General features: G+C 37.7%; 1 protein-coding gene across 1 annotated transcript; it reads left to right on the forward strand.

The window, feature by feature from the left end:
- Window positions 1-27,895: 27,895 nt before the first annotated feature.
- Window positions 27,896-57,710, forward strand: SLC18A2 (solute carrier family 18 member A2). The gene is made up of 15 exons (XM_070945355.1): window positions 27,896-28,016; window positions 32,577-32,934; window positions 36,642-36,700; window positions 37,521-37,604; window positions 38,187-38,279; window positions 40,193-40,282; window positions 40,767-40,810; window positions 40,893-40,953; window positions 44,973-45,068; window positions 50,157-50,235; window positions 50,450-50,501; window positions 52,063-52,126; window positions 55,402-55,521; window positions 56,621-56,754; window positions 57,600-57,710. The coding sequence occupies exons 1-15, from the start codon at window positions 27,896-27,898 to the stop codon at window positions 57,708-57,710; spliced, it is 1,566 nt and encodes a 521-aa protein (XP_070801456.1).
- The last annotated feature ends 3,261 nt before the right edge of the window (window positions 57,711-60,971 follow it).

Here is a 60,971-nt window from a genome sequence, read left to right on the forward strand (position 1 = left end):
TTTATTTATTTATTTATTTATTTATTTATTTATTTTTAAATTTATATACCGCCCGTCTCCCTGAGGACTCAGGGCGGTGTACAGCCAGAATTAAAAAACATGGAATACAAATATTAAAAAACAATTAAAATATATATAAATTTGGCCCAAGATTAAAAATACAAACCAATTAAAACATTTAAAATTTCTTCTTAAGCCAGCCCGGCTTGCTGGAAAAAGTAAGTTTTAAGGGCACGGCGGAAGGCACTAAGGTCTTGGATTCTCCTTATCTCTGGGGGCAACTGATTCCAGAGGGTAGGTGCCCCCACAGAGAAGGCCCTCCCCCTGGGGGTCACCAGCCTACATTGATTGGCTGATGGCACCCTGAGGAGGCCCTCTCTGTGGGAGCGCACGGGATGATGGGAGGTATAAAGGGAACTGTGTTACTGTAACCTTTGCTGAAGTTCACACTACATTAAAGAGCTGTTGTCACGCACTACCTTGCTTCTGCCTCCTCAATCGCCCAACTTAACACAATTCAACTGAAGTCACTGCACCAGCTACTTCTTTTTAAACCATCATTCGCCCAATTGCAAGTTGTATGAATGTTGTCTAGAAAAGCAAAAGTTAGGGTATATCTACACTTGCAGGCGGTCCTATGTGAACGGACTAATAATCATTTCTGAAAGCAAAAATGAATGACCATTCTTCTGCAGTACTTGCCTACAGCCCATCATAATTTCACCTGCATTCTCTCACTGCAGTTTTGAAATCGAATTTTCCAATGTGTGCTTTTACACTGTAGGAAGTCAGCACCCCTACCCCCCAGAAAGAAGGCTTTCCTAGAATCAAATCATTCACTTCTCTCCACTACCAGAAAATCATTCCAGGCAGTCCTTCCAACAGTTAAGTTTTATGAATGAGATGCTTTTGTATCTATTGAGAAAACTGGAGCATTCCATTCAGTATCCATTTACAGAAATCCAGGCTAGCCTATTCACAAACAAAACGCTGGAGCTGATGGGATTTTTAAAAAAGTAGAAAAACAGACTCCTAAAATCTACATTCTAAATCTAAATCTACATTCCACAGTCAGCTCCAAGGACAGGACGTGACCTTTTAGACCAGGGATGTCAAACTCAAGGCCCTTGGGCCGAATCCAGCCCGTGGGGTGCTGAAATCTGGCCCATGGGGCCAGCCTGGAAATATCAAAGGAGCAGCCTGCAGTGCCTCTGCCAGCAAAAATGGGGGCAGTGGTGAAATGCACTTACCAGTTCGGAAATGTGAGCATGTGCACCTCTTCTGCGTATGGGCAGAGGGTAAAAAATGGGACGTACTGACATCCAGGCAGATGGGTGGAGCCTCCTCCTGCCGGCCCTACCAGTTCACGTGAGCTGGATAGATGTGGCTGGATTTCACTGCTGGGCGGGGGGGGACACACACGGCCCCCCAACATCCTGTTTTTGGCCTGGACAGCCTCCTGCAGCACTCTGCTATCCAAAATGGGGCACAGGGGGACCGCACAGCCCCCCCGTGCCCCGTTTTTGGCCTGGATGGCCTCCTGCAGCACTTTGCTGCCCAAAACAGGGCACCGAGGGGCTTAACTCCCTACCATTAGAAAAGCAAAAGACACAAGGCTCACTACATTGCACAACCCCCTGGAGCATCTTAATCACCAAACCCTAGAATCCTATAAAAATCCACCCACTCACCCCGCCAATTGGTCAGCCACCCCAGAAACATGCTGCTGTCACTGAAGTTTCTGGCATCCAAATAAACAGAGACCTTCTTTCCTTGTAGCCAGCCTCCATTTTATTTCCAGGGTTTTCCCCCTGACTTGGAACCCAACTTGGAACTGGACTGGATTTTTCTTCCAACAATACTTTACTTTCTTCTAGGCAGCTCCTTATACTTTTTTTTGGCTTCTGCACAGAGGAAAGAACATGCCTTCACTTGAATCAACAGCAGCAATTTAATTATTAGAAACATTTAACTTTCTAATTTCTGCTGCAGAAACTGTTGTGACATAGGAATCTCAATAGTACTGTAGTTATAACTCTTGAGTGACATGTAGAATACTGCTTGAAATATGGGAAAATCACGGCAGATTTGCTATGTTTTTAATTGCTGTTTTCTTTTCCTTGAGTTACCTACTTTTTTAATGTAAGTACTGTAGTGTTGTATTTATTGTTTTCTCACTTTTGCAATTGGTTGCAAAAGCTTTCATAAACATACATACATATAAAATTAAGTATCTCAAATATGAACTGTCTGTAGAAATGAGAGCAATTAGCAATTGCTTTTCTGGAATGGTAGGTTAGGAGGGGCAGAGCAATAGGGGAGTGGTCTACTGGAGGCCATGGTAGCCTGTAGTCCAGAATGAACCCTAGGCAAGCCACTGAGAAAGATTCTAAGTCTGGAAAGGAGTTTTTAAAGCAGTCTTAGAGATTAAGCTGGCATCGGCAAAAGAGAAGAAAAGCTTAAGGATATAATGTGCATGTGCTCTCAGTCTCCAAAAATAGGCTAGCCTTCACTTGCCCCTTTACTTTTGGAAAAAATGAAACTGAGAAGGAAGAGGGCAATATACCAGTGCAGGGGCCAAAAAATCTTTCTCCAATACCTGTCTGAACTGCAAAATCTTTCTCAACGAGGTAATAAGCAGCACATTTAACTCAAATAAGATTTTATTTGGAACTACACAATTGGGTCATCATTTCGGATATATTTCCTTACCTAAAATTCTCATTTTAGGTAAGGAAATATATCTGAAATGATATATTATTTATATATATTATTTTGGAATGATATATATGATTTATATATATATCATTAACAGAATGGTCAAGGCTGGGCAAAGAAGCAGTGGAAGTGGAAGAGACTTCTGACTTCCTGCTGACTTGTCCACTGAGTGTCCTAGAAGAAAGCTGGCATAGACTAATTAATTTTACACACACACACACACACACACACACACACACACCTACCTCTTTAAAACCTTTTCCATGTACTAGACATAGCTATCTCTTGTGTTTCAGGATTGGCACAAGTTTGCTTGCATGTTTGTGTGTGTTCACATAGCTGGGGTTTGGACAGGATATTCCAATGTCCTTCCTTTTCTGTTTTATTAGATCTGTAGCAGTGGTGGGTTGCCCCTGGTTCACACCGGTTCTATAAAACTGGTAGTAAAACCGGCGGGAGGCCCCGCCCACCGATCCTGACATCACCAAAATGCTTCTGCACATGCGCAGAAGAGTGTTTGTTCATGTGAGTGAAGTGACCGTGCGCGTGCCGCCCCGTTGCGAACCGGTAGTAAAGGTAAGTAGAACCCACCCCTGATCTGTAGGGATAAATTCTGGGTAAATGACCTGAGAATTCCACAGTTGAATAGGAATATTGTGAATGCCTGTTTAATTGGAGAGGTTGTGAGAATGCAGCTGCTGTTTTCACAAACCATGACATTATAAATCTGATTCTGTTTCCTTTTTGAAACAAAAAGCTGAAAAATCCTACTATACCTGTGGTCAACATGAGACTTCTTTGGATTGTTTGCGTGGAAGATGGGCTTGACCTATGGGGCTGATTGATTCAGTAGATGAACCCACAAAAAGTCTCCAAAGAAACCACTAGATGGCATAGCCAACCTTAGTTTTGCAGCAAAATCAACCAGCAGATGGCAACAATCAAACATATATTCTTTCCACATTTAAATCCCACTTCAATTAAAACAGGAAAAGCAGAACATCCAGGTGGTATTCTGTAGTAGAAAACTATCATTTTATATCCTTTGGTTTCAGAATTCTTATTTTATCATTTTTATGATAAAATAGTTGTTCTCTTTAGAATACAAAATTTACATTTTAATTTTCAAAGACACTTTCATTACTGAAGATACTGAAATACACACACACAAAATGATTGGTCATGGCAATCCAGGGAAACAAGAAAGCAAAGCTAGTTCCCTCATTTTCACATTGCCAAAGACTGTAATGATAGTTTTTGCTGTATTGCTCCTAACACTTGTAAACTTATCTACGTACGGGGTTGATGTTAATGCATTATGGAAAATATGCAATGGAAATTATGAATGTACTGGTTTAGTTTAGAATATGTTCAAATTATAACAATAAAAATAAGGAAAAGATTGGGAAATTTGGAAAAGACTATAAGATAGAGGCAAGATGACATTCTAAATAGATGTCAAGAGAGATTATATACTAAATCACTGGATTTATAGCACCATATCAGGTTTTTTTTTAAAAAAAAAGATGAGCAGCCATACATATTTAATCAACCAACCAACCAACCAACCAATCAATCAATCAATCAATCACAGCTTAGATATATTTATCCAACTCATCTGTCTAATGTAAATAGTTGGTATGATGTACATTAAAATTAATTTCTACTCAGAGGTAAAGCTCACTGAGTTAAAGACTACTTGTTTAAAATATAGTTATTGCTTTGATCTGAATCTTTGAGGTATTTCTATTTGCAATCATTAATATCCAATTCTACATGTATAACTGGGAAACAATCTCCACTAATTTCAGCTCAAGTAAATATGCATAACATTGCCTAGTTTAAAAATACCATAACCATGTATTTTTAGCTCTTTAATTAAATTTACTTCTCAGAGGACATACATACCCTTTAGCCAATAGCTGGGATCTTGTTAAGACAAATTCAACAAGCAGAGAGAATAACCTAGCAATGCCTTCTAGTTTCACGACAAAATGATCTTAGATGCAAACATTACTCCAAAGTATTTTTCTCCTTTTGTAGTCCTATCATAACCCAGGGTTCAAATCAAGTCTGTCACCCTACATTTTGTCAACAAGTGATAGGATTGACACAATTCTGATAAAGCTTTGTCAATCAATAGTGAATCTTCTGCTTTATTAGCTCCCGAGTTGAAGCCAGGTGAAGATTTTTATTAGTTTGTACTTTGCCTAAGCCAGTGACACATATTGCATTGTCCAGATCGAGTGGCTGATTTTAGCAGCACCAGACAATCTGAGATGTAAACATGCAAAATGTCAGCTGTTACACAAAGGCCTAATTACTGCATGACAATAGCCTTCCCTCCCCTTTAAATACTACTGTGCTCATTAAACTCTTCCTGCTGTAAATGCTCAAGAAAACCAAGAATGGGTGAAAACATCTGTGATTTTGAATGTGAGAGAAGCACATGCTGCTTGTTTTTCTTCTGAAATCCTGAGAACTCTCTCTGTGTGTGCGTGTATCTTTGTATGTGTATATCTCACAGCAGGTGGCAGCACCTGTATGATGTCCTTGAAATAATATATGATAATCAGTGGTGTCACCACCTGTTCGCTTCGTGCATGCACTTTGCGCGCGATTGGAACATGTCGTATTTTCAGGGAAATACGGTATGTACAGGCTATTGTTGACACCTTAACCAGAATGAAAGAAGTAGGGAAAGAAGAAAATTATCCAATGTAGCCTATAGTCAACTCTTCCAAGATTATATAAAGCCAGAACTACATAACCAGTGCCATGACAGATACACCGAATTACAACTTCCAGCTTCTCTAGAATCAAGGCTAAAAATATGATACATAGTTAAGCCTCTCTAGCCACAGGTTGCTCATCCCTGAAACAGAAATGCCAGCCATACTCAGCTTCTGGATGCTTTGCTGATGTAGGAATATTATCCCTCACAATCACTTCTTCACTAATCAGCAACTTTTCCAGATTACCTTGTTTCCATTGTATCCTAAGGGATCCATTTTTAGGAACTCTTTTGGCCCAGGAATGCAAACCCTCCAAGAAGATTTCCAATATGGGTATTTGAAGCTCTACTCTATTGTTCATGGAGAAACTTTAATTATAGTCCCTGAAGCAGTCCCTTTCCATCTTTCTTCTTGCAGCATCCTGCTTTCTTCAGTTTCTTCTTTCGGAACGTAGATACATTTAAGTCTGTGAATGTTTCACCATGTGATTTTTTTTCACCAAATCACCATGCAATGGAATTCGTGGTACAGCTAAACATTTGGCTGCTCAAGCCAGTCTCCAGCAACCATCAACCGACCAAATACTGACGCCGACAGATCTGTTCAACTTTTGCGACAGAAACATTCATGGAATTAAATATATCTACATTCCAAAGAGAGAAATCGAAGAAAGCAGGATGCTGCAAGAAGAAAGATGGAAAGTTATCAGCACAATAGCTGGCACAAGAAGTCATCACTAGTTTGTGCCAGTTGATTCAAATTTGATTTCTGTCAGCAAAGTTTCAAATAACATGATTAAATTTGTGGCCAAACTGTCCAATACCGTTGATCTGAATTTAAAATTGGCTGACCTATTTCCTGGTTGTTAGGTTGCCTGCATTTATGAGAAAAAACGGTAGGTAGGCAACATTGTGGAAATTTCGATTGAACAAAATGATGCGCTGGTAACATTTATGTATCTGCGAGGCTCTGCTCATTCGTTTTATTGGCATGAAAGACAAGACATTTGTTGGGTTCCAGAACCACATCTTATTTGCATGCTTCCAGTGCCTTCAGTTACATCAGGTCGACAGTATCAGTTTCCAGAAGCGATGCTAAAGAACGTGGTGCTTAAATTCAATAATAAATAAACGATCATTGGAATTTGACAGTTCATATGAACAGTATGGATTTTGGCTTGGAAACCATGTAAGATACCCACTTTAGGCCTGGTAACCTAGGATAAGCTGCCCAATCGGCAGCTTGGGAACTGGACAGATACCCACACAAGGCTTTGGAAGAAACTGAACTACAGGCTTGGGATCAGTGGTGGGTTGCTCCTGGTTCACACCGGTTTGCAAGAACCGGTAGTAAAAAATTTTAGTAGTTTGGAGAACCGGTAATAAGATTGGCTGGCCACGCCCTCGAACCGGTTCCCGGCCTGGTCGCTGCTCGCTTATGTCACCCACTGTCAATGCCCACATGCAGCCCCGGGACTCCACCCTTTGCCAGCCAGGAGTGCTGCTGCCAGTCCCTCCCATGCACCTTCTGCCTGCCCGCCTGCCTCATCACTGTCACCATGAGGAAAGGCCCCGAAGTTGCGCTGCCTGGGATCTATGCCGCAGGGAGAAGCCAGGTATGGCTGGAGGGACGATGCCCGGAGCTGAGCTCGAGGCTGGCAGGAGGAGGAATGTTGCCTCTTAGCCGGCTCAAACTGTCTGCTGCCGAAGCCTGCCACGATCCCCTCTCCCCTGCCTGCTGCTCCTGTGTGAGAACCGCTGCTGTCAAGGGCGAGGGGGCAGTGGTGGCAAGGATGGGCCCTCCGGGTCTTCCTTGTCTCCCCACCTGAGCAGACTTCTGGCATAGCCCCAGGCTTCTGGAGGGAGGGAGGGAAGCCCTGGCCTGCTGCTCCTGCCACCGCCACCCCCTTGCCCCCAGCAAGAGCGGTTCTCATGCTGCCGCTTCTCCGGCAGCACCAGGAGCAACTGCCAGACTAGAGAGGGTGGGGCAGGCTGTGGTGGCAGGCCGTTCTTGCCGGGTTACAGACAGGCTGCTCCTGGAGCAGCCAGGAGAAGGAGAAGCTGCCAGTGGGGAGGTGAGCTGCCCCAGGAGGACTGGAAGAGAGCGCAGCTTCTCACTCATGGAGATCTATTGGTGGGGAAGTGGGCACGGTAAGAAATGCGCGAGCCAGGAAGCGGTTATGCTCCCTGGCCAGAGAGGGTTATACAAACCTTTGCTGGAGTGAACGTACAACCCTCTCTGGCCAGGGAGCATAACCGCTTCCTGGCTCACACATTTCTTACTGCGCCCACTTCCCCACTGGTAGATCTCCATGAGTGAGAAGCTGCGCTCTCCTCTGGTCCTCCTGGGGAGGCTCGCCTCCCCGCTGGCAGCTTCTCCTTCTCCTGGCTGCTCCAGGAACAGCCTGTCTGTTACCCAGCAAGAACGGCCTGCCACCACAGCCTGCCCTGCCCTCTCTGCCCCGGGAGTTGCTCCTGGTGCTGCCGGAGAAGCGGCAGCATGAGAACCGCTCTTGCTGGGGGCAAGGGTGTGGCAGCGGCAGGAGCAGCAGGCCAGGGCTTCCCTCCCTCCCTCCCTCCAGAGGCCTGGGGCTATCTTTAGCTTTGCTCAGCCAGTGTGGGAGGCCCGGGGCCCGGCAGATCCCCGGATGAGGGATGGAAGGAAGGAGGCCTGATTGGCTGACAAAAGTGTCCATGGAGGAGCGGAAGATGCGCCTATCCCCAACCCTGCTTAGCGCCTTTTTTCTTCCTAAAACCAGGGACCGCTCCGCTCTCGCAAGGCACAGGGACTTCCCATCCCGCTCCCTCCATCGGGACTGAGGAAGATGCACTGAGCTTCTCTTCAAGGGGTTGTTAGGGGGGGGGGGAGAAGGGCGACTGACAGAAAGACTGCCTTGGGGGGGCATAGGATGTGGGGGTTTGCCTCGGCATCTCAACACCCCTTGGCTTCCATGGGCGCCGCCGCCGGCCCCAGACAAGCGCCTCTGTCTTTGTGGCTGCGGAGCTGGGAGGGGAGGCTGGCTGAGGTTTCCATTCAATGCCCACCAGGGGCTGAGTGAGCCTCCTTTCAGTGCATAAACTCAGGGCACCAGATAAAAGCCGAGCTGACGGCTCTGGCGCTGCTTTGATGGAGCTGGTAAACCGAGGGGACAGGGAGGAAGGAGAAGGAACTGATGGGCAGGCTAGAGTAGCTCACTTTCCCCTCATCGGGCTTCCCCATCAGAGCAGCAGCTGGAGGAGGAGGAGGAAGTGGCGAGAAAGGCTTTTTTGGCTGCCTGGCTGGGACCCAGAGGCAGCGGCTGTAATAGGGCACTGGGTACGCAGAGGGGAGTGAAAGAAGGGCGGGCGATTAAATTTCTTCTGAGTGTATCTATGGATATTTTTTGCATTTTTTTCTGCAACCTCTTAAGGTTGTAGAAAAAAATGCTTTTAAAAGTTAAAAAAAAAGTTGGCCACACCCACCCAGTCACATTACCCTCACAAGCCACGCCCACAAAATAAGCCATGCCCACAGAACTGGTAGTAAATATTTTTAGAACCCACCCCTGCTTGGGATCCTGGACCAAAAAACCCCCCTGTGGCTGGTATTGCATGGCTATCGGGCATGCCCCTTATGGAGATGGGGTTGCTGGTTCAAGTGCCTGAACTGGTAGTGACAATGTCATCAGGGACCAATGCAATATAATAGTAGTAATGATGTCTATATAAAACAAACAAGAGGAAACAATAATAGAATACATGTGATGCTGCCATACAACATCCTCCACTTTGTCCCTATTTTTAGGGCTTTATACATCAGTGATGAAACACCAAATCTACTTTTTAGGGAGTTTGAAACATGCTCTTTCTAATGAGAATGACTTAACAGAGTTTCCAGAAGGTCTTTTTTTGTAAAAGCGGGCAGAAAATACCCTAATTTTGGCATTTTTACAAAAACCATCAACTTTACACTCAATTTGTGAAATATTGGAAAGCAGTAGGTGAATGAAATTTTATGTTCAACAACCTTGTGTTGCTAAGTTATTAGACACAAAGTTTCACATTTCTTATACCTTTCTTTCCAGAGATATAAGAAACCAAACTTTACCCTTTTTTTGCACCGCAGTCATTTTCGGCCAACTTTGCTCCCAATTATCTAGATGGAGATCGCTCATGAGAATGTTTTTATTATTTTGTTTAATAGAGCACAACAAATTGTACAAGATGGCCAAATTTTGTTTCTCTCAACAAAATATTGCTGGAGATATTATGTCTCAAAGTTGCTGAAATCTCAGAGTCTTACTGTCAAAGGCTGTAGTATGGGGTCACACAAATGCCTATATCTCCACAAGTATTGCATCAGCAAACATAACACTTCACCAATGTTCATTGGGGATGTGTGTACATGTTCACACCAAATTTCATTAAAATCCGTGTTAGTTGACCTGGGAGCCCCAGACCATTGACATGGAATGACCCGGAAGGCTGTTTGCTTGACTGTATTACTTAGGTAGATTTTTTTTTTCTGTACCTGCACACCAACATCATCTAAGGAACACTTTTCTGAAGTCTTAGTTGAAACTATATGCTCATTTGAGTCTTTTCACGGGTCTAGTTGACAAACAAGGAAGAGATGTGTAACAGAAACAATTATGACATCAGTGTCAGTGACCAATATCCAATAATAAAATAAGCTCAAATCCACTGTGAACAGAAATACAAATCAGCCTGAACATTGATTCAAATATTGAAGCCTCTCCTTATGTTCAGAAAATCAGGGGATAGATTTTGGCCCAGTATTTAAAAAAATGTAAAAGCATAATAAAATGATAACAAAGCAGCCTAAACTAAAGCCAGAAGTAGAGAACACACAATATCAAAAAATTGTGATTTGATATTGTGAAAAAGCAGGAAAATACAACAGGCAGAGAATAAAAACAACCTAATTCTTCAATGCTTGCAAAGTACAAAATTGTATCTACTATTGTGTTGAAAACCCAGTAAAATAGATGTCGATAAGAAAAGCATTCTGCAGCCAGAATAAGAGAGACCCTTACTTTCATTTAGTCTCCCATTTTGCATTATTAGAGAGGGACATTAAGAAGACAATTACAGAAAATCAGCTCATAATTTGGGGTAAATGTACACTGTCTAGAACAGAGGAGGGGAACTATGGCCCCTTTAATGACTTAACTTCAACTCCCAGAATTCTTAAGTCATGGCTGGTTCAGGAATTCTGGGACTTGAAGTCCACAAGTCATAAAAGGACCATATAGTTTCCCACCCCTGGTCTAGAAGGAAACAATCTTTTCGGTGCCTTGATTCCCAGATGAAAATATTTTTTTTTCTTTAACAAAAAAAAAAAAGGGTAAGCAACTGGTGGGAGTGGAGATTGGGAGACAGAAATATTGGAAGTCTTTATGGAAAGGTAATTCTGTCGGCAAGTTCTGATATATCTGATTTTATTCTAAAATTTCTCATCCCATAATCTGGCATGAAAGTATAGTTATCATAATCCATGAATGAAAGTGAGCAGCAAGATTTAAATGGTGTTTTTCATCATGTATCTTCCTAAAGAATATGCCATTCTATCTTTATGTAGGATAGAAGAGAACACAAACTAACATCATTAAGAGATGCATCTGCCCCTCTTTGAAAACTTGTGCTTTGAAATAGCTCTAGGGATGTACAATTTAATGGCTGCTACAGATGTTGAAATGATTCTGTGCTCTGATTCAAACTTTAAAGCGAATTTTGTCAGAGGAACAAAGAGATGGCTTGATATAAGGTTTGCAAATTATTTCTTTTATCTCTAATTTAGCCTTTGTGAGTTGGCCTTTGTCCCTTACAAGCAGAAACTTTATGCTAATACGAATTTAAAATGTAGACAATGAAAGCAGCTTTTAAGCTTTCCCTATTCCTTTTCAAGCTTTTATCCCTAGTCCGAGGAAGCTAAATCTGGCATATTTAAAAAGGTCATTATTTGTTATCATACACAGAATCAAGGAATTTGAAAGATACATGGAAATTATGGTATTAGATACCCTACGTACATTACATGTGTATGAAAAAAATACACGTGTGTATGAAAAAAATATATTTTTATTTTTTCAAGAGAGATCTCAAAACTGACCTAAACACCTTCTGTATCTATGATTTGTCAGAAGGGTATTTTGATCAGAGAGGATATTGAACATATACTAAAAGTGTTTACCTCTTTTCATGTGTAATGGAAAAATAATAACAATGTCTAACTGTCAATCAGACTTTTAAAAGTGACTTGTGGAAACTAAACATCAGCAACATGATAGAGGTGAGAAGTACTGGCCAAGCTTTCCTTCAGAAGTGAATCTATGCCCATTCCTGGCATTGCACTTATCACTTTCCTCTTCTTGCCACACACTCATCCTTTTCCATTGGACTTTTATCTCCCACATCTGTCCTCTATGGATCAGAAAAAAATATTTCTGTTTCTTGTTCTACTGTCATGTTTTCCTTTTTTCAGGATTGTAATTGTGAATTCTATTAGGGATTGCCAAGCAAATAGATGGCAGAAATGAGATAAGGTGTTTTCTATATCTCTTTGCCACCATCTTGTCATTCAGATATGGTAAGGGCAGGATAGTAAAAATTAAGCAACTATCAGCCACTTGAAGCTACCTTTAGAATACTCAGAGATGATAGTTATACTGCAATGACCTCCCCCTCCCCTCAAAACCCATTTTTGGCACCAGGGACCAGTTTTGTGGAAGACTGTTTTCCCATGGACTGGGAGGGGAATGGTTTCAGTTTCGCTCACTCACCTACCTCTCACCTCCAGCTGATCTGTGGCCTGGGTTGGGGACCCCTGCTATATTAGTTGAATGAAATCTGAGGCAAAGTAGGTGTATTTTATGCAAGAAAGTGATTTTTCCCCCCTCAAATTGAAGATATTCTCTCCTATTAAGAGTGCCTTACGCATTATGAATTGTACCTCATTTTAAACATAGTTTGTTACACAAGTCATAGTGGTCTGTGGCTGAATTTAACTTGGAGATACAGTAAGTCTAGTTTACATTGAAGGAGAAATTTGGTTTTTCCTCAGTTTTTGGCTAAAAGTCTTCTTTGCGATGCTGTTTTTTCTAGAAATTCTAGAAGAAATTCTAGAAGAAAAATTACAAAGAGAACCATGGAGAAAGAGAATGTGGAGGAAGAACACCAGCTGTATGAGCTACTCAGATAACATCCCTCCAATATGGATTTACAAGGGGATAGGAGTTCAGTTTCTAGTCATATATGTGGAGGGTTGTCTAATAATAACTTTGTCTCTACAGCCTACCTACCCAAACTATCTATGCTGACATATTGTATTAGACAGTTTTTATGTTAGCTTGATTTAATGCTCTACCCTCAGCATTCATGAAGGGCAGATAGCAGAATGTTCTGTTTGAGAAAGCTCTCTGCCTTTTAGGGATGTGTGAGCAGATTAATGAGTCATACTCTTCTGTACTGTCTTCTTTTAAATGGAAGGACATTACCTGTTGGTTTGCATGATTTAAAGTATCCAATTTATAGTAAAATGTTATGTCCCTTTATACAGGTTATCCTCGACTTATGACCAGCATTGAGCCCAAAATTTAGATTGCTCAGTGAAACATTGCTAAGTGAGGTTTGCCAAGCTCCTGCACCCTCTTTCATCTTCATAGAGGATGGGGAAGTAGAGGTACTACATGTTTATTACATTAAAATGTCATATGAAACTTCCCAACAGCTAAATGGACTTGGTAATATACAGTTTCCTGGAACTGGAGAAGCTAAAGCTTCTGAGAAAACATCTGAGGAAACATCTCTTTTTTTTCCTCGCTCAATCCTGAGCCTTACCACTTGGCTGTGTTAAGTAGTATACTTTCTTAATAGTGAGAGAAATCATTGATGTACTTACTAAATCTCTCTTTTTATTTATATTCACATGATAAAAACTGGTTCTAGAGCTTATCTCTGATCCAAATTAAACCTCATTTTTTAATGTCTTGGATTCTTTCTTCGTTAGCAATGCATTGCAGCCAAAGCTAAAATGCTATTTGCTCTCAGAAATACTTAAGAATTTAAAATGGCAAACCACATTAGGCTTTATTCAGCTGCACTAGTGAGACCACTGCTGTGCATCCGTGATGTAAAAGATACTGTTTTATCAAAATTCACCAGATTCAGCTACACCCACACAAATGTTTCTTCCTGAAACATTTGTGTTTCAGGAAGAAGCAATGATGGCAGATATGAAGTTTTATCATATTCTTTCAGTCCAATGAAGAATTACTAAGTCTCACTAAATTCAGAGGACTATTATTAATCTACGAGTTGGATACCCATGCTTCGCTACCAAACTATGTGATGGGGCTTGATAAATTGACACTTAGAGTTTGAAAATTAATGAGTAGTTATGATCGGCCTCTCCTCTCCCATTCTCTCGCTCAGGCTGGCCCCATAGATCCTCTCCTATCCCCTTCTCTCCCTCAGGCTGGCCCCATAAATCCTCTCCTCTCCCCTTCTCTTCCTCAGGCTGGCCCCACAGACGCCTCTCCTCTCCCCTTCTCTCCCTCAAACTGGCCCCACAGAAGCCTCTCCTATGCCTTTCTAGCCCCTTCTCTCCATGAGGTTTGTCCCACAGAAGCCTGCCCTGTGCTATCCCATTCTCTCCAGAGTTATTATTATTTTTATTTTTTTTGCTTTAATTTATATGCTGCCCTTCTCTGGAGACTCAGGGCGTCTTACAATGCGTTAAGCAATAGCCTTCATACTTTTGTATATTTATACAAAGTCAGCTTATTGCCCCCACAATCTGGGTCCTCATTTTACCTACCTTTGAAAGGATGGAAGGCTAAGTCAACCTTGAGCCTGGTGAGATTTGAACTTGCAGTAATTGCAAGCAGTAGATGTTAATAACAGTGCTTTAGTCCACTGGCTCTTATTTTCAAGTTGGAAAGGGGAGTAGAACATCTAACTAATTAGTATCAGAGTGTGTTATAATAATATAGGAAATACTAATACTCTGATGGTCATTTCGAAAAATCCTTTCTTAGTGAGCACCTAGAAGCCAAGAGGAACAAAGGTGGCAAATTCAAGTTTGTAGGTTTTACGGTTCTGGAGATTTCGTGATTAATTCGTGAGTTGTTTTTAAATATATAGATTAATAATTTTCAACTTTAATTTTAAATAATGCTGCACTCTACTGGTTTAAACTATTATTAATGGTTCTACTGCCCCTCCCCATTTTCTAATTCTTATTTTTGGATAAATATCTACTAGCCTTTCAAAAACTGGATCATAAGGATTGATCACTATCCAGACACTTTGTAAAGGATATATAAATAAATAGAAAACTGTGGCCCACCTTCTCCTTGTCTACCTCTCTAAACAGCTGCTGCTTGTCCTAAACAGCTTCCCTTTTACTTTTGGGAAACATGTTTAGGATTTCCTAAAACCAATTTAAACGTAATCTAAAACTGTCTGGACAGGGAAAATTACTAGTACATGCTGAGGACAATGTTCCATTAGCACTAATTTATTGTCCTTCACTGCATTGCAGAAGCATTGATGAATACAACAGAACACAGACATTTATGCTTTATTAGAATATCACCTCGCACGTGTCTGTTCATGAATCAGTATCTTTCAGTTTCTTTTATTCTCAGAACAAAGTTTTTATTTCTGTTCAAAATGTATAGGAGGTATTTGAAGTGAAAGGGTCAAAGTACCATGTCAAAACAGATTGCCATGATGAATACGCATGCACACGCAACCCAAAAGGAGACAACCATGGAATATTTCTTGATGTCAGTGCTTACCGTACAACAAGGATAGGGAATATGCGGTTTTCCCAGATGTTCCTGAATTCTAATTCACACCAGCCCTAGCCAACAGAACCAATAAGGGATGATGGGAGTTGCCACCCACAACTGGAGATAGAGGCACCTGCAGAATTTAATAGCTTTGTGAAAATGCTGATTATCAGGTGGAAACATTGTGATGCACATTCTGTCCCTTATAGGTGATATCATATTCAAAAAGGCAGGACTTGTGTTTAGTTGTTCTGATGCTCCTTTCGTCATTGGCCCTCCCTATGGATTCCCACAGTGGAAGGCCACGAATTACTGTCCTGCAGTGCAGAACAAATGCATGCATTTTCCTAGATTATAGAATTATATTAGCTTTTGAATAACGAAAGAAATAATGATTTAATATAATAAGTATATGGCTGTGCAATGCTTCCTATTCTGGGGGCATGAATATAGCATCTTTACGAAGCTTTTCAGAGCAGCCGCATTTTAAAATCATGAGAGAATTATACAGAGTAGCCACAGGACCCCATGGCAAAACACAGGCAATTTAAAGTGTTACAGACAAGTGCTACATTTGTGCCTCTATACATTATAAAACACTTGTTTTAATTCAGTCCAATATGCTGCACAGCCCTAATAAACATTCCAAACAATCTTCCCAAAGGTGACTGGGAAACAATGAATACTTGATTCTGGGCGAGTTGAGTTGGAGGCTTTGCTATAGGCTGATTTGTTCTCATTGGGGATGAAAAGGAAACCAATATTATGTACAAGAAAGAAACCATTGATAGATTACTTTCTCCAGTATGAGCTTACTTGAGTATTTAAGGTCATGAACAGAGGCCATACTTTGTCTTCCAAAATCATGGTTGACTGGCTCAGACAGTAGGTGCCTTTTTATTGTTCGGACCCAGACAATGCAAATTCCAGCTCAGAGATCCAAGCCACTTCTTTCTTGAGCATTCTGCTGCTTCCAGTGATCTTTGGCTTTAAACTTTGGGGTCTTTGTTTATCCATCTCTATTCCTTAAATCTACACGGACCTGTATGCATTAATTTCTCAACCATTCTGGGCCTATGACTAAGTTGTTCCTTCTGTGTGAAAGTTCATGTCATAATAAATCAATTCAACTTTAAGCTTCCATTGCACTTTCTGTGCATTTTTTAGAAAGCCTTTGCTTTCTACCTTCCATGCTCCTGTTAAGTATTGTGCCAAAGGGAAGATGTGATATTTTCTCTTCAGAGTGCAGGGCCCAGAGGGGAACAAGTGCTTGTTTCCTTGCCTTACCTTGGCCTATACCTTGTTAAGCTACGTGTCTGACAAGTGAACCCACGGATGTAACCAATACAGTTCACTGCTATTTATTTATACTTAAACGTGGGTCAACATGCAAAGCAGAGTGTAATCACATTTGAAACTGAGATCTCGGCTGAACATCATTCTGAACTTCCGCAGTGCCTGGAAGATGGTATTTACAGCTGGGTGTTTAGTTGCTTAAATGCCAAAAGGTTTCAAAGAGCAGCATAAACAGTCAATATAAACACAATTTGCATGTAATGACTGGATTCCTTTAACCTCAAGGGACGGGGAAGATTATTTGTCAGATGCCTTTTAGTTAGAGACAAATGTCCAGGAAAAAAAATAATTAGGTTTGTAACACGGCATTCAGTGTCTCTTCTTATTGATTAGGAAGCTAAGGCAAAGTTTGCCTGTAAGGCTGTGTCAAGTGTTAAGAAAACACTTAGCTGGGAAAGACAGATAAAACAACCTGTGATTTAACCTGGTTATTAATCAGCTTTTATTTTTCTTGACAGCAGTTCTGTCCTTGTTAAAATACAAAGTTAAGGCAATATGATCTTTTCTCTTTTCTGTCTGGTACAAAATGATTATTTCAAGTGATAGCTGTCACTGAAAACATCAATAATTAACACTTACCATCTAATGTTCTACCTGAAAAAAACATTTTAAACATGACGTGTTTAATTCCGGTGTAGTTGTGTGTGCTCTTGATATTATTCTAGAGAAGGATAATTTCAAATATTTCAAATAATAGCAATTAGAAGTAGACCTGGGTACAGCTGAGCCTAAGTGGAAATCAATCAATCATTTTTATAACCAGTATAGTACAGTACAGTACAGAAAAAAAGCATGATGGAATGTATATGAAATAAAGCAGAAATAATATCATATGTTTTCCGTTGCCAAGTAAAACAAGTAGCTCAATTTGCTTATCTCTGGATCAGATTCTGAATGATGATTTGGTGATCTGTTCTAGAAACAACACAAAATCGGTGGGATATGACGTTGGGACTTCGGCAGCTGAGAGAGTGGACGTGGGGAGGTACTGGAAAAATTGGTGAGGAAAAATTTCCATATAGGTTCCCCACATATCTAGGCAACAAATAGTGGCAAAGGGAGGGAGGGAGGGAGGGAAGGGAGAGAAGATTCTGGGAAAACAGGAAATAGGCAGGCCATGGGGAAGAGGAAGAGGGAACAACATATATCAGCCTTGCCTACATGATCTGTAAAATACAGTGGGAACCTTTTGAATTTCATTTTGACCAAACCAAAAGCAATGAAAACACTCCAGGTCTTGTTTCTGTAACTGTGGTGGATCCAAAGTGGTTTGGCAGAAACCTGTGGGATTCAGGGATGTTTTAATTGTTGTTTCATGTACATCTCTGGTAAGAATTGACCTGAAAGCAATATAACAGACTAGATGATGACCATTGTGATAGAATTTCCTAAGGAATACTATATTGTACATTGTTTGAATTCACTATATTTTTATGAATCTGGATCATGATGGCTAAACACCAATCCATGAGAAAGTGGGACATTTGATTGATACAATGCTTAGCCAATCCAGGACAGAAGAGGGAAGCACACTGGTTTAGATATAACATATAATGCATGCCACACTTTCCTTGTAGACAAATCAAAACCTGGCTCTATCTTGAAATCATTGACAGGCTATTGTGTTGAGTTTATTTAGACTTTTCAGCCAAATAATTAATTGAGACTGTTACCAGTAAACCAAATCACATATGTGTCACTTCTAAAAGAGGGAGTTTTATGCTGATTAATATTCAAAGTGGGATCTTCTTTCTACAAATCTTCTTTCTACAGACAATTGTTTCCCATTCTGTAAATAATGTTCAAAGGACTACAATGTTAGTTGAAGGCACATGAAATAGCTGGGGGCCATGACATTTAATGTTAGTGCCAGGATGTGCTGGAGATATGAGGGGACAGGAAAATACAGGAGCAACTTCATCACATATATTATATATTTCATCATAGAATCGAAGGAACATGCTCATAGGCTAAACTTTTTTTTTAAACAGGAGAAATAAAATGACCATTCCTTATCTTGAGTACAAAAAGGTAATAGCTTATAATGAGGATAATGGGAGCAACCCTGAATGTTGTGTCTTTGTAATCTGCTGCAGAATATCTTCAGGTAAAATGCTAGAATTTTAATTATCTGCTGAGGTACTTAGCATTCTCTCTCTCTCTCTCTCTCTCTCTCTCTCTCTCTCTCTCTCTCTCTCCCTCCCTCCCTCCCTCTCTCTCTCTCTCCCTCTCTCTCTCTCTCCCTCTCTCTCTCTCTCTCTGTCTCTCTCTCTCTCCTCCCCCTCTCTCTCCCCTCCCTCCCTCCCTCCCTCTCTCTCTTAAAGTCTGTTTTCAAAGCTACATGGTACAAAATAAAAATAAGGAACTGATAAAGAATTAAATAATCAGTAAAAACAATAGCACTGTGAATTTGCACAATCTCATATATGCATAATGTTTGCAAATCTCATATATGAGAGCTAATCCTGGTGTGATTGTTAAGTGATAACTTTGTGGGCTCCTAAGTGTGGACCTCACATGACCATGATCTAGGAACAGATGCTGAAACCACATTCCAGGCAAGCATACCAGTGGGTTAGAGCTGTGAGTAGGCACTACGGAGTATGAAATCTATAGTATCTTAATGGGTGGCCATAACCTGAGTACTTATTATTTATATCCCACCTTTATTGTTTTTACAAATAACTCAAGGTAACTAATGTATACAATACATCTTCTTTTTCTTATTTTTCCCACAACAACAATCCTGTGAAGGGTTGAGTTGGGTTGAGAAAGAATGACTGAACTGGCTTTCTACCTTGGCAACAGAATTCCTTGGATTCTGCTCTCCTGCTAGACCTAACAACAATACACAAGCAAATAATAGATACAAACTCAAGATAAATCACTCCAAACTCGATTGCAGAAAATATGACTTCAGTAACAGAGTGGTCAATGCCTGGAAAGCACTACTTGACTCTGTAGTTTCTTCCCCAAACCCCCAAAACTTTAACCTTAAACTGTCTACTGTTGACCTCACCTCATTCCTAAGAGGTCTTTAAGGGGCGTACATAAGTGCACCAGCGTGCCTACCATCCCTGTCCTAATATTCCTTTTTACTTACTCTTTTCATGTATTCAAATTATGTTTATACTTTTACCTGTTATCTTATATATGCTTGACAAATAAACTTATGATTATGATTATGATTAATAGGATGTTAAGAAACATCAGGGAAGAGTTGGTCCTGCAAATTACCTGGCCCTAGAACATGAAAGGTGTTATAGATGATACCTGTATCTTGAATTGCATCTTGAAATACACTAGAAACCAATGTGACTCACAATGTAACCAGTGGACACTGAGATGCATTCATAACTTCCATCATTATTGGATTCTTTACTAGCTTACCTTCTGGAGGATTTTCAGGGACAGCCCCATGTAGAGTGCATTGCACTAGGCCACTCAGGAGGTGACTAAGGAATGAGCAACTGTGAGCAGGAGTGCTTTTCTACACTAGAATGACTATGCAAAATAGTGTCAATGATTTAGCATGTAAAAGGTAAATGGTGTGTTTTCAATTAACATGTATTTGAACTTTGATCACAGCAATATTATTTATTGTAGCAATGTTAGCTACAAGCTGGATTTTAATCAATTAATCAAAACTTAAAAATCACAATAATATTCCATTGTTTCCACAGGAATGTCATTTGATTGCCTGGACTTTCATTCTAGCCATTGTCTATTCACTGCAGGATGAAGGTCTCTTCCGCTTGTTTCCAACCAATACGGTCCCTGAGCTTTCCTTTGCCAGCTGGGCCCATAATACTTGCCTGTATCATCGATCCATCCTGGTTGGAAACACGCTAAGCCAAAAATTGCAGTGACTTGCATTTAAAAATATTCACTTATGTCTAAATTACTAGAAATGCGCTAACTGCTTTGCAAATTCTTGAGGGCAAAATGTAGCTACACAGGAGACGTACTGATTTAAACCAGTTTTCATTCATTGAGTGAACTTGTGAACATGATCCAAACCATACAATAATCAAATTAACAAGGGCATCAATTTTTCAATCACATCCATGGAAAAATAAACTGATTAAATATAACTGAGTTTCCATTGAACGTACAGTGAAAATCCAGCACAATGACCTTTTAGATGTTACCACCATGTAAGTATTAATAATATATCTGTGCACAAATAAGTACTCTCAGAAACAATTTCAGCCACTTGTTCTAAAGGTGCTGGCAAGATCCCTTTTAATATATATCGGCTTTTGTATCTGGCAGTGAGAATGTCAGCTCCTTGGAGGCAGAAAGAGCTTGAGAGGCTAGGAAAACCAATGATTCAAACTTGAGCAGTACTAAATAGCCATCATCACCATGCACTGCTCTGAGGAAAAGGCAATAGAAGGAACAGAATAAACAGTTACAGGCTAGAGAGGAAATTTTTTATGGCAAGATGTTTACAATATATCTTGTCATAAGGAAATCTCTTTCTTCTCTCCTAATGTACAACATATGTGGAATTCTCTTTGAAAATCTGACTGCATTACAGCTAAAGACTTATTTTTTTCTCTTTGAAGTATTGCTAATGTGTAAATTATTCCTTTTCACCATAGTGCAATATTGCTATTGATGTTTTATAAAAGGACATTAATGTAGCTTTGACTAAATAAGGTCCTTCTCCCGGTTGCATTGGATTCCAATTCAAATTTCAGTAAATATCTGTTTACAATCACAGTACATAGGTCTTTGGCTTCTTATTGGAAAATTGAAAGATGTATGTATAAAGAGGGAGGTAGAAAGAATGGAGAAAGGGAGAGAAAGAGATTATATATTAATTTACAATATTTTTTATTTCTTCATAAAACTCAAGAAATAGTTTTATTAGGACCAATCCAAATGTTGTAAAATAGCAAGCAATCTTTCAGTTGTTCTGCATGGTTAAAAAGGTTAAGCAAAACATAGATGGAGGAGGGGATTTGTCATGATGTGGCAAATCTGTATTTAGGGATAGCAGAGATGATTCTTTAAGAAAGGGGTGAACAGCAACAGAGGAGTCCATGCTTCATGGTTCACTAGACAACTGTGAACGTTGCATGGGTGAAACAGTCTCCTATTTTATTGCCAAAAGTTCTGGTGCTTATTATCAGAATGCATCAGAACAGTAGGATCTATAATACTTTGTACAGAAGGTTTCTTAAACTCAGCAACTTTAAAATATGTAGATTTCAACTCCCAGAATTTCCCAATCAGCATGCACTGGCTGGAGTATTCTGGGAATTGAAGGCCATGCACCTTAAAATGGCTGAAGTTGAGAAACATTGTTCCAGAGCCATCTATCCATTGTGTGAAAACAACCTTTATGAGGGCAAGATTCAGGGATATCTGGATGATGATTTATTATTATTATTATTATTATTATTATTATTATTATTATTATTATTATTATTATTATTTTAGTCATAGTTCTATTCCGCCCACTCTCCGAGGACTCTGGGTGGCTTACACCAAAAACAGTATACTAAATAGCATATTGCCCCCTAACAATCTGGGTCCTCATTTTACCCACCTCGGAAGGATGGAAGGCTGAGTCAACCTTGAGCAAGTGAGATTTGATCCGCTGATCTGCTGAACTAGCAGTCAGCTGAAGTAGCTGCAGTACTGCACCCTAACCACTGCACCACCTTGCTCTTAATGTTATGAAGATGCTATAAGTTGATAATAGAAAAATGTATGGAGATAGATATTGGAACAATATGTCAAGACTGTTCCCCTTGCTCTGATAATTCTAGAAACAATTAGTTCTCAGAACTGATTAGAAGAACTTTTTTAAAAAATTGGAGAAATAGATATTGATGTAGCTTGTCCACAGACAATACTAGTAGCGTGTAGTCACTGAATTCTCACAAGTTCCTTTTCAAGGCTGGCTGTTTAAAAAATGCAGTAGAGTGATATATGTGTGTTTGTAAAACTATTTATTTTTGTAGTCTGGTTCCATTGGAATTGAGAGAGAATATTTTTTTTTAGCAATTTCAGAGGTTTCTGGTGAAAATATTAGAGAATATTAGAGAAAAAGTTGTTAAAAACATTTGGATTGAGATATGGGGGACACAGAGGCAGAAATTGATAAAGTATATAGAATAAATTCCAGATTTGCAAGAATAAGGAATGTTCCAAAGGATGTTTTGGTGCACTTTGTCAGAAAGAAGACAAAGCAACAAATTTTGCAGCTGCATTTTAATATAAGGCTGAAGATTGATAATACAGATGCAAAGAAATTCCTTTTAGAAACTTGCATAAGAGACGAAAATATTATCCACGGTGGAGGAGTGGTTGATGAAGATGATGAAACTTGCTAAGATGCTATACTGACTTGATTTGTTATGAGAAAAGACAATATCTATGATTATTGCTGAGTGGAAGCCACTTACAGACTGAGTACAACAGAAAAAAATGAACTTGTGATTTATGGTTTTGATAATTAGACAGGACCCAAGGTGGAGGCTATGCAGAGACCTCAGAGGCTGTCCAACACATAGCGACAGGATGAAGATGCAGGTAGGAACAGCGTACACTGAATGACTCAATCAAATAGCTAGCCTTGTTTACAAGAACATCCACACAATATATAGGCCAGATGGGAGATTCCACAGAAGGTCATGGAGAATAAGAGGACTAAGATATGGTGGGACTTCCAGAACCAGACATACTGATAGGAACTAGCAATTCAACCAGACATCATGCTAGCAGATCCAGAACCCAAGACAGCAATGGTGATATATGTAGCAGTGCCCAGTGACAACAACATCAGAAAGAAGGAGTATGAGAAGCTGGAGAAGTTCCAGGACATGAAGGAGGAACTACTAGACAACATATGAAAAGGCCAAAATGGTCCCAGCTGTGGTAGGGGACTTGGAACTGTGACATCTAATCTAGGAGAGTATCTTACATAAATCCCAAAAATGACATCAGAGTTCTCTGTCCAGAAGTCTCCAAAGCTCAGGCTGCCTTGTTAATCAGATGCTTTCTCATAAGTTGGCTACCAGTACTTTCAGACCAATGATGGGTCAATTTCGGGTCAATTCCATGGATGGTAGAGCTTGCTGACTAGTAGCCTATGGTAAGGTGACCTGGGGACACTTCCCTGTTCAGCCAAGACACACTTCTGATTGCACTTTGTAACACCTCACCTTCCTTTCTTGATGTAGCAGGACCTGTTTTTCTTTAAAAGGATATTGTGTCCGCTACCCTGGAGATCAAGGAGAAAGTTATAAATTAATTAAATTCTCTGCCAGGAAAAAGACAAGGCCTGTGCCTGTGGCCGAAGGGGGCATCTTGAACATTGCTAGGGCAATCTGGTGCTGATGGAAAGCGCAAGTGAGGAAAAAGCCCTAAAGGCAAGCAGTGCTTTTTATTCAAGTACATTTCAGTGCTTTTAACATTAGACAAAGCAGATCAGCCTCCTATGCGCTGCGTCCGAAGATGGAGACGCCAGTAAAGCCAGCTGGCTTAAATGAGCTCTGGGCACACTGTCTTCCTAGTATTTACCGCTCGTGCAGCAGCTGCCAGAGGAGCGTGGCGGAGAAGCCATCTGCCCTGCCATGGTTATTTCTTCTCGGACTTCTAAGCCAGACGCATGCAAAAAGCGCCTCGGGCTCTGCCGCAGTTTTCCACAAGGGCAACTTCTTCCTTCCTTCTTCCAAGCACGAGGGACCCGCTTACTTTTGAGACTGAGAGAGGAGAAGGAGCGGGGTGGGGTGGGGAGAGTAGGAAACAAGATGCCCCCAAGCAGGGAGCACTACCTATAATTTCTTTTGGGGGGTGGGGGACCAGGCAACGCTTTGGTTGCCGGGCTGGCGTCCATCAGCCAGCAACATCGAAGGGAGTCGTGAGGAGAGAGATAAGGATCTGGCGTGACGTCAAGGAGGAGCTTGGTAAGCGGAGCTTCTCTGAGGCACCGGGGCTCTTTGGCGCGGCGTTGGCGCTCCGGCAGCGAGCGAGGCAAAGCTCAGGGCTGCGTCTGGGGAGCCTGGTCGTCTGGGAAGGGTGCGTGGAGGCTTTTGCGCGCGGCGAAGGGAAAGAGCGGACGAGGGACGCGGGAATTCAGGAGTGTGTGGGGTGAGTGAAGGAAACCTGGCGGCGCTTCTGGAGCGAAAGCGGGAGACGCTCGGGCTGAGTGAGGCGGTGGGTCAAAAGAGCGGTCGGGGCGGGAAGAGAAGCGGTGGCAAAGTGCGGGAGAGTGGGTGGGTGGGTGAGAGCTGGGTGGGTGGGGAGGCAACTGGTGGAAACGAGGCGAGGAGCGATGCTGGAGCGCCCTGGAGGAGTGGGGCGGGGAGGGAATGGCGGGAGAGACCGGTACAAAAATGGATTTTCGGATCGGAACGAAGCATTTAAAAAAAGTACCGAAGTCCCCGCGCATCCCAGTCACTTTTGTTACTATCCTTCGGCTCTCCCCTCTCCCCCAAACTTCCTCGGCTTTTGACTGCAGCCAAACCGATAAGGTATCTTAATGGCACTTTACAAACTAGTGGATTAATTTTTGAGGACAAGGTTTCATCACCCTGCATAGAGAAATACCTGGAGATATACCCAGGGATGGCATTCCTGTCTCATCCAGTGCATCTCATAAAAGGGGACAATACTCCATCAAGGCTGATGCGATAAAAATTGTGGCACTTCTACAATCACAATCTCTCTCTCTCACTCTCTCCCTCCCTCCCTCCTCTGTATTTAGATTAGATTAGATTAGATTTATTAAATTTGTATACCGCCCTTCTCCCGAAGGACTCAGGGCGGTGAACAGCCAAGATTAAAATACATACAATATAAAAATTAAAATAAATTAAAATTAGAATTAGATTATAATTAGAATAAATTAGAATTAGATCAGTTTGGCTTCCCCAAATTTTAAAACCCATTTACCCATAAAATAACCCATGAAAATTTTAAGCCAGCCTGGCTTGCTGAAATAAGAAAGTCTTCAAAGCTCGGCGGAAAGTACGGAGGTCCGGGTAGCTCGTTCCAGAGGGCGGGTGCCCCCACAGAGAAGGCTCTCCCCCTGGGGGTCGTCAGTCGACATTGCTTGACCGATGGCACCCTGAGGAGACCCTCTCTGTGGGAGTGCATTGGCCGGTGGAAGGTTATCGATGGCAGAAGGTGGTCTCATAAATACCCGGGCCCTAAACCATGGAGCACTTTAAAGATGAGAACCAATACCTTGAAGCGCACCTGGAAGACCACCGGGAGCCAGTGCATCTCGTGCAGGAGAGGTGTTACATGGGAGCACCATGTTGCCCCATAATTACCCGTGCGGCTGCGTTCTGGACCAGCTGGAGCCTCTGGGTGCACCTCAAGGGGAACCCATGTAGAGAGCATTGCAGTAGTCCAGGCGAGAGGTGACGAGGGCGTGAATGACTGTGCATAAGGAGTCCCGATCCAGAAAGGGACACAACTGGGGTATCAGGCGAACCTGATAAAAAGCCCCCCTGGCCATGGCCGTCATATGCTCTTCTAAAAACAGCCGTGCATCCAGGAGGACGCCCAAGTTACGAGCCCTCTCCGTGGGGGCCAATGACTTGCCCCCAATAGCCAGCGATGGCACCAGCTGGCTATATCGGGATGCCGACAGCCACAGCCACTTGGTCTTGGAGGGGTTGAGTTGGAGCCTGTTCCTCCCCATCCAGACCCAGACCCAGATAATTTAACGTTATCTGAACTTTGGAATTAATGAAATCTGTCAATCCAGGAACAAGGAATTAATCTGGAGACAGAGCACCGTGGATGTGTTTTTGGACACAGTTGGGAAGGAATGGCAGAAACAATGTAGAGATGTATATTGGAGTTCATCCTTGACACCTGTTTTCAGTATTGTAATACAGACCTGGAAGAGACATTTTCTCACCTGATTCTTGATATATCAGTTTCAACAATTGATTAATACCGGTAGTGAAAAACTAGGAATGCAAATATAGTGAAGTTTTAAAATATAGGATGAAATAGTATGTATGAAATTAAATTTGTATACTTGTAGTTTTATATTATATTGTGATTTGGGATAATGATCAAAATTCATGCAATGTTACCAGCACCACCTCTTATAATCAACTTATGAATCTTTGCAGGGATATTGGGGGAAAAAATCATTGTGATGATGCTGTATGTCAGTTAGTGAAGAATGTAAATATTGGTTGGGGTGAATTTGTTTTAGGGTTTATTTCTGTGTGGGGGTTTGTAGGAAACCATTAGGTTTGTTTCTTCCTTGGACCTCCCTATAAAAAAAAAGGAATATTTGAGTCAGCTTCCCATTTACTCTTTCTTGAAATGAAACCCAAGTTGTAGAATTGGAGTTTGGATCCACGGTGGATGTATGCATCTGGAGTATCAAAACAAGTAAGGTTCTGAGATTGCAAATATTACTATAGTAATCCCCCTTTTTACATTTATTGTTAATCTTCGTTGTTTGTTATTTAGGCAAAATTGCCACATTATGTTAAACAATGAGAAATTAGAAGTAGAGATTTTTAGAAATGGGTATTGGGTGAAAACAAACTATAATCAGGAGGAAATTTCTGGATACGTGTCTGTAATGCACTGGTGTTCCAAATAATTTTGTCTAAAATGTAATTCAGTCTTCAAAAGTCACTTTGAGATTGTGGAAAATAAACATATTTATTTCATGTCAACTAATTTTTTATGTATTTTATGTATTTTAAATAAAGATATAAGTGCCTGATGCTCTTTGCCTAGAGCGAAGCCAGGCAGATTAATTAACAAAAACATGGGCAGTAAATGAAGCCAGTTTAAGATATCAAGTATTTCAACTATATCAAGTTGGTTCAATGAACAACTTTATATCTTTTTATATGTAACTGAACTAATCTATCTTTATTTTTAGATTATTTTTGTTCTCTATAAAGCACTGTTAATTAGATTTTCCACAGGCTATCTTTACATGTGGGTACCCAGCTCTAACAAAAGGCAAATAACTTCTGTATAATAACTTGGCGTTGAAATATTGACAGCAGTGTTAGTCATCATTTATGGTTTTATTCTTGATAAGAGAAAAATCCTTGCTTAGCTAGACAACATAAGGAAAGAATCAAGCAGAAGCAGCAATGATAGACACTCATGAAAACGAAGAGAAAGAGATGTAGCCATAGTGGTGGCAGATTATGGAATCATGTTCTTCTTTAAAAAGAGTGCCAGGAAAGGGGGAAGAAAAAATGTTTAAATTCTAGATTGTATTAAAATATTGTTTTTAATGTTTATTTTATAAGCCATAATTTGGGAGAACTAAACCATGGCTTGGCATGAATTCAGTGTGCTGAATTGGCTCCGAGAGAGTCGGCAGTCCCGGAAATTAATCTTGTTGATTGTCTTCATTGCTCTGCTCTTGGACAATATGCTGCTGACTGTAGTTGGTATGTAAAAAGTTCCTGATACTATAAATATTGTAACTGCTTTGCTTCTGAGTAGCCTTAAACTCCTGCATGAAGTGTGTATGTCTGTGCATGTGTGTGTATACGTGTGTCTGTGTGCGTATGTGTGTTTGCTACATTCATTTCCTTCCTTTGTGGCTTTGTAAAACAAAATGGCAGGAAAGATAAAAAGTTGGCATGTCATGTCTGATGAAAGAGACTTTGACTCTTTCACCCTTATGTTTTATTATGGTTTAGGTCTTCAGTGTCACAACAATTAGCCATTATGGAAACAGCAAGAAATTGAATTAGCTTGCATGATGGCTTGTATGTATAAACATTGATCAGATAATTAAACATTGCATTCTTATCAAAGGAAGAAACATTTTATTCTAAAAAGACTACTGTATGGAGATTCTCAGTCATCCAGGTCATGGTTGTCCCAAAGGTGCTTTTTTCAAGAGGCAACTGGACTTCCTGGTTTTTCTTTGAAGACATTTCACTTCTCATCCAAGAAGCTTCTTCAGCTCTTAGTGAAGCGAAACGTCTACAAAGAAAAACCAGAAAGTCCAGTTGCCTCTTGAAAAAAAGCACTTTGGGTACATTCTCAGGATCTTTCTTTCTCAAAGTCATTACCACGTATCATTGCACAGGAGACATTTCCTCAATAAAATAATTATGAAGATGAAAAAGCATGGGTCATCAGAACCCATTAATATCTTATCTAAAATAGTCAAAACATTATAAATACCTTCTTGTTTGAGATCTTCTCGATATCTAGAAAGTATTTGCATATATGAAAACCAGTCCATCTTAAATCCCTGATCTTCTAAATCTTGTTTTAATTTAAGATTATCCTTTTCATCCAATAACTCACTGTATCTAACAATTTGTTCTCTTTTAAATATCACTGGATATGAGAAGGCTTCAATTGTCGATACCCAGACTGGAATCTTCAAATAATGATATTTTTTAATCCTCTCCCAGTTCAAAAATAAAGTTTTACATATCTGGTGTCTTCTAAAATACTCCTGTATTTTAGTTCCTTTGTATATAGAAATTTAAATACATCTCAAGTTGTGTTAATACTTAAGCGTTTCTACAATGTAAATCATGATTTTGTATATACTGTAATATTAATTTTTCATGAAGATACACCTTACATTAAAATGAACCATCTTTTAAAACTTTTATATGTCATTTCTTATAATCTCTCTGTGAAATGAATTGGGTGGATTCATAGTGTATAATTACGTTTGCCCTAACTAGTTTGAATTTCCAGGTTTAAAACAACCCAATCATCATTTAGAATTCTGTACTTGTTTTTTAATCTTTCCATAAGTTTCAGTATTTTATTTCTATTTCTTTACTAGACTTTCTATGCAATTATGAAGACAAAATTAAAAACAACATAGAATTCCAACTATAGACTCCAAAATAATAATATGTGTTATTCATCAGGGGCTTTTCAGATTTTAATATATCCCAAAGGCTTATAGTTCAACAGACTCTTCGGGTTGACTAATATCCTAAATGTAGATTGTCAATTATATCTGAAGTCTGTTGAATTATGCATACGCATTAACAATTCTTGTTTTTGTCCCCCCCTCCAACTCCATTCCCATAAAAAAGATGACTATTTCAGCGTTGTTATTGTTTGGTTCAATATAAAGTAACCTGGTTTAACTTTGCAATCCTGTACCAACGTACCAGGAAATATGTCCATTGATTTAAATGAAGCTGACTCTGAGGAGACATATGGGGAAAAGCTATTCACATATAAAATTGATTGTAGCTGTCAAATGGTATATGTGTTTATTCAGGAAATATATAAAAATATTTTCATAACATATTTTAAACCACTTGTTGAAATTGGATTTTATTATGGTAATTTAAATTTGCTCTGATATCAAGTAAGTAAATCTTCACTAGATGTTGGTTTTGCAGTGTAGTTTTTAAAATTAAATTTGAGATCCATAAATTGGAATAAGTAGTCTTCTTGTTCCTGTTTCTCCTGCACTTATGCAGAAGTAAATTTCAATTTTCCCTTGTCATGCTTTAGAACTAGCTTTGAGAAGAGATTTTTCCAAATGATTTTAAGTTTTGCAACTTAGCATCCTCACTCTTTCCCTATTTTTCTTATCAAGCGTTCCTATCTATTCCATTTTCATTTGGTCTTCCTGGAAGAATATGCCTTTTTCTGCATAGTTCCCCACTCCCAGCAAGCATGGTTATTTGAACAGCTATATAAATAATAGCCATTTATGGCTCTCCTACCCACTAGGTTGCCTGTAACAGCAACAATATCCTGAGAAAATTGGTTATGCTCTGTCATATTAACATTTTTATCTGATGTTACATTCATGTCAAAATTATCTTTTACTTTTAAAGTATGGAAATATCTCTTTGTAAATTATTTCCATATCACTAGTTTTTCAGTAACGTACTTGCTGAAGGCCATTCACTTATCTCAACTGAAAGGTTTCCTGAATAAATAGGATTGTTTACACAGTAATTAGATTCAGACATTTGCAAAACATGATTCATCTAAATGATTGATAATTTTGTCATTAATATTCCCTGCCAGGGAGTTTTTCCTACCTCCTTATTTTAAAAGTCCTCATTTTCTTTCTCACACATTTATATAATTAGGATGCTGTTAGGAATTTCAACCATATACAGATTGCCATATTTACTCATTTTCCTTCTGTTTTCTTAATTTCCTAAAATAATTACTATATCATCTGAAATACGTTGACTTGAAATTGAACAGGATTTACACAGGACCATTAACCGGTGTGTAATTTATTAAACTGTATCAAATTTCTTTACCTGGAAAACACCTGTTATGTACATTTGTAAAGAATGTGTGAAGGAGAGATTATCTACCTTAATATTGTCTTTGTTAATTGCAACAACTGTTCAGAATATTAGATCTGAATCTTTTCCAGAGCTACTTGGAATCTTGGATGTTCATGACAAAAATAGAAAGCTAATTACTGAGTTATTAATAAAACCAGAAGTGCACATTAACTGAAGTTAATGTGGAATACTACTTAATCTAAAATCTCTTCAGGTTAATTAAGATTAACAGTCTAAATCCAATCCTAAATAAGTATTCTTGATTCCTGTTCTTCAGAGATCAAGTACAGGTAGATCATTTCATAGAATGAATAACAGAATAATTTTACTTTCAAAATTCTTGAAGAAATATCAAATGCAACCAGTTGTAGATAATTATTACATTGTGTTCCAGTTAAGAAAGTCAAGACTAAAAGTATCATTGTTATTTATTTCCTTATTTATATTTTATTTACCGTAGCAGTTTTGCCAAAAAAAAAAAAAAAAAAGAACCTTCTTTCACTGAAATAATTAAAAATATAAAAGATACAATAGTAGTTCCTTGAACTCCGTTATGACAAGGGAAATTCATCCTTTTTCTGCGGTGTTTCCTGGACAACTAATTGGTATCAATATTGCATTCATTTACATACCAGATTATTGTTATTTTTTATATGACTAGTATTTTGTTTCCAGATGAACTTTATAGAGGCTGATTTGTCATTATAGCCTTTTTGCTTCTACAGTATGTTTGATGTTTATTGTGTTTGTTCTAATTAGGATGCTTATTTGATGTTTATACTGTGCACTACAAACAACTGCTGTGGGTAAAGGACATATAAATGAATAAGGGCATAACAAGCATAGGATTTTAATCTTTAGCTTTTAAAGGATTGGAAGTATTTTATTCGAATCATAGTTATATTAATGCCTGGGGTACAAAAAAATCAGCTTACACATAATTTTTAATATCAATTTTCTAGATGCTTTTGCATTTTCAACTCCCTATTTCAACCATATGGGGAATACATTTGCAGAATTCTGAGGAAATTGAGGAAGACTTGAATATATTTTTCCTCAGTTCTTTGATGTTGGGCTGAATATTGATAAGTCTTATCACGTTTTTTTTCATTCCATGTAGAAAAGAATGAGTGACTGCTTGAATTCCAATCATTTTATGAATGAACGTATGGGTTTGTCTTTCTTCATCAGGATTCTTGTATAAATGGAAACAAACTGGTAGAATAGCTGTGTTTTCAAATTTTTTAGAACTATTTTATAAATTAAATAGCCTAGATTATAATACAGCTTGTTTTTGGTCTTTATTAAACTAATAATAATGCTGTATAAGAATACAAATATGAAATGCATTTTCAAGTAGTATGCAAATATTAAAAGATGTTATGAATTAAATTAAGTTGAAATGATAAAATAGTTCACATAAGATTAAATATGAAGAAAAATGGAAAGCCTGGACACATGTATCAGAGAGTACAAAATTTGATCAGGTTTAAATTGCTTTTATGAACTCTTCTATTGAAATAAAGTTATTTTGATAAATCCAAACAGTAATTTCTCCATGATGAAATATTCTGAAAACTAGCTATTTTTTCATTCATGTATTTATGAAAAAAAATGTGCAGCCTTGTGCTTATTTTTGTTGTGTTTATTATGACATGTGTATATGCCCTTATGTGACAATTGCTCTTTTTGCTTTTTCAGTGCCAATAATACCAAGTTATTTGTATAGCATTAGACACCCCAAAAATGTAACGGATGTCCAAACCGTTAGACCAGAGACTCCTTCTGTCAACTCGAACAGATTGCAAAGCATCTTTTCTTATTATGACAATTCAACTATAGTTACTGGAAATAATTCTGAAAAAACAAAGCCAGAAGATTATTATGTTCAGACAGAGCAAATGGTGGTCAATATGACTAAGACAACTCCATCTCCCTCAGACTGTCCAAAGAAAGACAAAGAATTGGTGAATGAAAATGTAGAAGTTGGTTTGCTTTTTGCTTCCAAAGCAACTGTCCAATTCCTTACTAACCCTTTTATAGGACCAATGACAAACAGGTATGTTTTCTTTTTTTTTTCTTACGTAATAAAATATATCCCATTTGTTCTATTTACCTGTGTATTTATTTTTTAGAGAAATATTTGCTTCAATTTGTATGTGTCTTATTTCTTATTTTGTTTAGTGGTTGGTTTCACTGATACATATTATTAAAATGAATTGCTAATGGACTATATCATCCTTAAATAAATCAGCCTTCTATTTACCAACTATTTTATTTTAAATAATTTTCAACTTTGTTCCTTTTCTGCTTTTTGACTGGCACCTTGTAGAAGGAGTTAACTTTTTTTAGCTAATACAGATATCAGATAATGAGAACTAGAAATGAAATAGCTTATGTTAGTAAAACTGTTGCAATCTCTTCAGTAATAATATGGGAGTGGTAAGTTAATTTCATTGAGGGCTGCATCAGGGTTGTGTTTGACCTCGGGGGGCTGGGGTTGGCGTGGCCAGGATGGGCATGGCCAGCTTGACATCACTCATGTCAGGGGCGCCTCTAGTGGTCCAAGTGCTCTGTCAGCGAAAATGGGCTTGCAAGCTTCGTTTTTGGCTGGGACGGCCTCCTGCAACCCTCTGCCAGTGAAAAGAGAGCTCCATTTTCCCGAGCTCCATTTTCGCTGGCAGAGGCACCGCGGGCCAGTCCTTCCCTGTTTCCAGGGTGGCCCCCCAAGCCAGATCTAAGCACCCTGCGGATTCGGCCCGTGAGTCTTGAGTTTGACACCCCTACTGTAAAGGATATGGAGCAGTATATAAATCTAAATGCTATTGCTATTGTTACTATAAATGCCTGCAAGTAAGAGCTGATGAAACCAGACAGAGAAGACTGTATGATGGGTTTGTTGTTCAGGTTGTTGATCAAATATGGTTTTCATTCCTCCTGTAAAGATAACAATTCAGGCAGGCTCATATTGTTCTGTGATAGGCTATGATTAGAAGCATTATACTATATATTTTTTCTTTTTATTAGTTTTATTGTTTTAAATAGGTTTTATATTCTGTAAGTCGCCTTAAGTCACCATGGATGAATAGGCGGCAAGATAAATTTATTTATTTATTTATTTATTTATTCAGATTTCTATACCGCCCTTCTCCTTTCGGACTCAGGGCAGTGAACAGCCAAAGTAAAACATTTGTACACAAAAGTTAAAATAGATTTAAAATAAATAAGTTTGGCCCATAATTTAAAACATTTTAATTTAAAACCAATTTCAAATTTTAAAAACCCACCATAAAATCAGGACAGCCCGCTAACTGAAAGAAGTAGGTTTTAAGGGCCTGACAAAAAGTCTGGAGGTCTGGGATCACTCGTATCTCTGGGGGTAGATTGTTCCAGAGGGTAGGTGCCACCACAGAGAAGGCTCTCCCCCTAGGGGTCGCCAGCCGACATTGTCTGGATGACGGCACCCTGAGAAGGCCCTCTCTGTGGGAGCGAACTGGCTGGTGGGAGGCAATTGGTGGCAGAAGACGGTCCCATAAGTACCCCAAACAGAGGGAAGACCTGCGGGAGTGCAAGGCCAGGTACCAGCACCTGGAGGCTCAGCGGGCTAAGATGATGAGCCAGTTCTAGGCCATGATGCAGTCCCACTGGAACAAGGTCCTCCAGTTCTTTGCCACCAGCAGCCCTTCCCCCAGCCTTTGCCCAAAGCCCTGCACCAGGAGGCCAAAGCAGACATCAAGTCGGAATTTCTGTCCCCCTCTGACCCACACAAAAAGACCCAGAAGGGGGAGACTCTGCAGCAACACAAACATTCATTGCATGTATCTGTCCCGGGGCCGTAGTTTGAAGACCCCTGATTTAGTGCAATATAAAAAATGCAAATAATTTTTCTGTAGACCACCAAAATTTTCTTGCAGACCCCCAGTGGTCCATGGACAACCACTTGGTGACCACCATACTGTCTAAAAGAAATAAAACCAAAGCACATAAAACAGTAAAGTAATATCAAAAACAATAGCAATTTTATCAGCCAAATTCTGAACTGAAAAGTCTAAAATACTAGAATATCAAAAGTACAATGATAGATTGAATCCTGAACCTATGCCTTTCTGATATTTAATATAAAATAAATAAAATAGTTGTTTTAGATGAAATAGCAGGAGGGCAGGATAATACATTGCATTTTGAATATTAAAATCTGCTAAGTATTACTCTTGTGTTACTTTTAGAAAGCAGGATTAATTTTTATTTAGAGTAATATAGGAAGCCTTGCTCACATGCTGAATGGGCTCACAATATATGGATGGAACAGCCTGATATAAACATACAGATCCTGGAATGGTTAGGCCTAATTTATGTAGGCATTTTAGATACAACTGCATGTTCATTTGAATTTCTAGTAAAAATGTGAGATTCCCTTGATTTCAGCTCAACTCCTTTTTAAAAAAGGGTTTTTATTAGAAGAACAGTTTAAGAAACTACAGAAACATAAAAGAAAAAGTAGTAAGAATAAAAAAAAGAGTAAAAAAACAGTGAAAGATAACAAAAGAAAAAGAAATGTAAAGAAGCATTTCTGGTTTTCTTTTCAGCAATTATAAACATAATAATTGACATCTCTCCCACCCCCCTCCCAAATTACATATCATGATTTGCTTCTTCTCTTATACAAACCATTTTAATCAACGAATACTGAAATCACTAGTTCATGTTTATTCATTTTCAGCAAAAAAAAACAAAAAAACAAACAAACCCAAAAATCATAAAGGGTTTCCAGGCTTTTATAAAAGTAAGTATAGTTCCCTCCTTAGTTTAGCTACAATTCCTAATGATTGTAGGCTATGTAGTTTCCTTAGCAATATTACCAGAATGGTTTGCCTTTTTCCCTTTTTAAGGTTCCAGCAAAGCCAATAATGATGTGATTGGAGCAGATTAGAAAAGGGTAGGGCAATTGTAGTGGAAATTTCCCTCTTTTATTTTCATTGGGTGCAAAATCATAGTAAGTTCTATTTATATCATCTGGTGCTAATCTGATGTTTTGATGAAGAATTAACAGAGAATGGCCTCGAGCCTTACTTGTTTTAGCATCTCATGCAGAAACATCTCTTGGGACACCAGAGAATTTGTGTATACATCTCTGTACTCCTTCTATTTCTGTATTTCTCTAATGGTACTAATACATTATTGATATGTGGTTCTGTATGCTAAGTTAATAAAATTAATTGTGAGTTTTGAAATAAATGATTTATAATCCGCAGAGATCTGTAAAGAGATTTCTGATATCATTTGGGCCTTTGCATAAGTCATGGGCTTGCATCACAATGTTCTCACAAATGTTAACCATCTTGCTGGCTTTCGGGAAACCCCCATCATTGGCTACAGTATTAAGAAGCTTTGTTTCAATATTAAAAGTTTTGCATTGCTGTATGTTGTGTTTTCTCACTGAAGCAATTTCTTGAATGTAATTATTCATTTGTAGTGTTTTACAGAGAGTTAATTTAAGGTAAGAACCAGAATTTATTTCACTCTTGTTGAAACAAAGCTTGTAGTCTGGCAAAAATTTGAAATTCTTTTGTGGTTCCACTCATTTTACATGAGCAACATCTCCTCACAGATGCTTGCCCCCTCAAAATTCTTCTCTGACCTTGAAAAAGTTGTCTAGCTCTGTTATAAAATATTATTTTCAGCTTCCTAAAAAAATGAAAAATCTGTTGTAGATATAGAAAAAAAATGTGTAATGAGTCAAAAATTGCTATTGATTTTGTTTTCCAGGATAGGCTATCAGGTCCCCATGTTTGCTGGTTTCTGCATCATGTTTATTTCAACAATAAGTAAGTGTTGTTTTTCTCCTATATCCCCAAGTATTACAGAAGAGAAGGAGAAATGGGAACAAAAGACTGTTTTGCATTGTCAAATCTGTATATCTTTTGGTTCTAAGAATATATGAAGCTTTCACTAAAAAATTGTTGGGTAAAACATCAATGAGGACAAGAATTTGTTCCACGGATTCTAACTGTGCCATAATAATGTAGTATTCACATAACCATTCCCTTTACCACTGTTGCTTAGGGTATGGTTTGAGCTGAAATGTTTTCTTATACAGTCCATACCACTGAACCAGAAGAAACAGAGTGGATAGAAAAATAAGGCACTTTAATCTTGCCTTTTCTTACTTGTCAGATGAAAAGCAACCATAGCCCAATGGAAAGAGGAATGCCCTTGAATGTCTCTCATTCATTAGAGTGGCTGCTTCAATTGAATTATTCTATTTATTATACAGCAATGTGTATTCCCCACAGAGGCTTGGAAATTGCTTGTCCATTTTCAAGGGGGAAAAACTCTCCTAAACCAGTTAAATTGTATTTTGGCTATGGGAAGGAATTTGAAATATTGGAACAAATATTGTTTTGATAAGAAGCTTCCTACATTTTTTTCTTTTATGTTGTGTCACCAATAGGCTAATCATTTCATCAATAATAACTCTAAATGAAATAAGAGAAAATAATGCAGATTGAAATTCACATGATAGTCGCAGAAAATTCAGATTAAATGAATGTTAATAATAGGGTAATATAAAAGGCTTTAACTTTTAAATTTAGATAGAGTGGAATCTTTTGTTTTTTTAATGTTTTCTCTTGCTTTTCCCCCCAGTGTTTGCCTTTTCAGAAAGCTATAAATTGCTTTTAATTGCAAGAGCTCTCCAAGGTGTTGGTTCATCTTGTTCTTCTGTAGCTGGTAGGTTTCTAACATGTACATCAGCATTCTTTTCTTTACTAAGGATTTGATCAAATTGCAAGCCATTTTAGTGTTATTATCTTTATATAATTAGATGAGACCTCTAATTATAAACAACTTTGAATTTCTTAAGAATGTTTATGATATTTTCTTCTACTTTTAAAAACTTTAAAATCATTTTTCAGATCGAGTAGATTTAATATGTTCTGTGTCATTTAGAATGTGCAGTTTGTTGCAGTCATTCTAGATTCCTAGAATTCTTCATATTCTTGAGAACTCCAGGTTATATCCATTCTCCTTTCCTGCATACCACTTTCTGATAAAGGGTTGCAAAGAAAAGAGTAAGTTAAAGGGGAAAAAAGGCATCTATTTCCTTTGTACTAAAGGCCCCATTGCCTTAAAGAGGCACAGTTGGAGAGAATTCTCACCCCTCCCTCCCTGATCTTAAGAGATTTTCCAAGGGACAGTTTATTGGATGTGTGAAGATAAATGTTTCACAGGTGATTGCTCATATCTTAGTGTAATTTCCTGTCTGCCGAAGACAAGCCTAGTGTTTTTTACTTTGCTTTTCTTTTTATGCAGGGATGGGGATGCTAGCCAGTGTCTATACCGACGATGAAGAAAGAGGCAATGCAATGGGGATTGCCTTGGGAGGCTTGGCTTTGGGGGTATTAGGTCAGTATGACAATGTTCCCTGGATCTGAATATAGGTAGTCCTCGAGTTACGATCACAACTGAGCTCAACATTGATCTTACTAAGTGAAACATTTGTCAAGTGAGTTTGCCCCATTTTACAACTCTTCTTGCCACAGTTGTTATGTGAATCATTGCATTTATTAAATTAGTAACATGGTTGTTAAGTGAATCTGGATTTCCCCATTGATTTTGCTTGTCAGAAGGTTACAAAAGGGGATCACATGACCCTGGGACACTGCAACCGTCATAAATACGAACCACTTGTCAAGCATCTGAATTTTGATCACGTGACCATGGGGATGTTGCAATGGTTGTAAGTGTAACTCATTTTTTTTAGTGCCGTTGTCACTTTGAACGGTCACTAAATGAACTATTGTAAATTGAGAACTACTTGTATGCAATTTTAGAAATTTCATATGCCGCTTTTTCAATCAACAGTGTTACTTTAAAGCCAGTCCTTCTTACTCCCAACTAAATGCATATGTAATCAGTCCCACATGCTATGAATTTTTTCACACTTACATTCTAATCAGTGCCACTGAACACATAAATACTAACACCTGAGTGAAACTACACAGGAATATACTATTAAATAAATTATTTGACTCAGAATTATTTTGTTGGCTCGTCAAAGAATTGTACATACTGAATACATACACAGAGAGAAGATAGCAATAACAATAGCATTTAGACTTATATACTGCTTCACAGTGCTTTGCAGCTCTCATAGAGCTACATAGAGAACTAAGCGGTTCATAGAGTCAGCATATTGCCCCCAACAATCTGGGTCCTCATTTTACTGACCTCGGAAGGAAAGAAGGCTGAGTCAACCTTGAGCCCCTCAGAATCGAACTCCTGGAGTGAGCAGTGAGTTAGTCTGAAGTATTGCATTCTAGCCACTGTACCACCAAGGCTCTTAAACCTATACAGAGTACTGTGAAGGAAGTTTTAACTCCTGGCAAGTGCCTTGACAAGTCACTGTTTCTTGGAACAATTTCCAAAGTGGTTTGCCATTGCCTTTTTCTCAGGCAGAGAGGGAGTGACTGGCCCAAAGTCGACTAACTAACTTTGTGCCTAAGGTGGGACTAGAACTCACAGTCTCCCAGTTCCTAGCCTGGGGCCTTAATTATTACACCAGACTGACTCTCAGTTGCCAATACACTGAATATATAATTGTGCCTTCCTTCCATTTTGTAACTTTAGATAATTAACGAGTAGCAAAGCAATAGTTGCCTAGACATTCTTGAATTTTTATCATATTCTGCTGTATTTGATATGTAATTGAAAAATGTATGGAGTAGGCAAGTGTTTCTGTGAATAGCTACTACATGTCCCAAAATGATTCAGTAGAATGATCTTTTTTTATTCCTTTCAATCAACTGAATGTTGAAAAGAAATTATGCATTAGGAACTGTCCGATGGTAAGATAATTATCTAAAAATAGAATGGAATGGACCAAATTGGGTGTTGGGGAGAAGCAGATAGAAGAAAAATCACGTTTGAAAATGGACCAAATTGGGCTAATGGCTGTGGGGAAAAAGATCAAGAATATCCCCTTTGAATCCCTTTATGAGAGAGCTAGTAGGGCAGTGGCTCTGAACACAGCTGGCTGTTCCATTCAAGCCCTTTCCCCTATTCCATCATCACATGAGCCAGAGCACAGCTATTTTAAGCTGTGGGGAAGAATTCCTGATGCCAGGGTCTTGCATGCTTTCTCTGCTTTGTTTGAGGTTAAAATTTTCCCCATAAAAAATGAGGTTTTAATCTAAATGGCAGACACAATATTTATCTATTTACAGAATTGCCTTTCATCATTGTTGATATTTGGCCATATATCTTACTAGAATCTAAATATTTACTAAGAAAAGTGACTTTGGTCTGGTTTTTCCTAGTGGGTCCACCTTTTGGAAGTGTGTTGTATGAATTTGTTGGGAAAGCAGCCCCATTCCTGGTGTTAGCAGCATTGACTCTTTTTGATGGAGGTAAGCCAAAGAACAGATAGTCCTCGACTTAGGACCACAACCGAACTCAAAATTTCTGTTGCTAAGCAAGATATTTGTTAAGTGAGTTTTACCCCATTTTATGACTTTTCTTGCCACAGTTGTTAAGTGACTCATCATAATTGTTAAGTTAGCAACACGGTTGTTAAGTGAATCTGGCCTTTGCTTGTCAAAGGGTTGCAAAAGGTGATCATATGGTCCTGGGACACTTGCAACCATCATAAATATGAGTCAGTTTTGAAGCATCTGAATTTTGATCATGTGACCATGGGGATGCTGCAGTGGTCATAAATGTGACCACTTTTTTCAGTGCCATTGTAACTTTGAACGGTCACTACATGAACTGTTGTAAGTTTAGGACTACCTGTAATGCTTATGGTTTCATACACATATATAACTAAATTATAGTGTTATAATTTAATTACAACCTATAGAGTAAACTGATCCTTTTTTGTTTTGTTTGCAGCAATACAATTGCTAATTTTACAGCCATCTAAGATACAGCCAGAAGTAAGTACTTCAGATAACTTTTTAAATGAATGTTTATTTCACCCGTTATAAAACTGTTAATTTTTAATTATTATTTTAACAGAGTCAAAAAGGAGCATCGTTACTGACCCTCTTGAGAGACCCATACATTCTTATTGCTGCAGGTATTTTTGGATTTTACCTAGTTGCATTTTTAAAATATGTGGATGTTTTCTGAATTTGACAGGTCACTTGAAAAATGAAATTAAAAAATATTTCAGCATTCAAAACCAGATACCTTCTATTACCTTCAGTGCTATTCCTTCTTTTCTTTCTCCTTCTCATCCTTCTCCTCCCTCTTCCTCTTCTCCTCTTCCTTCTCCTCCATTGATAAATTCTGGGTTACAGCAAATCACTATTTTTACTTTTGAGGTGTTAATGATATTTCCAGCCTTTTTTTGCTTAACAAAGTAAAATTATCTTTGGTAAACTCAAGTGGAATTGGGTTCAGGACATTTGGCAAGATAATTATTCATGCTAATTAGGAATCACAAAGGAAATTCCACATCCCAGGTAGCAAAATGTATGCAACAAAGCTTTATAGAACCATTTATGAATTTCTGTATGTGGTTGTCTGATTCAGTATAGCATTATTTTTTTCTCTGGTATTTCTTAAGAGTTCCTTAATAAGAAGTTTAGTACTGCAGTAATACAGTAAGGATACTGTATTTCCCTAACTACCTGGTTTTTTATTTTTCTCTGTTACAGCAGCAAGCCCTGGTTAAATTCTTTTCGCATTTCCAATTTTTAAGCCTTCCTTTGTCCCAGATCTATACTATCTTTGAGTCTCTTCAGTTCGATAGCCCCAAAACCCATTATTTCTTCACAATTATCTTTTTGGTCTATGATTTTTGTTTTCACACTGTTGTTGCTGTTGTGCAGTTTTCTTCTGGGTAATCTGAAGAAGTGATTGGTCACTTGTCCCAATTATCTGCCCTTAGCTTTTTTTTCTGGATATATTTTGCAGCTGTACAGTACATGTGTACATTTTAAGTGGAATGAATGAAAATAACATTACCTTGTTGCACAAAATTTGCATTTAAATTGCTAGGCCACTTGAGCAATAGGACATCCAAAACCATTGTACCACTTACTAAATAATTAGAAAAAGTCTAACAGCCATGATACAATACACAATTGTGTCTTTTGGAAGTATACTAAACTGAAATTGTATATCACTGTGTTTGTCAAATACTATTGAAAGTTGTTGAATTAATGCTTCTGAGTGTTGATTTACATGCAGCTGGCCTCTTGACAAGTGCTCTTTGGTATTAGAAAAATAGGCTGGAAAATTACAAAAATGGGGAACTTTAAAAAATGGGAGAGATGATTAGACATACTTAAATATCATTGAAATTAAAGGAACATGTTTCTTTTGGAAGAAATATTCATTAATTTTAATTGTAACCTAAAGTGTTCTTATTTTCCCATTGTATTAAATGTAAAAATATACCTTCTTTTAGCATATTTCTTATGTGGAATTTTATTAGATATGCACAACTGGGATGGGTTAAACCTCTGATTGAATATATGAACTGATGCGTATACCCCCATAATAATTCATAGCTCTTCCAAGAACTTTCCAGTGATTTCCTTCTATCTTGTTTATATTTTCAATTGCTTTCCCTTTTTCTTTTGTTCAACCTTGTCACACAAATACTAGCTTCATCTACACAACTAAAATATCTGAGTTTCTGTTTGCTGATGATTAACTTGAAGAAGCAGTCCTACCTTATTTGTCCAGGACCAATTAATTGATTCTTTCCTGCACTTTTGGGTGGTAATCCCTGGGAAGGGAATTATATTGCATGGTAATAATTACTCTTAGAGTGATTTTAAATAATAATCACTTGTCAAAAAATGTAGCTATTTAACACCAAGTTGTAAATCATTGAAGCATGAGGGCAATGTGGCAATGCCACAATTCTCTCCTCCTGGTGTTTGGTTCTCTTTTTAGTAGCTTTATAATTTGATTATGTGTGAAGCATTTTGCTTCAAAGTTGATTGTTAAATCAAGCAAACCTCCACGTGTGGATTGTTTTCGGGTTTGTTTAGCAAACTACATTCCTCTTAAACCATATTTATTCTAGGGAAAACTAGATTCTGTTTCTCCTGTTCTGTGGGAAGAAATGAAGTATTTGAGACTAGAATGAAACCAACTGTTTCCCCAAGTGGATTCATGTTTGTACATTAAACATAAAGTTTAATTTTCAATTTTCTTCTAATTTAGACTGAGCTGTAGTGTTATTTTCTCTTGAATAGCTTTATCTTTATAGAAATAGCGCAATATGAGAGAATTAGATAACTCAGATAGATGCATGAGCACAGTGGTGGGATTCAAGTAATATAACAACCGGTTCTCTGCCCTAATGATTTCTTCCAACAACCAATTTGCCAAACTGCTCAGAAAGTTAACAACCGGTTCTTCTGAAGTGGTGCGAACTGGCTGAATCCCACCACTGCATGAGCCTATATTCAGAGATAACACATTATGAAATGAAAATTCTTCAGATATGTATTCAGGGATTAAATTTATTACTTGAGTGAACAAGAAAGCTTAATTCTAGCTATATCAGATATTTATCAAGTTGCTTATAATCATTCAACATTATCTGATTGAGCTTGTGTGTGTGTGTGTGTGTGTACAGAACTTTGTAAGACATTGAATTAAATTAATTGGACAGACTATGGTACCACAAATGATGCTTCATTTCCCTTCCACAAAAATGTGCTTAGTATGTCCATGTATAGCATTTAATGTATAGCATTTTAAATTACATTTGCAGAGCTTTGAATGTTTGCAGCTGTGTTTATGTCAAATATTTTTCTTTAGAATTGGTTCTCAGTTAATGCTCCTGTGATGGAGTAAATGATACAATAGCTTCCTACATATTTTTATTAAAATTGTTTATGTTGATCTCTATAAGTTATAAAGCAAATAAAAGTACTAAAAAAAGGAGAAAATTGAGGACTCTTAAATGTGGCAACAGTCACTGGCCATCCTTGCCTTATGGTATAACACAATGCCAGAGAACTTGTCATTCACATCATTTTACATTAACATTGTTTTAAACAAATTTATAAAAATAAAAATGGCTTACATTATAAAATCTTGTGAGAGTTTTGCAGTCTCACAGGACAGTGCTATTTTTCTGCAAGAAGATATCAAAACTTGAAAAAGCAAAGATTTTTTTTTCCAAGTTCTAATATCTTCAGTACAACATCATCATTTTTGCAAGAAACGAACTGGATTCTTGTTCTTTGCCCATAGGCATATAGGTGAGAGCACATCAAGGTTTTAGATACCTTAAATAGACAGCCTAATACAATGTGGCATATTTGAACAAAGAATGACAGCAGTGGTCATTTTATTGCTGAACTGTGTGATAAGAGAGCCTTTCTTGGGCAAAATAATTTCTGCATAGGTAAGAAATACTAGACAAAGTGTAAAGGTTTAAAAGTCATCACAAGCTGAGTTTGCAGTTACTGGTAAGTTTTTATTTTTATAAAAATGGTTTAAACTGCTTTAAAAGTCATTCAGTGCATGAGTGGCATAAGACCAAGTTACAGAATCTGAGGATTTTCATGTAAAAATTCAATAATTACTCCATATTAATCCATAATGTGCTGTAAGAGAAATTCTATCAGAAATAGCAGCACACTTGGTACAGTATATTTGAATTTACTTGTAGGGAATGTGTTTTATTTTGTGATAAGTAATCCACAAGATTACTTGTGTAATTACAAAATTTCAATCTGAAAAATGAAAATATTACATAGAAATACACATTTTGTTAAAACAAAATATTACTGAGTCAGTAATAGCAAAAATATTTGTATTAAAAGTTGTGCATTATCTCTGCTAGATTTAAAACATTTTTTAAACATCATAACACATTGCACTCCATGTCTTTTGTCATAGTGTACTGCTTATTGTCTCATTTTTGGAAAAGTGGAACTTCTATGAAATTACAGGATTAAATGTTTCCCTCCCCCATCCTACCAATTGAAATATAATCATTGTTGTACATTTGACAACCAACTCTTCAAACTGCATTTGTTCATGTCAGCATAGCTCTTTCCACCTATTGATTAGAATTTAAGTGAAATAATTCCAGAAATCTATTTTTCATCTCTTTTCAAGGAGCAATATGTTTTGCAAATATGGCAATTGCTATGCTGGAACCAGCTTTACCCATTTGGATGATGGAGACAATGTGTTCAAGCAAATGGCAACTGGGTAAATTGCAGCAAAATCTTAACTATTTTATTTTTGATCCTAAATGTATGTGATTGCCTTCTCAGAATTGTTAATCATTGATGTTCAGTTTTTATTTTTGAGATCTGTATTTAGCTAATAGAATGATTATCCAACTTGTAGTACCTTATGCATTATGCATTGGAAAGCATGAGGCTGTGCAGAATTTCAAAGGATTGCCTTGGTTCATCAGATGCCTAACGAAAGCAGATATTTGTGGATAAATTTGTGAGTAAAAGCAGTGCCTTTTACAATGCTTTGCAATCCCATGCTTAGGAGAGGGGACCGGTCATGCTGCTTCATTTTGGTGACTGAGCTACTGTTGATGATCCACGAAAATGAAAGCCTTCCCTATACATGGAACATGTTTCGTTAAGGCAAGAACCTAACTGTGGCTGATTGTCCATGATGTACTGTACACATTCCTTATAAAGAGAACAGTAGAGATGCTACATAACTTATGCTACAGGTGCATAAAAGCTTTACTCAGTAGAGGTTTTCTGAGCATTGGAATGTCCCATTAGAAATAGATAATATTTAATTATATTTGTCAAATTATGTTCACCAATATATCCCAACTTCTGAATAATAGCTCTATTCTGGGCCATGTGACTAAAATGGTTTAGAATAGAACAGTCAGCAACATTCCAAGTGCTGCCTAAGAGCTTCTCCCATAGAAAAAACTGGATGAATTTTCTTTGGACTTTTTTCCTCTCACCTGAACTACCCTATTTTCTTCTTCAACCTTTTTTCCCCTGGATTCTCATTTAACATACATAAAACATGGTTCTAGTTTGTTCAGTGTTCAAAAGGTTATACAGACAAATAGAGACCATAGTCCATTTGGTAGTGTAGTGGTTAGAATACTCTGTCCACAGCCTGGAGTTCGATCCTGACTGACTCAAGGTTGACTCAGCCTTCCATCCTTCTAAAGTCAGTAAAATGAGGGCCCCAATTCTTGGGGGCAATATGCTGACATTTGTAAACTACTCAGAGAGTGCTATAAAGTACTGTGGAGTGGTATATACGTTTAAGTGCTATTGCCATGTAATCGTTTTCCAAAACTCCATTAGCTTGAAAGATATGTAAAGGGAAACTAACTCTGTGATATTGTTACTACAGAGTGAAGGGGATAGTTTCTTACTTGCATAGATGCCAAATGTAATAGCATTATAGTTACTGTTTCCTATCCGTTCTGCAGCACATATGCTAATATTACTCAACTGGACTCTTTAGTAAACTTAGTGATGAAATAAGAGGATCTACCAGTTTATGGATTGCTATTTAGAAAATAGAAAACAAAAATTTGGAATAAAAGCTAGTTTTCTAAGTGGAGGGAACTACAACATAAAATCCTTTAAGGGTCTATTTGAGAACAGAAAATTTAAATTTATTAATCAGTGGTATTGATCTGGTCAAACTATTAGTAGATGAACCAAACTGTTCACAGTACCAAGAGTGACTGTGAAGAAATCCAGAATGAATTCTTTAAATGGGTAAGTGATCAATTAAGTGATAAATATAGGTCAGGTTAGGTGTATGAAAGGCAACTGGATTTCTTGATTTTTTTCTTTGAAAATATTTTGCTTCTCATCCCAGAAGCTTCTTCAGTTGTGAAGGAGGAATATAATTTTTTGTGATGAGAAGTGAAACATTTTCAAAGAAAAAGTCAAGAAAGTCCAGTTGCATTTTTGAAAAAGCACTTTTGGACAACCAAGACCTGGATGATTGAGAATCTTCATAGACATATATGAAATGATGCACCTTGGGATTCCAAAACCCTTAGATATACAGATAGAATATAAATTGACTGTAGTTCTCAGGGTCACAGAAGATAGCTTAATAAAAAGGCCAACTCAGAATCAGAACCAAAGTCTTTCAACCTATCCCTTGCCCAAAACTAAACAGATTCACAATTTGGCTTTTCCAAAATGGGAATTTCAGATATTTGGAACAATTAGCCTTAAGGACAGATCTGGCAGTGGACGATAGGTCAGATGTCAAAGTGCTCTTTCCAATTTCAGAAATATGAGGAATGCAAAGAACAAATCTGATTCAATTGAAGTGTAGATATCTGTAATAGTCAGAAATAGTTTGTGGGTTCACAGGTCTCTCCTTAATTAATCACTCAATTAAGATGTTGACTGCATGCAATAAAAAGCAGTTCTATACTAGGCATCATTATAAAAAGGATTTGACTTTTTCAAAGCTGCACATAAGCTATATCTTAATTGAGTAATTGACTATATGATATGGTTCAGTGAATTCTTGATGTGAGGAATATGCACGATAAGGTGACTAAAAGAATAATATTGAGAAATTGGAAAAGTGCTAATATTCCAGCTACCAAGGGTTTGCATCATATCCATTCTTGAAAAGGCAATATTGGTTATTCTAAACTAAAGATGAAGCAAGGTGGGGTTTTTTTTGGTATAGATGTTATTGCAACAATATTTTGTATCTGATTATAACACAACATGGTATACTTGCAAACCAGTGACTAGCTGTAATATATAAAGTGGAATATGTTCAGTTTTTTCTGCCTCTTTTCCCCCCTTTTGGTTTTTTTTAATCATTTTTATTTGTATAGATTGTTCAGTTTAAATTTATTATAGTTGTATATCTTGGTATTTTAAAAAACAAACAATAAATAAAAGAAAAAATATTTTGCAAATGTATGGTATGTTGCATCTAGAATACTGTGTATTGGTCACCATTTCAGAAAAGAAAAAAAAATAGAAGAAAAAAGTGTAAAAGAGGGTAACCAAAACTCAGAACATCTTCCCTGTGAGAAAGGCTAAAACTTTTAGGAGTCTTTTGTTTAGAAAAAAAAGGCAACAGAAAAAGGATATGAATGATATGTATGAAATCATACATAACATGTAGAAAGAGAACAGAAATATTTTTTTTGAATTTTTGAATTTTTATTTCTCATAAACATGTCTTAAATGTACGGTCTCTTATCCATTGTTAATCATATATATTCTCTTTTAACTTTCATATTAGTTCATTCTTCATCCTAAAAAATTTGAGTATACTTGGGGTTGCTCTTCTCATCTCCCTTATTTTACCACAATCCTTCTCCTTCTCCTCTCTTTCCCTTCTCCCTTCTTCTATCCTTTTCTACTTTCTTCTTTCCTCCTCTCCTGCCCCACCTCTCCTTCCCCTTCCTTTCCCCCATTCTTCCCTTCTTCCTTCCTTTCTAACCTTCTCTCCTACTCTTATTTCCCCTCCCTTTCTTCCTCTCCTTTTCCCTTTCTTATGTTCCTTTCTCTCCTTCCTCTCTTCTCCCCTCCAATCTATCCCTTTATTCCTCTTTCCATTCTCTCTCCATTGTTGTATTCATTTTCAATTCAATATTTTCCAAAGTGGTACCCGAGCAACCCCCATTTTTTATTTATATAAACTTTCTTTTCAATTTCTTTTCTATTTTATTGATTCCACAAATATCATCATAAATGTACATTTATATAGTAATACTTTTTCTTTTTTCCCCCTCCTTCCCCGTTTTCCATTTACACAGGTGTCATCTGGGTTTCTATTTCTTTTTTGTCTGCTCTCTCATTTACTTTTACCCTATCTAATTTATTGATCTCTAATCTTTTATTGAGAACAGAAATAATTTTTCTCCCTCTCTCAAAACATTAGGACCAGGGACCAGCTATTTGGGATGAGATTTAGAATAGGAATAAGAAGTTACGGTACCTTTTAATAGAATGCATAATTAACATGTGGGGTTTGTTACCAAAAGACAAAGTGACAGTCACTGACTTGCATGGCTTTAAAAGTAATTTGGAGGCAGCTCTTATCAAGCATTAAACACATGTTACCTCTAAGTTGGGGAATATCAATGTCTGTTACAGGACAACAAGAACAGGCTAACCTTTTTGCCATCATGTGCCAAAAGCAGGGGGAGCGTGGGGGGGGGGTCGTGCGCGCATGTTCCCACACCCATAATTCTATGCACCCCAGCTCCCCCATGCATGTACGCAACCCCCTTGCGTTCCATTCGCTTTTGGCACGCGATGGCATGGTGGGCCCAGTAGGCCTGTTTTTTCGCCCTCCCCAAGCTCCAGAGGCTTTCTAGGAGCCTGGGAGGGCGAAAACGGCCTTCCCCCACCCCCTGGTAGCCCTCCGGAGGCCAGAAATGGCCCGTTTGCTGACTTACGGTAGGACTGGAAGGCCTATTTTTTGCTCCCCTCAGGCTCCAGAGCCTTTCTAGGAGCCTAGGGAGAGCAAAAAATGGCCCTTTCCCACCCACCCCAGGCCCTCTGAAACAGTCTGTTTCCCTACTTCCGGTGTGCCCAGGGAGCTGAGCTCACGTGCCCATCGATATGGCTCTGTGTGCCACCTGTGGCACGTGTGCCATAGGTTTGCCATCACAGATATAGTATCTGGGCATGTCCCAAAAAGTACCTGTTTAATAAAATGAAACTTGACCTGATCTAACATGGTTACTAAAGAAAATTCTGCTGATTCAGACCAAAGACCTGTCAAGTCCAGTATTCTGTTTACAATAAATGAATAGGTAATGCTACAAGCAGGATGTGATCCATAGAATAATAATCTTTCTTGTTGTCAGTAACAAGTATTCAGTTGCATTATATAGCAACAATGGACTGATAACCATATTCTCCATTAATTATTTTGTATTTTATAAACTTGGATTTCTAAATGTAGAGTAATTAATGATCTAATTCTAGAAAAAAAAATCATATTAGTTTTTGTTACTTTTCAATTTAATTCACCTTTTAACAAAATTTATTGACACTTAATATGTCTTATTTCTTTGTTCTAGAGCTGCATATATTCCTTCACCTACAGAGAAACACGAATTTATGAGAACGCTTTTGAAAATATAATTATAGTTTAAATCTGATAGATTGTCTTGTTTGAGATTATAAAAGGCTTGAGGTAACCCGGATATTAAAGGGTATTTTATTTTATTTGGTTCAGACCGTGGACCTTCATTAGATATGTTCTAATAAAATTGGCTGTGTCTGAAGGTATTAGTTTTTCCTATGCTTCACTGAAAGCAATGTTGATAAGACACTCGTTCATATTTTTCAGGCGTTGCTTTCATTCCAGCCAGCATCTCTTATCTGATTGGAACAAATCTTTTTGGGAGCCTTGCACACAAAATGGGAAGGTAGGCTAAGTTTAAACTCTGAATTAACAGACAACATTTTCTAAATGCTTGGTGTTTCTTAATTCTTAGTGAAAACATCCTGATGCATTCATAATAATAAGTAATCTTATTTTAAAGTTGTATAGTGCTGTTAGCTACCATATATTACTTCAGGAAAATACATTTGGTTTCTATGTTTCTGGATGGCTAAAAGATACTGTTTCTTCTTTCATAGGTGGTTTTGTGCCCTAATTGGGATGATAATAGTGGGAATAAGCATTTTGTGTGTGAGTAAAAGTTGTTACTGCAAAAAATTCAATTTTGTTCTATTTTGTTCTTTTGTTGTGTGTAACAGTGAAGTAGGAAGCAACATCCTGTATTTAGTCAGATCAAAATACAGGTAGTCCTTGACTAATGATCACATCTGAGCCATTTCATTCTAAGTGAGACTGTTGTTAAATGACTTTTGTTGTTCACTTAATAATACATTTGTTAAGTGAATCTGGCTTCCCTCTTGACTTTGCTTGTCAGAAAGTCACAAAAGGTGATCACATGACCCTGGGACACTGCAACCTTCAAAATATGAGTCAGTTGCCAAGCAGTTGAATTTTAATCATGTGACCATGGGGATACTGCACCAGTCACAAATGTGAAAAATGGTCATAAGTCACTTTTCTCAGTACCATTGTAACTTCAAATGGTCACTACATGAATTGTTGTAAGTTGATGACTACCTGTAGCTCATTAAAATTGGGGAGGGGGGAGCTTGAAAATTTGAGTTTAATTTAGCTTCTTACTTTCAACTGTGATTTGTTTTAATGATGTATTATTGAACAAACTGTAGCAGCTCGGTTCACACATTTTATAAGGTGTAAAATTGTGGTTTAAAAATTATTGTTACGGGTTTTTTTTAAAACAAACTGGAATATTCCCCCTAATATACATAACAATTATGCACTTGAATAAATTGTCCAATATTTTCCCATATTTTTCCAGTGTAGATCCTCTAGCACTCATTTTTCCTGTGTATATTTTCCTAGTGCACATTTTTAAAATGCACATTCCTGGCTGTAAACCCATTTAAAGATATAATCTTTAAAATATATAAATACTGCTATTTATATGTAATATTCATTACTATATCTATATCTACTATATATTTTGTCATGCATTTTTTATCTGGGCAAACAAATGATTACAGAATTTCCAGTGAAATATTCTTTTACATCTCAAATTGCAGCCATTTCATTCTGTTACCTTCATTCAGGAGAAAAATAATTATAAAAAATGAGCTATGCCCTCTTCATTCTATTATTCTTTTAATTTGTTTCAGCAACATTTAGAAATCTTGCTTTCATTAACATTTTTAGTTTGCATTTTTTTGAGCCTTAATGTTTCCCTATCTTTTAATGTAATGCTACCAATTTTTAAAATGATGTTGTTTTCTCATGTATAAAAACAACCAGTTAGACTTGAATTCTATTGAATAAATTCCATTTATTCATGCTCCCATTATCATAGCTGAAGACTTTGTATGTGTAACTAGTGTCACTAAAATCTATGCACTGTCTTTAAAACTAAAACATTATCCACATACTATTTGAATCTTATAACAAACATTGGTGTACATTTAATCTTAATAATCTTAATTTAATGCAGGGATCTTGGAAATACGTCTCACCCCTTTGCTTTTTGGGGCTCTACCAAATAGGTGGTGCCAAAAAGTTGTGTTTGGAAATGTTAAGAGGCATGTGTCATGCAAATCTAGCATAGCCCTCAAGCTGATGGAAATTGTCTGCTCATCTAATGAAAAACTTTTATACTTCATTTTGTTTCTTTTACTTCCAGGTACCATTTGCTAAAAATATATATGGACTTATAGCACCAAATTTTGGAGTTGGCTTTGCCATTGGTAAGCAAAAAAAAAAAAAAAAAAGGCTGAACATTTGGTTTAGAGAAGTGTTTTTCAACCTTGGCTGCTTGAAGCTGTATGGACTTCAACTGCTAGGATTTACCAACCAGAATGGCTGGCTGCAGAATTCTGGGTGTTGAAGTCCACACAGCTTCAAGTGGCCAAGGTTGAGAAACTCTGGTTTAGAGGATATTGCAATGCTACATTCTGTTATTTGATGTGTTACATAGAATCTTCTCTCTTAGATAACAATCAGTAGAACAATATAAGTTATATCCTGTAGATTCTGATTTCTATCACAATTACCTTCAATGAATATGAAAGGGGACAATATTTTCCTGTGAAAAGATGCATCCAACTGTTTAATTCTGTGAAAAAAGGGGAGGTACTTGAGGTACACCTTATGTTTCGGTTGGACAGTGGTAGAAGCGGTAATATAAAAAATACAGTGTTTTTCGCAGTATAAGACGCAATGGACCATAAGACGCACATTAGCTTTAGAGGAGAAAAACAAGAAAAAAAATCTGTCTCTGTCTCCCAGCATCCATCCTGTATTCATTTGGCTAGTGTTCTTGCAGCAAACAACAAACAGCCTTGGTCAGCTTCAGCATGTTATTGCATCCCCAGCACGTGGCTCATCAGGGCTCCTCTCCTTGCGCCCATTATCGGTCAACTGAGCTGAGCTGCTGCCACCGCAGAAGAATGCTGGAGCCTTTGCTGCCAAGCAGCTGATTGGCGGTTGGATCGGCCTCCTGGAATACTGACGATCAGCTGTTCTAGTCAACGATTGCCGCCGTCTATTGCCGCCGTCGCCTATCACCGCCTATCCCCACCGCCTATTGCCACCTATCACTGCCTAGAACAGCTGAACGGCAATCGGCAGGGATAGGCAGTGTTGATAGAACAGCTGATCGTCGGTATTCCGGGAGGCCAACCGCCAATCAGTTGCTTGGCAATGAAGGCTCCAGCATGCCCCAGCAGTGACAAATGGCAGCACCAATCCCCCTCCCCCCACTGCAATATTTGCTCTATAAGACTCACAGACATTTCCACTCACTGTTTTTTTTTGGGGGGGGGAAGTGTGTGAAAAATACAGTAAGTGCAAAGTATGAAAAAGTGCAAAAAATACAGTAGCTCACCTGGATTGATGGGATTGGTTCATGGTCCCAGATAGACTACTCCATATCTCAGATTTTAACTAAGTTGCAACATGTGACATCAATTAGTAATTTAGATCTCCTGCCTGCCTGGACTCTGAATTCAAGAGATGTATGTATATTTTTGAAATACGATGGCTTTAACATAAAGAACTTTATCACATTTTCATTACTAACAACAATTAGTAACAGTTAAGAGTCCAACATTCTAAAAAGATTGTTTATAACAATATACATTAGCCATTGTAAATACATGGAAATTTGTGGCTTGGCTATTGTTTTTAAAAATATACACATTAAAAAAAAACCCAATAGAGTTAATTAGTGTTCATAGTAGGAAAAGATAATGCTTTACTGCTGCTTCCTTTCAAAAAGCAAATATTTTGCAATCTACAAAAGAAGTACAGTCAGCAGTGATTATCAATACATAAGACAAATAAGAAAACCTATTCTGTCTCAATGCAATGTTGGTAGACTATGCTGCCAGCAAGAAAATTAAACATATTTTATTGTATCATAACAGATGGTACAATAATTAGATATACATATGTCGTTCTGTAGAATATAAAGAGTCTTTATGGGATAGAGAACATGTACAATATTTTGACATTACTAAATACTACTGGATTGATTATATTCTAATGAATTGCCTTTAGTTTATCAGGGATAACTAATTCTAGCATATAATTTATCAGTTTTAAATTTAGTCCAAGGTCCTATTTTTTATACACTACCACAAGGTAGCAGAATGTATTTTGTGAACATTTTGCCAATAAACATAGAAAGGACTAAACATTTTGGATGAATCTTTCACAGAAAATTGCCCTTGCCTTTCATATATAGGCTTTTGCAGATGAAGGTGAATGTTTCTTTATATTAGTTAGCACCATCTTTATCAGCAACAGGAGAGTTCTTGTTTTGAAATGCTGTATTTATATATTATGGCATAGTGGTGAAATCTAATTTTTTTTACTTCTGTGGGCGTGGCTTCGGCATGGTGTGGCTTAGTAGACGTGGCTTGATGGACATGGCAGGGGAAGGATACTGCAAAATCTCCATTCCCATTCCACTCCAGGGGAAGGATACTGCAAAATCTCCATTCCCTCCCCATTCCTGGGGGAAGGATATTGCAAAATCTCCATTCCCATCCCATTCTGGGGCCAGCCAGAGGTGGTATTTGCCGGTTCTCCGAACTGCTCAAAGTTTCCACTACCGGTTCTCCAGAACCTGCTGGATTTCACCCTTGTTATGGCAGAAGGTTTGATTAATTTCTAGCAGCCCAGCTGTAATAGCTATAGAGTGGAATATCTCTTCTAGTGGATTGATATATCTGTCTGCCTGCCAGGTCAAATCTATAAGGAGATTTAAGGAAAGTTTATGGCAAGAAAAAACTGCACATTAGTATAATACATTAAGATGCTGAGTAAAACCATTCAGCTGAAGATCATATACTTGTATTAAGACAACTTGTATTAAGACAATTTAAATTTTGCATCATAGCAGGATACATAATTATATGAAATCTAAACTTATATGTTTAGTACTCAGCTATACACTTTGATATTGAATAATATCAACTGAACTTTGATATTGGAATAATAAGGTAGATGGTGGATTCATGATTATTAAAAAGTGTTCCTAATTTCAGATCTGAAATATCATAACTGATTATCATAACCCATTGATTTTATACCTGATACCATAACAAAGTTTGTAAGGGTGATATGATGCTTTTATAGACTAGGCGGAACTGGGCTGTTCCTCTCTGTGAAAAGTAATCCCAATTTAGAAGGGCAAACACATGTATAATAAAGCAAATGTGACATTTGAAGCAAAATTTCTTATTAAGATCTTACCCTTTTTTTATGTCATTGTTCCAGTTCTTGGAAACAAAGCACAACCTATTTCAAATTTTGATTGCATTGTGTTGAAAGGAATATGTTTTTGTTATTGTTGAAATGCCTGTCGGTTTAAAAATTCTGTAGTAAATTCAGTAAAACTGGGCACTTGTCCACATACCTACTTCCTTCAGAAATTATTTCCAGCCATTTTGTATGTAGAAATTTGGAGATAAATTGGACATCATGATTAAAATACTTTTTTTGGTGTTATAATTAGGGATGGTGGATTCTTCACTGATGCCTATTATGGGTTACCTTGTTGATCTACGCCATGTTTCTGTCTATGGGAGCGTTTATGCAATTGCAGATGTTGCCTTTTGTATGGGTTTTGCTTTAGGTAAGGACTTAATCTGTTTATTTGAAATGCACTTAACATTAAAACACTGTTGCAGAAGATCCTTGCACTATTTTGTATTAACCCGCCTCCACCTCCATTAGGGTTTGCAATTGAAGGCTATTTGACTCTCCAGCTGAAGAGATGCTTAAAGGTTATTCTAGGGCAGGGGTGTCAAACTCGCGGCCTGCTGGGTGGATGCATCACACACTGGCCACGCCCATGCCCAGTTTTGCAGAGGGGAAAAGTTGTGATACATCATGTGACAATGCCGTGATGATGTGAGTTTGACACCCCTGTTCTAGGGCTTACCCAAGCTGTTCTTTTTGCCTTTCTTACTGCAAAATGCTAGGGAACCATGCTATCTATTTTTAGTCATTGGGAGAAGTCCCAAGGCCTGCATGAAAGTCAAGAGGGGCACTCTGGGCTTGGGGCCTTCAGATCTCCACTTATGCTGTTTAAACTTTCTGAAAGAAAGCTACAGAAAAATAGCCTGATAACAAAAATGATAGGTTAGGGCGAGAACAAACTGATTTCCCTTTTTAACTCTTAAATTTCTTGAAAGAATGGGAACTACAGCAATGAAGCAAGGACATTATACTAAGCATTTCAAGCAATCAGAACATTTAGTATAATGTTCACATTTTAAATATCTAATCATACTTTCAGAGTATCCTGCCTATCAATACACCTTATGAACAAATGTGTTGGTGCACATTGTCAATCATTCCTGTACAGGTCCTCTTTCTGTTCAGAGTGGCTAAAGTCTGGAACCAATCTATGGCTTGTTTATCTTTATATGCCAACTGGGATCTCATGCCATTCCCAAACAAGCCTGGCTTCAGTTTGCACCATGATAGATGAAACCTGTCATCCAGGTTTGTACATAACGTCAATTAAATAGAAACATAGGTAACTGCCTTATCATTTTTGTAGGAGGAGCCAATTGAGACCAGCCAGGAAGTTTGAATTGGCCTACTTGTGTACTCCTTGACTTAGGGTTAGACATGAAGTGGCCCAATGTTTTAGATCATGTCTTTTTTTTTTCCTTATTGATGGTGCTCAGCTTTTTCTTTTGGTTACACAATTTGTATTTCCAAAGGTCCATCTGTTGGTGGTGCTATTGCAAAGTCAATTGGATTCCCATGGCTCATGACAATTATAGGAATTATTGATATCCTCTATGCTCCCCTGTGTTTTTTTCTACGCAGTCCACCTGCCAAGGAAGAAAAAATGGTAAGCACAGAGCTGTTGCTTGTTCTTCTCCAGAGTCAATATAGAACAATTTTGTACCATGTCTTCCATGGCTACATTTTCTGCAACAAAACAATCATGACTTCTTTTAAATACATTAACAAAGTTGTTCTGTCATTTACTTTTCTCTAAAATACATTTTTAATTAGGAGACTATTGGGTTCTAGTCCTGCCTTAGGCATGAAAGGTGGCTGGATTACTCTGGACAGGTCACTCTCAGTCCAAACCACCTCATAGGGTTGTTGCTCTGGAGAAAATGGGAGGGAGAAGGAGTCTTAAGTATGTCTGTCACCTTAAGTTATTTGAATAAAGCAGGATAAAAAGCTAATACTAACTAACTAGCCTAACTAACTAACTAACTAACTAACTAAAGAATGTTATTCTGTGAGTTATCTGGATAATTCCACACTAGAGATAGCTGTCTTCTGTATTTTCAGCTGCTGTTCCCTGGTAGTTGACTAAACTCCCCATATTTCGGATGTTATCCAGATAGCTGAAATAGTATCTTAAGTTAAGATACATTTTTTAAAATTACAGATAAAAGTACTTTTTAATTCCAGCTTTAGTTGGGATTAATTCACAAACCATTGGATCAATCTGTTTTGTATTATTGTATTTAGTGAACAGGACAGCTACTTTAAGTGTTTTATATTTAAAGCTAAACACTAGTTACACTAGTGTTTGCCTAAACAGGCAAATAGATTGAACTTTTGAAAATTAATCTTATGTGCTATATACTTAAGTGATAACTAATTTTGAAGTCTTCTGTTGTTACACAAAACAATGCAATGCTTTGGTAATATAATAATAACTATGTTCTTTTGTAGGCAATACTTATGGATCAAAACTGTCATTATAAAACCAAAATGTATACCCAGAACAGCATCCAACCAGATCCATTAGATGATGATAACGAAGAACGTGAGAGTGATGAATAATATTTAAAAGCTGGTATTGGTAGTTCAATGACCCATCTCATCAAAAAGTTTTAATTGTACTGCTCTTTTAATTGTGAACTTGTAAAACAAAATGAAACCAAAGGTAGAGTTATTTATTGCCGTTGATCAAGATAATCCATTGCCTTATGAAAAAAAATATTAGAAGATTTTGTTGTTAAAACTTGGTGTTTAACATTATGCATTTTGTAAATGTATACATCTCTATCTAGATCCAATATTAATTCAAACGTTTCCCTTATTATACATTTTCATTTAATTCATTGCAGCAATGAGTGCCTGAAATTAGCAATTATAAATTACCAGATTGTCTATTTAAAGATATTTATATAATACTTTGCACTTTTCAAATTAACTACTACTTCAAACTATTCTTACACTTAACCTAATTCAGAATGATGTAGAGTGAACAAAACTTTATCTGGTTAATAGAGAATCAATTTCATTGCAAAACTATGTGGCATTTGGGAAAGAGAAGTTTGATATACAGCATTTAATAGTTTAATTATTAATTATTAAGAGGAATTTAATAATTCCTCTTAATTTTACATTGCTACTAATAGCATTCCACTGAACATTGTTTTTAAACCTCATCTAACTTGCCCAAATCTGATGTCTTATCATCATATAAACATTGTCTACTGCATTATCAAATAGCTTTGTAATAGCTTCAAATGACCATTCATCATATTCGGAATTATATAGAAAGAATGATTCTTGCTTATGTAAGTTTGAAGTAGTGTGTGTATGAGGTTGAGACAAGCCCCAGATCCCAGTTGAAATGTGATAATTCAGAACAGAGTTGTTATTTCCTGGGATGGAGAGTCAAGTCTTGATCTGGAGCTTCAACATGCTGCAAACAATGATGATGCAGGAAGCCTTTTTGTCATTTACATGAAAGGAATTGTTGTTTCCACGATCCTGGACTTTAGGACCCAATTATAGCTTTGGGAAACCTTTAGTTATAGCAGATATTCTATGAGCTATGCCTCATTGTTATTCAATCTTTCATCCTAGGCTGCTGCATGGTTTATGGTTTAATATTTTCTTCATGTCAAGTACCTGACCTAGCCAATTTCCAAGCAATGAACCTTTCCATATAAAAAGAAAATTATTTACAAGTTCTTTGATTTATATTCCCTACCTATTCAAAATTCAATTTGGATGATTCTTTCCAACAAAGCTACTGATGCTATAAATTTGAACATGTCACGAAACAACATCCAGTACTAGGACATTAAAAAAAGTTTTTTTCAAGGAACATAGCCTCAAAATCTTATACCAATTTCTGTAAAGTTTGGCATGCTTTATCTCTTCATGAAGTGTTTAGTTTTTCTGCTGTTTTCCCATTTAATGAAGAAACAAGACTGATAACTAATTAATCTAGAGTTGTTTTTTTATCCCAAATCTTGCTTCAGATCCAAAGATAAAAATGGAATAGCTATAGCAGATTGGCCTGTTTCTGAAGTCAAGATGAATCCTCATGTTGCATTATTAATCTCTGCATACTTCTGGATAAATCTGTTATAAATGTGCCTATTTAAACTAGAAACAAAACTATCAGCACTTCAAACTCCCATGAGACTTGCTTTGTAAAAATGCTATTTGGTTATTAAAAAGGAAGACCAGACAGGTATATCCCTAATAGACTTGTACTAGAGTAAATAAAGTATCTGGCAGACACTTCATTTTAAAAGTTTTATTTTTCTAGTTTGTTTTGTTTTTGCAAATTACAAAATTATAGGACACACGTGGCTTTTAATGTTGTCAGACTTTTAGGTGTCTGGACAAAATGAAATTCATACCAAGTCTATTCACGGACTTTGCTTGTAAAGTCCACGGACTTTGGACATCAGCAGATTGAAATGGATTATCACCTTTCCTTGAGTGAGAGTCTGCAACATATTGTGCTTTTGAAGAATATGCAAAGCAAGATTAGAGATTTCAAGACTGACTAGCTTGACAAATGGGAGGCAGGTAACATTCTGGTTCTTAATACATAATGGTCTACATTGCAACCTATCAACTCCTGTAACAGTGTTCTCTCAGTGTTGAAATGAGCTCACGGGTTATGGCCTTAGTTGTGAAAATAAAAAACCAACAAATGTTAGACCATGTAAGTATCAAACATTTATGTAGTGTGGTACACATAACACCCTGTTTGTAAACTTAATCTCTGTGCCTTTTCTAATGTTATCAGCAGATGGTTTGTATTTAAAACAGACACTTTCTATAGTTTTGTAAAATGTGTGTTTATGTGTCATTTCCATGTATAAAACATATATTTTGGTCAAGTTTTGGAAATGCTTTAGATGAATTGTTACTGTTCTGTTATACAGAAAATAAGAATGGAATGTTATTTTGTGAAAGAAATAAAAGGCAACAATGTGGTATTTCACTACTGTTAATGTGCCAATTAGTCCTGAAAGGTAAGATACCAAGTCTTCGTCTCCTTTCTCCACTGCTATGACAGTTCTCAAAATGACTGTGCTGAATTTCAGAGAAAATACTTTAAATCCACAGTTGTTGACTCCCTGTGAACTATGGTGTAAAGAAAAATATTTTAAAATTGTTCTATACATTGAAGAGTAAACAGCTGCCCTCATGTAAGGATTCAAAAATCTTACCTTAAATGACAAACAGGTATCTTTGTGTCTATATATAGGTATGTATGTATATGCAAGGGAAAGAAGTGTATGGAAAGAGAGGCACTTGACGATTCCTCTAATCTCTCACCGATTTGCAGAATTCTCCCTTTAAACTCAAATGTTGGGCAGATAAAAGAAATGCTCTGTATCCACAACTCTTCAACAGATTCCCTAAATTATGGGAAGTTTTAAATAAAACTCCACTGTGTAAGATAGGAGAGTGTCAAACATTATTCTTTTTTTATTATTATTCTTTTTTATTTTTTAATTTTATTTATATGCCGCCCTTCTCCGGAGACTCAGGGCGGCTTACAATGTGCTCAGCAATAGCCTTCATCCTTTTTGTATATTTTATACAAAGTCAGCTTATTGCCCCCACAACTGGGTCCTCAATTTACCTACCTTAGAAAGGATGGAAGGCTGAGTCAACCTTGAGCCTTGGCGAGATTCGAACCTGCAGTAATTGCAGGCAGCTGGTCTTAATAACCAGCTTAATAACAGGGTGCCTTAAACCACTGTACTACCAATTCTTCCCTCATGGTTGTCCTTATGGCAGCAAAATAGACAATAAGCGCTGCTGAAGATTTCTGGATCA

Source organism: Pituophis catenifer, unplaced genomic scaffold (assembly GCF_029215685.1).
Source record: "Pituophis catenifer annectens isolate HBS135680 unplaced genomic scaffold, rPitCat1.0.hap2 SCAF_6, whole genome shotgun sequence".
NCBI lineage: Eukaryota > Metazoa > Chordata > Lepidosauria > Squamata > Colubridae > Pituophis > Pituophis catenifer.

What these genes read in the sequence shown, in the direction of transcription:
- SLC18A2 (XM_070945355.1), top strand. Translation starts at nt 27,896, where the DNA reads ATGGCTTGGCATGAATTCAGTGTGCTGAATTGGCTCCGAGAGAGTCGG. An exon ending in CTTGGCTTTGGGGGTATTAG is followed by an intron (nt 38,280 to 40,192) that starts GTCAGTATGACA and finishes GGTTTTTCCTAG; the next exon opens with TGGGTCCACCTTTTGGAAGT. An exon ending in CTTGCACACAAAATGGGAAG is followed by an intron (nt 50,236 to 50,449) that starts GTAGGCTAAGTT and finishes CTTCTTTCATAG; the next exon opens with GTGGTTTTGTGCCCTAATTG.